The sequence below is a fragment of the Hippopotamus amphibius genome, chromosome 13 (assembly GCF_030028045.1).
Source record: "Hippopotamus amphibius kiboko isolate mHipAmp2 chromosome 13, mHipAmp2.hap2, whole genome shotgun sequence".
NCBI lineage: Eukaryota > Metazoa > Chordata > Mammalia > Artiodactyla > Hippopotamidae > Hippopotamus > Hippopotamus amphibius.
The window spans coordinates 78,368,735-78,440,823 of NC_080198.1; the positions used below are offsets into that span (position 1 = coordinate 78,368,735).

Here is a 72,089-nt window from a genome sequence, read left to right on the forward strand (position 1 = left end):
AAACTTTAATAATTTGTTTTTAAACCTCTTAAATGAAAACCCTGCCACCAAATACTAGACTTTTATTTAGAAATGGCTACATGTCATGTGTCATCCTAATGGCATTTGTGATTTGCCAAACTTTTTAAAATTTGAGTCCTTTTTCTAAGTTGAGAGTTAGTGTTTTCTAAATATGAAGCTATTAGAATCCTCAATATATGAATCAGATTGTCATTTTGAATGTGTACATGAATAGAAGATGTGACATTTGCTCCACATCCTCACAGCACTTTTGTAAGTGGGAACAACAAGGGGAAGAAAGCTTTTTGAAAATGTGCAAAAGACTAAGGGAGGGAAATGTTTTACTGTGGGAAGGGAGACCAAGATTGTATATTGATTAATAATATCTGACATGCTTTTTTGACATCCTCACATACTCTTGGACCTCAGAGGAATAATAGAGCTGAAGACATAAATTTGGCAGTCATCAGCATAATGACAGTGTTTAAATCAAGACACTGACCAGGGTCATCTAAGGAGAGGGTATAAATAGGGAAGGGAAGAAGTTCCAGTGCTTAGCCTCAGAGCATTCCAACAGATGGAAAACAAGGTGTGGAATTAGAGCCAGCAAAGGAGACTCACTGATGGCTGATGTGGGAGGATAAAGATCAAACAGCCAAGGGTACATTGCATCACAGAACTCAAAACTTGAGTGATGGCTGGTGAGGTAGTCAAAAAACAAGGGTAAACAGCTTTGGAGAACCCAAAAGAAAAGTGTATTGAGACGGTGAAGATATCAGTTACATCCACTACTACTGAAAGTTCAAGATCCTTAAGATTAGAAATAAATAAAGCCTGGATTTGCAAGATGTAGGTCACTGGAGACATGGGTGATATCAGTTTCAGTAGAGTTATGGGAATGAAAGCCCCTTTGGGATAGATTGAGGAGAGAATGTAAGGTGAGAATGTGTGACATGATATTACAAATACTTTCACAACAAATGTCTGTGTGAAGTGGAGCACAGGAATGGAAACACATCTTCGTATGTGGTAAACAAAAACGAATATGGTGTCAGAAAGAGTTGGTTTTGATGTTATTGTTGTTCTTAGGATGGGAGAGATTAGAGAAGAGGTGTATATTTGTAGACTGAAAAAATAGATGAGATGACAGAGGGGACAAGGATGACAACTGCAAGAGAAAACGCAGAGGACATGAATCCACTGAAGAAATGCATATACAATGTGGATTCCTGATTTGAAAAGAGAACTTTTAAATTAAATAAATCTCCAGTTCACAAATTTTTAGGCAACATTTGGAACATCTGCATACAACAGATATATACAGAAAAATTTTAGATATAAATATAAATAGATACATATCCTATATTTTATACATATATGAGTCAAAAATTACCCACACTCAGGTTATATTAAAACTTCTGTTGGCCCCCCTGTCTTATTAGGGCTTACCATTCAAGACTACTGTCTCCCTAGTCACTGCTGTGCAGGTGTGAACATGTTACATCAGTTCATTTGTAACTCCGGTGTGAGTAAAAATGGATGCCCCACTTGTGATTTGCTTAAAAAAAAAAATCAGTGTGCAGTGATTAGTGTTTTTGTGGTCTGAAGTTGTACCTGGTGCCATGATTTATCAAAGACTTTGTGCGCAGTATAGAAAAAGTGTTTTGTTGTGAAGAAGTGTGTATGAATGGATAGGGAAGTTCAAGGAAGGTTGCATGAGTGTCAGCCATGTAGAAGGAGCCGGAAGCCCATCCACGTCCACGGCTGATGACAACATTGAGCGTACACATGAAATGATTCTGTTGAGTGGATGAGTAACAGTGGATTATGTGGCAAATCATTTGCAAATCAGCCATGGCTCAAAGATTCAGTAATCAGTAGTGCTCATTACAGTGAGATGCTTATTGAAGAGCTGAAGCCTGAACTTTGGATTAAAAGCAGAAGACTGCTATCCAAGGGCGTTGTGATATTGCATGACAATATACGTCCGCATACTTCTGCCCACACTGTAGACACCCTGCAAAAACTTCGTTTTGAGGTGTTAAAGCATCCTCCCTATAGTCCTGACCTTGCTCCAGCAGACTTTCCCCTGTTTGGCCCCCTGAAAGCAGCCCTACAAGGACAAAGATTCACTTCTGATGAAGTGAAGACAGTGGTGCATTTGTGGCTCACAGCTCCGCCTAAAACAATTTTTAATGAAGGAATACAAAAGCTTATTGACAGATGGACAAAGTGTATTGAAAAGCAAAGAGATTATGTCAAGAAATGATGTATTTGTCTTTTCTAAAAGTTAATGAAAATAGATTCTACAGAGTGCAAATAATTTTTGACTCACCCTTGTATATATGTCTTTGCCTTTTTTCTATATTCTATATTATTGCATTATAGTAGATTTAGATTTATTATTACTACCATTAAAATTCAAGCAGAAGTAATAGTATAAAATATTTGAAAGCATGACCTTCATTGATCCTTGTTCCTTTTTCCTAACATGTGCTGTTCTAACAAGGCAGGCAATTTTTTTTTTCTCTCAGAAAAGAAAAAAAGTCTGTTCAAATGAGGAAGACAGCGAACTAAGCATTTGCAGTTGGCCTCTCTCTTTGACTGACAATTGACAAGCAAGTCACATCATTCTGTAGGGACTGTGTGGATGTCTATCTCAGTCAGTCAATGAAAGAATTTGTCAAACCCAATAGAGGGTGATTGTCCCAAATGAACAGCAGATTCATCAAAAACCTTGCAAAAATGTGTGCAAATATTTATTCAACTAGCCAAACTCATCATTTCTATTAGCATGTATTCCATACTTCTCAAATCCTAGTAGTACTTTAGATGTTCAGGGGTTCTCTTAAATTCTTTCTAATAATGCAACACACAACCATTACTCATAACAGTAAATATGTGTCACATTTTAAGACTTTAAAGTTTTGTTTTTTGAAACACAATTCTTGAATTGCTCGGGTTCAACCATCTTGTCATTTGGGCAGCTAGGCCATTTTTTCAGTGAAATTCTAGCAACCAACCACCAGATACCTTTAAACCCTTACAGAAAGTAGCTTAATCCCAGCAACCGTAAACTCAGAACATATATAATGCCTTTAACTACAGAATTGCTGTTGGAATTTTTATATATTGCACCACATTCCAAGTTGGAATTGAAATCTACTATAGAGGCTTGCTGAATATGGTTGAAATCTAATATTTCTAAATTGTATATCTATTCATACTACTAATTAAAATATATGTTAAAAGACAAAATGTATAGTTATAAGACAGACTTTTATATTTAGCTCTTTATATCTTTAAAATACCTATAGAAGATTTTAAAATGTTATCTTTAACCTATATATGGCAGAGTCAAAACTGTAACCAAATTTATAACTTATAGGGAAAAAAATCAAATCCATAGTCATGAAAATGCCAATAAGCAGAATTAGCAAATACTGCGTGCATTTACATTATCAGCAAATGATGAGAAGATATTTGAAAGTAATATATCTCTAGCTATAATGCACAGATCTTTTTTTGCTTTATTTTGCCTCTTGGTCCTAATTTTTTTCTCTCCATCCCCACAAATTCAAATAACACATGCATTTCAAAGGCACCAGGTATTCATTAGATTCTGAGAAAACTGAAGATCTGAGATTTTCTTTTGAACTGAAGTTTCTGTCTTTCCATTCTATTATCATAACTAGGACTCAACAGAGCTAATGACAATTTTTTTAAAAAAAGGGAAGAAAGAAAGTATGCTTTATTGAAAATCCACATCAAGAAGAAAAAAGCCTCCTGATATTTTTAATCAACTTAATTATCCATGCCAATAGTGCTAATTCATAATAAAACATCCAAAAGACTCTGGAATTCATTATCACTACTTCAGTGTCTCATTTCACTGCATTTTGGAGGCTAGATTTTTAATATTACTGTGTGTTAACAAAAATGAATTATTTTGAATGTGATTTCTCCCATTTAAAAATAGCTTATGCCACACTCTATCACATATATAGGTATTAGAATAAAATAAAACAACACAAATTTTATGAATGAAGTTCAGATTTATACACTATGTCCGATAAAATCATGTGATTGGGGGGATGGGAGGGAAAAAGAAGTCCAAAAGATGACAAGATAAAAGTCAGCATGGAAAGGCTTTAATGTATCTTTTCTTCTTAGTAACCAGTGACAGTTCATGAGCGTCACATGGAACAGTCACTCCAGGTAAAACAGCATTGCCGATACCTGAACTTGTTCCAACTTTCGTGATAACAAAGCTCTGTAAAATGAAAGGACTGTCCTACTTACCCCTTTAGGCCTCAACTTCTAATCTGTGATGTCTATAAAAGAATATGCAATGAAGATTGGGGAATCATTTTCCCCTCTTCAGAAGGAAAGTGAGGTCTTAGCAACCAAAGTAAATTAAGCTCCATTCCTTACAGATTTATTGGGTGCTTAGTAGATTCCAGACCTGGCGGTGGTGGTAAGCAGAGAGGATACAATGATAAGTAACATGCCCTGTGGCAGGCTGTAGTCATGTGGCATCTAAGCTTGAGAATCAGCCACAGTGCCATACGCAGAAGCTGCCTAGAAGAGGAAAGAGTTAGATGACCTTGGAAAGACAAATACACCAGTGCAGTGTGCATTGGCTTCTATAAGGTCTCCAGTGGCAGTGCTTTGGCGAGAGGCTCAGGTGCAAAAAACATACATCCTGATTCCCACAGAGCTTTGACTAGCTGTTCAGAAGAATGAAGTCAGTGCTCAGCACGGTTGCCACCCTGTGTGTCCCCAGCCTCAGTATGGTCAGGAGGGGCAGTGCCAAGGGCAGTGGAATAGCCAGAGCTCCCCTGCTGTGTAGAGGAATCAGCACACTGGGTGAAAGGGTAGGGGTAGAAAGGGCACAAACCCTGGCTCAAGGGAACATGACCTGCTGACCTGTAGCCACGTGGGGATGGTAAAAGAAGAAGAGCTGGAACCAACTTGGGAGAGTGTGTGAGACTAGACACTAGGGAGGGGAGGGCAGACTCAAAGGAGTCGATAACTCTAGAAGTTACACTTGCTGGAGTTAAGCCAATCATGAAGTTCCTGTGCAAATGATGTGGTTGGTGTGGTCTGGAGAAAACAACTAGCTCATTAAAATCTGTCAATAATGAAGACAATTCAATGTGATAGATCACGTGGAAACCATTTTGAAAAATACAAAAAACAAGTGTAATTTACCAAAATATAGGCAGACCTAACGTTTAATGTATGATTGTGTGAGAATAGTTGACAACTGAGAATATTTGTAAATTAGACATGGAGTCACAGATATTTACTTCATACTTTGTATGGAATTCTGTGACAGCTGTTTGAATGAATCCTTAGTGCCCTGGAGGGAGCGTTTCTTTACTGTATCACTTTTTATCTTCCTGCATGATGGTCCTTATGTGAGTAACTATGCCCTTCAATAGTTCCCTCACTGGAGTCACTCTTTGGAATGTGACTTTATTAAAGAAATATATTGGATCCCAGCTTTAAAACTTGGAGAGAAGAAGCTGTGACTGGGTCAAAAGAAGGTGTCAAACAGGAATAGGTTCTGGCAGGGAAATCTATAGCGAAGTGCCAGTCGTTCTCCACCGGGGCGGGACTATTGGAATGACCTCCAGCTCATTCTGCAGCATTTTAATGTGCAGTACTGCTTGTTCTCAACGTGTATCTTGTGAAGTTCTCAGAGACTGATTTTGCTTCCTAGGGAAATGCTATTCATTCCCATCTGTTTTCAAGGTTATTAAGAAGAAAAACACTTGCTTTTCCATTACCTACAGGCAGGCTTGGAGAATGACACTACCATGCCTTTTTTTTTTTTTTTAATATTGACATTAGTTGTCAAATAATGTTTTCTTCTAAATTATTCTGAAAAGAAAGATGGCAGGTATTTGGAGAATGTTTTACATAAAAAGTAACTTCAGTATTGACTCTGAAATAATTGGAGCCATTGTTCTAATTTAAAACAATAAAACATAAGGAGGAAAAGAAAACTTGTCTTTTTAGTTATTCCCATGAATTTTGCTTAAGAAATACTTTTACCAATTTAGAAAACTGTGAGAAACCAAACTAGAAACTTGTTTTAGTATATTTACATTGGTATTACAAAACATCTATTTTTATTTTACAAACTATTTTAGTTTCTACACTACAGAGTTCATCTTGGTGATTATGACAGTAGCCTTAAATTCTTGAAGTTAGTAAGGTTTCCACATTATTTAATTTCTGTTCTTTTCCCCAATACATTATTTTTAAATATTGAAAGAAAAGAACAAATAAACAAACCCTGATTATTACATAAGATTTTGCAGAAATTAAACTACAAGTAAAGATTTATGAGACAATTATTCACAAATAATTGACTTAAAGTATCCACTGTTATTATCATTTTTGAAAGCTATGTTTTATCAATTGAAAGACATATATAATAGAGAGATTGGAAGTTTTATATGTTTATAGATATCAGAAAAAATACCTAACTAAATTTAAATAGCATTATTAGAATAATTAGATTTTTTTTGTTATTCATCAGATGCCATAAATTATTATAACATCAAATATATCAAAGCTTCATATCTATTCAAGCTAGTCCTGACCCATACTATTACATTTCAGTTATGGTCACCATTGCAATTACTATGCTGTTTTAAATTATATATTTTGATCACTTTCTCCCTCACTAAACTGTAAGCCTATGATGGAAACTGAAAATCTTTGTGGAGGAACATTTTTATTCATAAAATGCTTGCTTATTATTCAAATTGAATAAGTCTGTCCTTATGTATCATGTAAATGGTATTATTTACAGGCAAAAAATTGGGCTTCATTAGGGCATAGCAGAAGAGAAGTGTGATAGGATTTCAAGGAATCATTCGGATAAATGCGCAGTTAGCAATCACTAGACAGTAGTAAACTGCTTACTGTTCATTATCTCGATCAGCTTACATTCATGATGGGTTTAGATCACTTACAGCCAATTAAATCATAACTATTTGAGTACAGAAATCTTATGCTTTATTACATGCTTTAAATTCCCAGCATATAGTATGATGGCCTGTTAAAAATTGCACTTAAAATCATATATTTTATTGACTAGACTGATAAAAGGGTAATTCCACTCTCAATGCAGCGAACATTAACTAAGTGCCTACTGTAACCAACACCAGTTCAGGCATGCAGCTAAAAGTGAGAAAAATTCAATCCCTCCTCTCACTGAAGGAGAGTAGTTATGGAGTCAGTATAATACTCTCTGTTAAACAATGTAATTGGGTGGGTTATTCATGCCATGGGAAACTAATCTAGTCTAACTGGTTAAGAAAAAACATCAAAGAACTGATGACTATAATGAGAACTGTAGAAAAGTAGAAATTAGACAATTTAAACAGTGGAATATACATTTTCCAGACAGAGAAGAGTACTGGAAAGGCTCAAAATTGAGAGGGGACATGATGACAACATCATTAGAATGTAGAGCACAAGTGAGGGAAGAAAGAGAGACCTTGAATATCATATTAAGAAATTTGTATTTATTTAATATTCATAAATGTTCACAGGATAATCACCAGGATAATCACATGATCATGTTTTTATTTAAGGAAGATCTTTGGTAATGGTATGGAAAATGAATTGAAGAGAATGAAATAGTCTTTGAAGGATATTTCATGGGACTATGCAAAAGGAATTATTGTAATCCATATAAAAGTAATAATAAGAATGAAGAGTACACGTTCCAAAGCTATGAATAGCATAATCTCAGTAGGATTTTGTGCTAGATATGCACTGTGAGAGAAAAGAGGTGTTAAGGATTTATGACCTTTCAACTGGCCGGCGTGGGTAAATTAGTAGCTAGTGGTGCTCTTTTCTGGGACATTTCTGAGAAAGGAGAAATGAGTTTGGGGACTAAAACTAATTGAGTTTTGAGATATTTTTAAATTGAGATCCTCTTGAAACAACAAGATATCAAAATACAGGATATCAACACCACCAAAATATATTCGACTTGAGATGGGGAGAAAGAACTCAGATGGAAATCGATACACTTTGGAAAGTAACCATTACGTGGATGATAAATGAAGTCATATTGAAATCTCAAAGAATGGATATGTAGAGGGAAAAATTAAAGAGTTTATGACATATCTACAGATGGGTAGGTGAAGGAAATATATAAAAAGACCTATGAAAGAATCCTTAAAAATGCTGAACAGCATTCTTGGGAACAGATAGTGTCTTTACCAAGGCAAATGCTTAAATAAAGCAATAAAACCGGTGGGATCTTTTCCTGGGAACTCTCTTATCTTGTGGTCCAACAAAATGCACATTCTGAGGTAAGAAATGGAGATGTTAAATTGGTTAAATTATTTAGTGAAAAAAAATTCATTCAGTTTTCCAGATAGTATTTAAATCATTGCCAAAAATAATTTTACAAAAAATAAGCATTTCACAATAAATCAAATAATAATTAAGTACACATAGAAGCAAAGCATCATGAACGTGGTAGATGATAGAAAAAGATTTTCATATACTAATGTTAACAGATTTCTTGTACTAAACATAACACCAGAGATTTTAAAGCTATGATTAGTGTGTTGAAAGAATAACACAAGCTTGAGCATATTTTCAGGGAACAGGATACTACAAAACGTGATGTAGCTGACCTGGATAGAGAATAGAAGCTCAAGAAAAAATATGTATATAATGAGGAAAATTTAAAACTTAATGAAATAAACAACAAATTAGGCACATTTGAAGCTGGAGGTTGATGTCAGAAAAAAATAAGATAAAATAGCACAGGAAACAGGGAAAATAAAGATTAGAATGAGAAGGACTAATGTGTGTTTAGCTGGAGTTCTGCAGAGGGAAGCAAGGGAAGGAGCAGAGGTCATATTTAGAAGGTAATAGCTGGAAAGTTTCCAGAACTGTCAAACAGCACCAATCTTTACATCCAACAAGCCTAGTAAATCTCAGAAACAGTGAACACACACACATCAAGTAATATCATAGTGTCATTTTAGCAAACTAAGTGCAGAGTGATAGTCAGACATTACTAGAACGGACTGTCTTTTCTCCATTCTATATTCTTTCATCCTTTGTCATAGATTAATTGACCATAAGTGTGTGGGTTTATTTCTGGGTTCTCTATCCTGTTCCATTGATCTATGTGTCTGTTTTTGTGCCAATAGCATACGGTTGTGATTACTCTGGTTTTGTAGTATAGTCTGAAGTCAAGGGGCTTGATTCCTCTAGCTCTTTTTTTCTTTCTCAAGATTGTTTTGGCTACTCAATGTCTTTTGTGTTTCCATACAAATTTAAAATTATTTGTCCTAGTTCTGTGAAAAATGCCTTTGGTATTTTGATAGAGATTGCATTGAATCTGTGGATTGCTGTGAGTAGTATGGACATTTTGACAGTATTGATTCTTCAAACCCAAGAACATAGTATCTCTTTCCATCTGTTGTGTTGTCTAAAATTTCTTTCATCAGTCTCATAATTTTCTGACTACAGGTCTTTTGCCTCCTTAGGTAGGTTTATTTTAGATATTTTATTCTTTTTCTTGTGATAGTAAATGGAATTGTTTCTTCAATAAGTGGTGCTGGGAAAACTGGACAGCTACATGTAAAAGAATAAAATTAGAACGTTCCCTAACATCATATACAGAAATAAACTCAAAATGGATTAAAGACCTAGATGTAACACCAGATACTATAAAACTTCTAGAGGAAGGCACAGGCAGAGCACTCTTTGACATAAATCTCTGCAATATTTTTTGGATGTGTCTCCTAAAGTAAAGGAAATAAAAGCAAACATAAACAAATGAGACCTAATTAAACTTAAATGCTTTTGCACAGCAAAGGAAACTACTGTCAAAGCAAAAAGACAACCTACTGAATGGAAGAAAATATTTGCAAATGATATAACCGATAAGGGATTAATATCCAACATATATAAACAGCTCATAAAACTCAACATCAAAAAAACAAACAACCCAGTTTAAAAAATGGGTAGAAGAACTGAATAGACATTTTTCCGAAGAGAAAATGCAGATGGTCAACAAGCACATGAAAAGATGTTCAACATTGCTAATCATCAGAGAAATGCAAATCAAAACCACAATGAAATATTACCTTACTTCTGTCAGAATGGCAATCATCAAAAAGAACACAAATAACAAATGTTGGCAAGGATGTGGAGAAAAGGGTACCTTTGTACACTGTTGATGGCAATGTAAATTGGTGCAGCCACTGTGGAACCTCCATCCTTGGAGGTTTCTCAAAAAACTAAAAATAGAACTATTATCATATGACTCAGCAATTCCATTCCTGGGTATATATCTGAAACATACAAAAACATTAATTTGAAAAGATACATTAACTCTAATGTTCATAGCATCATTATTTACAATAGCTAAGATATGGGAGCAACCTAAGTGTCTATCAACAGATGAATGGATACAGAAGAAGTCTTTATCTTCTTCTTTACATATACACATACATACATACATACATATGTACATACAATGGAATACTAGTCAGCCATGAAAAATGAAATTTTGCCATTTGCAGTAACATGGATGGACTTGGAGGGCATTATGCTAAGTGAAATAAGTCAGACAGAGAAAGACAAATACTGTATGATATTTATGTGTCAAATCTAAAAAAAATACAACAAACTAGTGAATATAACAAAAAAGGACCAGCCTCACAGATATAGAGAACAAATAAGTGGTTATCATTGGTGAGGGGGCTAGAGAGAGAACAATATAGAGGTAGGGGAGTAAGAGGTATAAACTATTAGGTATAAAATAAGCTACAAGGATATATGGTACAACATGGGGAATATAGCCAATATTTTGTAATAACTATAAATGGAGTATAACCTTTAAATACTGTGAATCACTGTATTGTACACTTGTAAATTATATAATATTGAACAGCAATTATACTTCAATTTAAAATAAAAGGATTAAAAAGTTGCTGGAATAAAAGGAGAATTTAAGAACATAAAACAGTCTGAGAGAAGAATTATTTCTCTACTGCAATGATGGTGGTAGAAGGCTGGGTAACATTAAACTCCGTGCTGAGAGAAATTGTCAAGCCAGGAGTCAATATCCAGTAAAAATATTTTTAATGTAGAAATAGTATCCCTTTTAGGCTACTCTCAGGCAACTGTGGCTACTTCCCTGACCTCTTGACTTGACTGTAAGTTCTCCTTTCTGGCCCTACTTTAGTATCACTTGGACTGATAAGTCTGTGAATCTACTGGGCCCTGGGGATATGGCTATCAGAGCCCAGACCCTACTTCTTTCTGAATGATACTCCAAGGATCTAGAACCCCAGTATTCTGTGCTGCAATAGCTTCAGCTTACTTTTTAAGTTGGTGCAGGACATTTCCCCAGGTTTATCTACTACAGGCTGGACAAAATCTCTGCTGTAACTCTTGTTGCCCACCCAGGCTTGAGGAGTAGTGAAATGATGGCTGTTTGAAGAGACGGGTGGGATTTTAAACAGAGCATGATTGTGTGGATAAGGTGTCCAGGAGCTCGAGAAGTCGGAAATGTAGGTGGGCAGGGCTAGGAGTATCCAGGTGTACTCTTGCGCTGGGCTCTAAAAATATTAATGATGGGCATATGTAAAAAGATTTTCACAGGACTTTGTTAATAGTAGAGCTTTGCTAAATAATTCTAAATGTAATGCTTTATTCAGAAGGTAAAATAAAAGACAAATTTAAAAATATTCTACTATTCAAAAGAAAGAATAGAGAAAGAAAAATAAAATAAGACCAATGGAAAATATAAATAAGGGCTATATATCAAAAGTCAAAATAATCAGCAATCATTTAATATTAGTATAAATCTTCCAGCAAAAGATAATCAGGCTAGATGAAAAATATATCCAACTTTACACCGTTTAAAATACATGTAAAATATAAGAAATGAAAATGGTGAAATCCAGGAACACATGCATATCCAAATGTGTATATGTGTATATTTATATTTATATACAAATTCTACACAAAAGAAATGGTTGTAGCTTTATTAATATCAGACAAAAGAAAGTTTAAGGGAAAAGGTAATACTGGCTACATGTATGAAAACTTCATGATGACTAAAGCTTCAATTTATCAGGACAATATCACAATTTTAAATTAGCATGCACCTATGAATATAGCTTTGCAATTTATCTTTGCGTCAGGTTCTCTAATTTCAAGCCACATAACAAATGACTAAATCAGATAGAAAAAAAATTTGATACAAGATATATTGCTTAGCTCATGGTGTTGGGAGGGCCCCAGACAATTAGGAAATAGAATGGAATGCTAGGCTTTAAGACCTGCAACCAAGGACATAGTTCAAGGACAGTCAGGGTCCAGTGCCACAGTGGATGCACTGGCACAGCAGGGCACCGACACTGCTGTCTGACACAGCAGCTGCCACCACCCAATGCTAGCAACACTTCTGCTGAATCTGCCTCGAAGAGTCAATTGTATAATCCCCTATTTACCTTTGTGTTACTTGTTTAAGAGCAGGAGCACTTCTTTGTGTTTCAGCTTCTATAGATTATGGAAGGAGTATATCCCCTCTGGCTTCCTTTGGGGATAATGCAATATTGTATCCTCCTTTTTTTTTTTTAAATAAATTTATTTATTTATTTATTTATTTATTTATTTATTTATTTATTTAATTGGCTGTGCTGGGTCTTCGTTGCTGCACACGGGCTTTCTCTAGTTGTGGCGAGGGGGGGCTACTCTTCATTGTGGTGCGCAGGCTTCTCATTGCCGTGGCTTCTCTTGTTGTAGAGCATGGGCTCTAGGCGCGTGGGCTTCAGTAGTTGCAGCACATGGGCTCAATAGTTGTGGCTCACGGGCTCTAGAGCGCAGGCGCTTTAGTTGTGGCGCACGGACTTAGTTGCTCCGCGGCATGTGGTGTCTTCTTGCAGCAGGGATCAAACCCATGTCCCCTGCATTGGCAGGCAGATTCTTACCCGCTGCGCCACCTAGAAAGTCCCTGTATCCTCCTTTTTTTAAAAAAAATTTGTTTTGATTAGGATTGGAGTAAGGAGCTTCAATCATTTAGGTAATTACCTCCATTTTCTGAGATGAGAAGTATTAAATAATTTTCTAAGAAACATATGACTAGAATGAAGTGTGTGTGTGTGTGTATGTGTGCCTATTTAAGAAAGGGAAACAGCGCCAAAGTATCCTGACTACCAATTCCTTTCTGTGTTCTTGCTACACCCCTGTACATGCTCACATCCTCCACCCCCCACACACACACATTCGTCTATCAGTGATATTTAGTAAAAATGAATGAAGTGAAAGACTAAGCTATATTAGGATAGACTATCAGCCTAGCAAATAACAGAATAAAAATTCCCTCAAAACTATAGCCTAAGGTTCAGGTATTCAATTTTTCATGGAAATTACCACTTAGAAAGAATTCTGCTTGCCTTCTTTTCATGCCTAACTCTGTATGGGATTTCTAAATGAGTGATTCATCTACAAGAAATGTCCCTAAAATAACCTTAATAATTAAAAGAATGAAATTCAATTTCACAACAACAAATAGATTGTCTCACACTCTCACACACACACCCCCTGTATAGTATTGAGACCTTTGTATACAGAACTCTGCCTACCAGCACTCGCTTAGCCTAAACTAGTCATGAAGAAGCTGCTGGCAGTTTGAGAGGGAGAGGAAAGTTGACAGCTTCTCATCAAATATCAGGCACAGCTATGTTTCTAATGTCAACCTGGATTTGACATTTAATTTTAACACTATCTTAACATAGGTCTACACACAATAAAACAGATAGTGGCTACAAAACTGATTTTGTCCTATTTAATGCTGAAAAAAGCCTCTTACCCAGAAGGCAGAATAATTTTAAGAAAAGCATCACTGCTATACCTCTGGGAATATTGGCAGTACTAAGAATAAAGCATTTTCAAAAGTTCAAGATATTGGATTTAGCTCATAAAGAGAAAATAGTGGTGTTTAATAAGAAAATTGGATTGCTGTGAATATAGAATTTCTATTGATATGTTTAGTTACCAGTTTGCATAAAAATATACTCCACTGGCATATGTGTGTGTATGTGTACATATGCATGCATGTGTGTGTGATCATTCATGCACATACATGTATATACATGAACCATCCCTGTATCACATAAATGCTGGTAACTGCATCTTATAGATTGTATCTGTTTTGAAAAATAGGGGCTTTATCAGCTCATGAAAAATACTTAGAGACTAAAAGTGACAATATATTTTGATTTTACAGAAAAATAAGTACATTCTTAATATAATTAGTGATAGACTGAATATTTTTTCACCATATTATCAACCTAATAAAAATGCTTCAAATTTATTTAAATGTGACAAGCTGATGATAAACAACTTTTGGTAAATTATAGCAGATTTCAGTATATGGTTTTCAGTGTATCAGGTTGTATCAGAAAATGAAATTTTAATACCCTTCATTATTCCTTAAAGTTCTAGTTCATCAGATTATAAGACACTGGGCTGAATTAAGCACAATGAAAATTATAATCAAATTATTTATTACCCTAAAAAGACTCTGAGTAGCAATGTCTTAGGGTAGCAAATATGAAGTCTGCTTTAAAATACTAGCTCTTTGCTGTGCTAGTAGTAAGCTTGGCATTACTATCATGTCAGGTACAACATTTCTTAGAACCCCCTTCCTTCAATGGTTCCAGTTTAGAATTTGCCAATGAATGGCCCTCACATTTGCCATAAAAAGCAGAAGAAAAGAAAAGTCATTATGCTCTTGTGAGATACTGGTGGCCAAACATGGCTGCTACCCAGCTTTCTCTGCAATTTCCAGCTTTCCTGTTGCGAGTTGAGACAGTAGGTAGGATCATTTCCAGATAATTGAGAATTGTGGCATTTTCTCTGCAATCATTTTAAAACCATAAACAAGACAAGAAGACAACCCTCAGAATGGGAGAAAATATTTGCCAACGAAGCAACTGACAAAGGATCAATCTCCAAAATACACAAACAGCTCATGCAGCTTAATATCAAAAAAGCAAACAACCCAATCCAAAAATGGCAGAAGACCTAAATAGACATTTCTCCAAAGAAGACTTGCACATGGCCAACAAACACATGAAAAGATGCTCAACATCACTAATCATTAGAGAAATGCAAGTCAAAGCCACAGTGAGGTATCACCTCACACCGGTCAGAATGACCATCATCAAAACATCTAGAAACAATAAACTCTGGAGAGGGTGTGGAGAAAAGGCAACCCTCCGGCACTGTTGGTGGGAATGTAAGTTGGTACAGCCACTATGGAAAACAGTTTGGAGGTTCCTTAAAAAACTAAAAATGGAACTACCATATGACTCAGCAATCCCACTACTGGGCATATACTCTTAAAAAATCATAATCCAAAAAGAAACATGTACCATAATGTTCATTGCAGCGCTATTTGCAATAGCCAGGACATGGAAGCAACCTAAATGCCCATCAACAGATGAATGGATAAAGAAGATGTGGCACATATATACAATGGAATATTACTCAGCCATAAAAAAAAATGAAATTGAGTTATTTGTAGTGAGGTGGATGGACCTAGAGGTTGTCATACAGAGTGAAGTCAGCCAGAAAGAGAAAAACAAATACCATATGCTAACTCATATATATGGAATCTGAAAAAAAAAAAAGAGTACTGATGAATCCAGTGACAGCAAGAATAAAGATGCAGATGCAGAGAATGGAGTTGAGGACATGGGGCAGGGGTGGGGGACAAAGGGGAAGGTGGGATGAAGTGAGAGAGTAGCATTGACATATATACACTACCAAATGTAAAATAGATAGCTAGTGGGAAGCTGCTGCATAACACAGGGAGATCAACTGGATGATTGGTGATGACTTAGAGGGCTGGAATAGGGAGGGTGGGAAGGAGTCACGGGAGGGAGGGGATATGGGGATATATGTATAAATACAGCCAATTCACTTTGGTGTACAGCAGAAACTGGCACAACAGTGTAAAGCAATTATACTCCACTAAAGAGCTTAAAAACAAAAACAATTATTTCATTTGGCTGACTAGGCTGATGTCTTCTGTGACTGTTTCTCTGACCATCTAGCAGCAGCCTCCTGAGCTTCAGAGCCCCCTCTCTTTCTACATGTGTGGAAGTGCATGCTCCTTTATTAAACAATTTTGTCTCATAATACTTAGTATGGCTCTATTTATTTGTGAAAATCCAGAATGACAACCTTCATTAAAAGATGTAATACTTAGATCTTAATGACCTACACTGAAGATCTGTAACAATAATGCAAATAAGGAAGCTATCTAGCATTTAGGTATTTGCTCTCTCTATGTGCCATCACAAGGTCATTTATTCAAATAAACAACAATTAAAAAAATCAAAAAGCAACTACCAAAAAAGCAAAAAGCCCTCCTTTCATGTGGAGGTTAATGACCTAAATTTTATTTTTTAATATCCTGTCTAGATATGCTTTTATTTCCTCTTACATAGGAATACTTGAAGGGGTATTATCCTCAGTGAGAGCATTCACACATATCTCACTAAGAATAACAAGTCTAGGACTGTATTCTCTACCAGAGCATGCTATTCTAATTTATTATTTTACTTCTATCTGATTTCAACTAGTCTCTTCAAACAGACACTGGTTATATTTAGGGTGAGACAAGACTTAAAAAGCAGTCTTTAAAACTAAACACAAGTGTTCCCATGTTCCCTTTTGGGAAGAAAATAAATGAAGGTCTGTCTCATACTCAGAAAATATTTTGTCCTTGACATCCTAATGTAAAGTTCTTGTGGGCAAAGTCCAAGCCTAGTCTGTCAACACACACACCTTTTGCCTTCTCCGCCACAGAATACAACACAGTGCCTACGCTTAAGTAGGTGCTCTCTAAATGTTTGTAATTAAAATAATGAAGGTTAAGTTCAGGTGAGGTGAGAGACAGGGAGGTTGGACAGAGAGCCATACCTCTGGGTAAAGTGGAAAAACTATAGTTAGATTATATTTACTGTATAGATGTGTAGGACCAATTCATGGTAAGTAAGAACAGAATGATGAAGATATTCTGTCTTCAGTGAGAGGCTATTAACCTGTTACATACACTTCTGTAACTATATATATAATCATTTGTATAGGAAAAAAGAAAGCCATTATATTTTACTTTTTGAACTTGTCAATATTATTCTGTATGTTTCATAAAATCAGATGCTTGCAATAATCTCATATAGGAGAGACAGTCACTAGTTACATAATCAAATTTAAACTTCTCATATATCATTTTCTCTAAGAAGCTTTTGTTTCCTATCTCCAATCAAATGATTCACTCCCCTCTTTATGACCTCATTTTATATTACATCAGCTTTTATCATAGAAATTTTAACATTGTATCGTACTTATTTCTCTACTGAACTGCTGAATCCTTATATGGTGCCTACCTTGGAGACAGAAAGTAAGCACTGAAAATATGTACTTCCACAACAACAAGTATAGCCCCAAGAAAATTGCTTGTTTAATGAACAAGTGAATGTTTCTGAATGAATGTAAGGAGAAACTGTTTTTTCCCTTATAGGTTTGTACATCCAAAATTATGTTTATTGGAAAACTTGGGTAGAACATCCTTCATTTAAAATCAGTCAAGGCAGAGGGCACAGATAAGCATAACAAAGAATATTTGGCTTATTACACCCAAAGTGAAATAGTGTCAACACAAAAATGCAGCCTGCCACATCAGTAAACAAAGGAAGTTGCAGCCATCAAGCCATCACATTATAGCCTCCCCCCTGAAGGTAAGCCCTGAGGGACCTCAGGATAAAAACAGAATGTCTGCCATCAAGCCATCAGTCACTGCAGCCATTCCAAAAGGTGTACCCTGAGGAGAGTCAGGATGAGAAAGCACAGCATACTGGCCCCAGATAGCTGAGGTGCATATCAAAGGAATTATTTCAATGAGGCTAGACTTTTGCATCTTCCCATACAAAGAAAAGTGCTAAATTCATTAACTCGAGATGTTTTAATTAAAGGTAATCTTTTGATGTTCGGACTCTCTGGTGTTTGTTACAAAAACTCCTGTATATCTTGGCTTCTCCCTTATCTCTTCAGAGCAGTCTCTCAGAGCTATCTGCGAGGCTGACTTCTGGGCTTCAAGTCCTCAGTTGTGTTGCAAATAAAACATAATTCTCAACTTTTAGGTTGTGCGTTATTTTTCAGCCAATAACAGCATTGATCTACCTCTACACATTCCATCTCTGTCTGCAATCATCATTTTTACATCTAGTAGCAGAAAAGGTATTTTTGTTGGTGAAAAGCTGGAGGGGAAAAGAGAGTTTAGGGTAGATGATGATGTGTCTATTTCGTTTGCGGCACCAGGGAAGAAACTTGAGCAGCTAGGATGAAGAGGTGAGGGCCACAAGCTCCCAGGACTGCAAAGGAAAATTATTCAAGTCTCTGGCCAGGGGCACAGCTGCTTTGATATTCAGATGATCACATGTGATAATAGATTGAGAGAAGACACTTAGTTTTATGCCACACAGGTGAGCTCTGCATCATTCTGACTCGACAAGGAAGAAAGGTACTCAGCGCACTGGGTGATAGCGTTCCTGGTAGTGCTGCTGTCATTTCAAAATGGTGATTGGCAGTGGTGAGGTTTCCACAAGCAACTGTGTGCAAAGTGGGTGTGGGCAAGTGGAAGCTGAAGCAGGAGTGGAGACTAGGGTAATACAGCGTGAGGACTACAGTTCATAAATTCACACTTGCATGTGTGCAAAAGGCTCCTCTGAGATGCCCAGAAATACGTATAAGATGCCGTGGAAGGGAGAGCTGGGCTCACACCATTACATAGGTCAGAGCTGTTAAACTCAGAGTCATTTGAGTAAAAGGATTGACTAGCAATTTTGAGGGCCCGACTGAAATTGGAAACTATAAATCTGCCCCACTAGGCAGAGTTATGTGATTTTTTCCAGGAATGCTCAGCAGCTCAGAAGATGGAAAATGTTTGCGATTAGAGAGGTCCGGGTTGAGAGTATGTTTAGAAGAAGTTAGAAGAAAAGCAGGAAAACAGGGGTTTGAAGATGAGACTAAAAAGAAACGGCCAACCATGATGATGAAGTCCATTAGGAAGGTAAAGACAAGAAGCATCATATGGAAAAAAATCCAAAACATTGAGAGGTTTAAAGACCCAAGTGAAAAATAAAAATATTTAATGGGGGTAAGCGTTTGTTATCAGAGAGAAGGATTTAGGATATAGTTCAGTTTACGGGATCATAAAACCTGCCTTTGGCTTCAGGGGTAGTTTATTGAAGAAAACGATGTGAAATCATAGTCATTTCACATAGTCAATATTAAGAAATTCGGGGTGCAAGAAAGTTTTTTGGGATAGTGGAAATTGTGGAAACAGAAGTAAAATGAGTGAGTCATTACATTCTCAGAATAAAGGACTACAACCTGATATTTAAAATATGTATTAATAGAAGTAACAATAGTTGTTCTTAATATCCTCAAATTTCATTCATCAACACAAGAAAGCGTTTTCATTCACAGCACAGTGCAAATGAGTGTGTGGCTGGGTGATAGAGGTACCCAGGATTCGTCTGTGCCCTTGGGCCCTTGGCAGGATTTGCCTTATCTGGCTGGGAGACAGGGAAGGGAAAGAGGGAGCAGGTTCTAGTGAGATGTTTCACAGGCCAGCCCCAGAAATGGTACACCTTAGGTTCACTGACTTTCCATTGGCTGAAATTCAAAAGGCACACCGTAATTGCAAGAGAGCTGGGAAATAGAGTTTGGCTGTGTGCACAGAAAGAAGAAGAGAAATACGAATATTGGCACACATCAGCATTCTCTGCCGCAGCAGGTGATGGTGAAAACATTGCTGTGTGGTATGAATCTCTCAGAAAATGACTTTACAATGAAAAAGAACAATAACAACACAGGTCGTTGTCTAGAAGGATAGCGTACATCTAGGAAAATTCTTAGCTTGTCCCCAGAGAAAGATTTTGTGAGAAAATAAGTAACTTTCTGAGGCTATTTCAGGAGCAAATATTATTCAAATGAGGGCTCTAAATACCATCTGCAAAAACAATGGGAATAGATTAGTTTTATAGGTCACAGTGTCAAAGGGAGGATTAGTGTTAAGTGAGGATACTCAGAAGAGGGGAGACTAGATGAGGAACTAGGTAAATGAATGAAGGAAGGAATCTCCCCATTGGCATCATGGGGTGATATGGAAAGGAGAAAGTACAGTCTGATAAGGAAAGAACACAGAGGCGATATATGCCAACAATTTCAAATATAACTTCAGTGAAATCAATTTTTGAATTGTCTGTGACTATTTCTGTAACCAGCTGCCCCATGTGTCAGTGGTTACAAAGGCAAGGAGGTAAATAACTTCTAACAGGCATCATCAACATTTCTGGTGGTATATTTCTGTGACAAGAGCATAAAACAATCTTATTTACTTATTTTCAAGAAATATCAATATTTAGGTTGTGATAAATATTGTGATAAATCTTGTTACTAATTATTATTCTCTATAGTTTTACCTATCCTTTCAAAGAATATATGTTTATAGTCTCTTGCTATTTGCTGGACCCTGCTGGAAAACAAAACTATGGGACAGTCGAACCTCAGAGTACTTAAAATACAGCAGAAATAAACATAGATACTCAGGTGAGTTCCACAGGGAAGTATGCACGTGGATGTGGCGAGAATAAGAGAAACACCACTTAAGTGGATAACACATGTACACGCATACGTACACACACTCACATACAAATTAGAGAGCTTGTTTGGCTATCTAGGAAACACGTGCATATGCTGTGCGACCGGCAGTAGACGCAAAGTGGAAAGAGTGCAAAATAACATGTTTTCCCAACAGCAGGCCTTTCTAGGGAAATTCTAACAATTCTAGATTTTGTGTTGATAAGGAAGAGGAAATACATGAGGAATTGGCAGGAGACAAAACTATAAAAGTTGGTACCTGCCAGAGCATGAAACACTTTTGGCTCCATGTTAAGGCATTTAAGCCTGTAGTGACTCACTGAAGAACTATAAAGGGAGAAATGGCTTTGCCAATGAACATTATGGAAAGATCACTCTGGCTGTTGTATGGAGAATGGAGAGGAAAACAAGAATGGTTGTGAAATTTATTAGGAGGTTATTCCGGTTGTTCAGGTTAAGATGGTAAATCCTAACCCAGGGTAATGACCAATGAAAATGAGAGAAGAGAATGGATATGAGATGTTAAGAGTGTAGGTTCTGTAACTCGTGGCTGATTGAAAGTAGAAGATGAATGACATCAGATAGACTAAGAGTGACACTGGCTGAGTGAGTCCATTCACCTAGAAAAGGGAAACAAGAGCACAAGATCCTATCATATATATCTTGCTTTGAGATACATATGTGGAGATATTTTGTATGTGATTTGAAGTTTAGGTATGGGACTCAACAGAGATGATTTAGTTGGAGTTCTTGCTCTGAGATTCATCAGCAATTATATGGAACGTGGAGTCATATTGTATGTGAGGTCACCAATGAAGATATGTATGAAAGGATTTGGGAACAGAAAATGTAAGAGATGATTGGAGGAAGAAAGTAATGTAAAAAATGAAATAAATGTGGGAGGAAAATTGGACACTGTAAACTTACAGAAACAAGAAGAGAGTTTCAAGAAGGAGAGAATGATCAACAATCGAAAATAACATAGAAAGCTTCAAGAGACAAGAATGTGTTGAATCAACCTTATGAGCAGGATGACAAAACTATTATCTTAATAATACAAACTGCAGAGGCATTGCAGAGGTCAGGGTGATGGATTTCTTAAGAGAAATGATTCTTTTATCAATGCTTTTGTGTAGTAATATCTAAACCAGTAGTGTCCAAAATTTAATCTCATATTTCTTTTGTAAAAGTAATTTAAACATGCTCCTCATGTATGTATATTGAATGCATAAAGAACAAAGATACTGCTCATGCTCTTTGTTAAAAAATAGCAAACAACAGCAACAATAAAACAAATACAACAGAAAGTATGATTGAAGCAGCAGAGTATATCGAGATAGTTAAAATAACATCTGGAAACCAAGAGTAAAATACAGGAAAAAGTATTGGAGTTCTGTATCAGGGTAACTGATTTATATCATCTGCCTCAGCTCCTTCCCATAGTTGACTTAATGTTTAGGGAAGATTCAAAATGAAAGTAAGTGGTTTTTATTATGGATGTAGACTCAAAACTACCAAGTCTTAAAGAATATATGGCTAGTACTTTCCTAAAACAGATTACAAGACTGACTCCAAAGCAAACCACTGTGGGAATAAGGAACTCTATCCATCCAGAAATTGCTTGAGACATCCTATTTTGCTAAAACTAAATAATCTAATTCCTTATATCACTAAAAGTTTTATTTTTTCTGAAAATGGCAAATTATGAATACAACAGTGTTCCAAATATTGAAGATTAGCACAAAGGTCTTCCGAGTAGTTATGGAAGTCATGGATTTATTTTTAAATTGTAACTTGCTTAATGATAATCATATATTTCCCGAGGATTAGGGTAAGGTCATGCAGTCTACGAGGGTGAGTCAAAAATTATCTGCACTCTGGTTATTATTAAAACTTCTGTTGGCCACACTGTCTTATCAGCACTTTCTGTTCAAGGCTACTGTCTCCCCAGTCACAGCTGTGCAGGTGTGAATGTATTACCTCAGTTCATTTGTAACTGTGGTGCAAGCAAAAATGGGTGCCCCACTCGTGATTTGTACAAAAGAAGAGCAGTGTGCAGTGATTTGTTTTTTGTGATCTGAGGGTGTGCATGTCCACACACTTCTGCCCACACTGTTGACACCTTGCAAAAACTGTTTTGATGTATTAAATCATCCTCCCTATAGTCCTGATCTTGCTGCATCAAACTTTCACCTGTTTGGTCCCCTGAAAGCAACCAGACGAGGATGAAGATTCAGTTCTGATGAAAAAGTGAAGACAGCAGTACATTCGTGGCTCACAGCTCAGCCTAAAACATTTTCTAATGAGGGAATATGAAAGCTTGTTGACAGATGGACAAAGTGTATTGAAAAGCAAGGAGATGATATTGAAAAATGATGTCTGTCCTTTCTAAAAGTTAATGAAAATAAATTCTACAGCCAGAGTGCAGGTAATTTTTGACTCACCCTTGTATTATTTTACTTTGTAAAATAAAATATTGAAACTCTTTAATTCTAACAGGGAAACTAAAATATATCCTTTTGGTGAAAAGTTTTTCAAAGAATCTCAAGGAATAAACAAGAAGGAATTAGTTGGTGAAGAGGGAATGGTGGTGATCTGGGGAGTAAATAATCACAACCACAGCATCTTCACATTTATGATAGCTACACAAGTGAAGGTGGATAATAATTACTCATGGACCATAGAGATTAGGAAAAAGGGCTTTTAAAAGTTCAAACACAAATGATTTATTTCATACCTCCGAAATGGACAATATCTCAAGCAGTCTAGAAAGCACTAAAATTTTTAAAAAGTATATCTCTCTGTGCAGTTATATATGACCTTAGTGTGGAAAAAGAAATAGAAGTGTATTTTAAAAGTTAGTGCAGCTGCACCTGAGAAGAGGAAATTAAAGGGGGTGAGAATATTTACCTAAGATGCAAATAAAGAAAATAATGCATATGAAGAATTTAAGCGTAGCACAGAATTTTAAGAATAATACCAGGAGGTACAAAGCCTCAATAGAGCTGATTTTATAAAATGAGCTTTAATCATTGCTAATAACTGCATTGATTGCTTTTTAAATGCAGTGAGAACTAAGTGATAAAAAGTTGGATCACTGCTTAAGAATGATGGTGTAATGTTTATGGGTAATATTGCATTAGCAGAATCTACCAACTTCTGTTTGCTTCAGTTTTCTCTAGAAAAGGTGACTCTTTGAATTGAAAAGCATATAGGAAGCATTTGGAAGAATGAATTACAATCTAAGGTGAAATAAGCAATTGTAAGATCACCCTAATTTCTCTTTATAGAATTCAAGTCTCCTGGCTAAGAATAATTATGTCTCATTGTACCAAAAGTAAGTGCAAATTAATTGCTTGGCCATGGCAAATAATCACTGAGTAATGGTGAAAAAAAGTAAAAGTTACCAGAACACTGAGACCAGGCAAATATGATTATTTTAATCTGCTCATTTTTATGTTGGCTTAGACATAGATGAATCAATAGCTTAATAAAAGGTGATATAACCACCATCAGTGTAGATAGATTCATATTTATAAAATATCCAGTCCTTTATTCTTAATCTTGCTCCATTAAACAATTGTGACAATGATATTTTCAGAGAAATAAAAAGCAAGATCAACAATATCTTGTGTACATGTAGCTGAGATTAAGAATATCTCAACAGAAAGAAAACACAGATGGTAATTTAAATCTTAAGCTTTCATTCTGTGGCACGTAATATATTCTGTTATGTAACCCTCAAATTAACCCTATAAATTAGGTACAGGCATATATCGTTTAACTGGCCTTCAGTTTATTGCACTTTGTAAATATATTTTTCTGCAAATTGAAGGTTTGTGGCAACTCTGCGTTAAGCAAGTCTGCTGCCACCATTTTCCAACAGCATTTTCTTATTTCATGTCTCTGAATCACATTTTGGTAATTCTTACAGTATTTCCAACTTTTTTTCATTACTGTTATATTTGTTACAGAGATCTGTGATTAGTGCTCTTCGATGTTAGTATTTTAACTGCAGATGTGGTGGAAATAGCAAGAGAAATAGAATTAAAAGTGGAGACTGAAGATGTGACTGAATTGCATCTCATGATAACATTTTCATGGATGAAGGAGTTGCTTCTTACAGGGGAGCAAAGAAAGTGGTTCCTTGAGATGGAATCTACTCCTGGTGAAGACTTTTAAAATGACAACAAAAGATTGAGAATATTACATAAACTCAGTTGATAAAGCTGCAGCAGGGTTTGAGAGGATTGACTCCAATTTTGAAAGAAGTTTTACTGTGGGTAGAAAGCTATCAAACAGTATTGCATGCTACAGAGAAATCATTCTTGAACGAGTCAATCAATGCAGTGTACTTCAGTGTTGTCTTTTTTTTTCTTTTTTTGGTATCCCAATCACCCAATTCATCCCCCTCCAACCCTCCCCGCTTTCCCCACTTGGTGTCCATGTGTTTGTTCTCTACATCTGTGTCTCTATCTCTGCCTTGCATTTCCTCTTTCATAGTTGTTAGCATTTGCCTTATGTATTGAGGTGCTCCTATATTGGGTGCATATACATTTATAATTGTTAACTCCTCTTCTTGGATGGATCCCTTGATCTTTATGTAATGTCCTTGTCTCTCATAACATTTTTTATTTTAAAATCTATTTTATCTAATGTGACTATTGCTACTCCAGCTTTCTTTTGATTTTCATTTGCATGGAATATCTTTTTCCATCTCCTCACTTTCCATCTGTATGTGTCCCTAGGTCTGAAGTGGGTCTCTTGTAGACAGCATATATATGGGTCTTGTTTTTGTATCCATTCAGCCAGTCTGTGTCTTTTGGTTGGTGCATTTAGTCCATTTACATTCAAGGTAGTTATTGATATGTATGTTCCTAGTACTATTTTCTTAATTGTTTTGTTTTTGTTTTTGTAGGTCCTTTTCTTCTCTTGTGTTTCCCACTTAGAGAAGTTCCTTTAGCATGTGTTGTAGGGCTGGTTTGGTGGTGCTGAATTCTCTTAGCTCTTGCTTGTCTGTAAAGCTTTTGATTTCTCTGTCGAATCTGAATGAGATCCTTGCTGGGTAGAGTATTCTTGGTTGTAGGTTCTTCCCTTTCATCACTTGAAATATATCATGCCACTCCCTTCTGGCTTGCAGAGTTTCTGCTGAGAAATCAGCTGTTACCCTTATGGGACTTCCCTTGTATGTTGTTTGTCGTTTTTCCCTTGTTGCTTTTAATAAGTTTTCTCTGTCTTTAATTTTTGTCCATTTGACTACTATATGTCTTGGCGTATTTCTCCTTGGGTTTATCCTGCCTGGGACTCTCTGCACTTCCTGGACTTGGGTAGCTATTTCCTTTCCCACGTTAGGGAAGTTTTCAACTAGAATCTCTTTCAAGATTTTCTCGGGTCCTTTCTCTCTCTCTTCTCCTTCTGAGACCCCTATAATGCGAATGTTGGTGCATTTAACATTGTCCCAGAGGTCTCTTAGGCTGTCTTCAGTTCTTTTCATTCTTTTTTCCTTATTCTTTTCTGCGTCACTGATTATCACCATTCTGTCTTTCCGGTCACTTATTCGCCCTTCTGCCTCAGTTAATCTGCTGTTGGTTCCTTCTAGTGTATTTTTCATTTCAGTTATTGTGTTGCTTGTCTCTGTTTGTTTGCTCTTTAATTCTTCTAGGTCTTTGGTAAACTTTTCGATCTTTGCATCTAGTCTTTTTTTCAAAGTCCTGGATCATCTTCACTATCATTATTCTGAATTCTTTTTCTGTAAGGGTGCCTATCTCCTCTTCATTTAGTTGTTTTTCTGGGGTTTTATCCTGTCCCTTCATCTGGTACAAAGTCCTCTGCTTTTTCATTTTCTCTCTCTTTCTGTGGCTGTGGTTTTCAGTTCCACAAGATGAAATACTGCTGATACTGCTTGATACTGCTGTCTGCCCTCTTCAGTGTTGTCTTATTTTAAGAACTTGCTGCAGCCACCACAACCTTCAGCAGGCAGCACCCTGATCAGTCAGCAGTTCTCAACATCAAGGCAAGATCCTCAACCAGCCAAAGGATTATGATTGCTGAAGGCTTAGATGATGGCTAGCACATTTTAGCAATAAAGTATTTTTTAATTAATTATGTACTTTTTTTAGACATAATGCTATTGCACACTTGATAGACTACAGTACAGTGTAAACATAACTTTTATATACACTAGGAAACCAAAATTGTGAGACTTGCTTTATTGTGATATACTCTATATTTGGTGGTCTGGAACTGAACCCGTAATATCTCTGAGCTACACCTGTATTGTTATACATACTGTGATAGCTAGTTATGCATCAATTGACTGGACCACAGAGTGCCCATTGTTCAATCAAACATTATTCTGGATGTGTCTGTGAGGGTGTTTTTGGATGATTCTAACATTTAAAATTGACATACCCAGTAAAGCAGATTGTTCTTCCTAATATGGGTGGACCTTATCCAATCAGTGGAAGATCTGACTAGAACAAGACTGAACCTCCCCTGATAAGATGAGATTCCTCCTACCCGACTGCCTTCAAGCTGGAGCACTGATTTTTCCTTCTTTCAAACTCAACTAAAACATCGGCTCTTCCTGGGTCGTCAGCCTACTGGCTTTCATTCTGAAACTACACTATCAGCTTTCGTGGGTCTCCAGCTTGCTCACTGCAAATCTTGGGATTTTGAGCCAGTTCCTTATACAGTTTCTCTCTTTGTGTCTATGTCTGTCTTCTGTCTCTCTCTCACACATGCACACACACAGTAAAGATGGAGCTTCTCTGACCTTGGATGATCCCAGCGAGTTATTCTCTGGTTTTGGGTAGAGTCAGGAACATTGTGTATGAGCGGAGAGGAGTCAGCACCCCACAGACCATCTTCCACAGTGGCCAGAGATGGCTGACATAGGCTCCAAAGTGCCATTTCCTATTTCACAGGGCAGCATAAATTATCTGTAGCGTCAATGAGATATAAAGCATAATCCCTACATATGGAATCAGAGGATAGCGTGCACTGTGAGTTCAGAACCTGGTCTCACTGCTCCACTTCCACATAAACACTCAGTCACTGTTCAGCTAGGCCACACAGGAAGCTAAGCAGAACTTTATATATATAAAGGGTTGACTCGTGAAAGAATAAACAATGTTAGAAAATCACCATGTGGAAATATTTCGGAATAACAAAGAATTTTTTTTCTCATATTCAGGGATTTGCTTTGTTTAAACATGTACCCTAGAGGAATTAAAAATTTTATCAATAAATTCCTTAAGCATGAGCCAAAATTCTCTTGGTAGAGAAGATATATAAAGGATTCAAATGGTATTATTTTAGTTAAATTCATTATAGTAGCTCCAAAGTAAATAATGACTCAAGCACCCCACCTCCTACCCATGCTTGCACACACACACACATACACATACACACACACACACAGTCATCATCATCTCTCTCTCTCTAAAAGCAGATGTTTCTCACAGGCAGACTACTGTGCTCAGGGAGGTGATTCAGGGGCAGGGTGCCTCTGTGCTGTGGCTCTGCTGTGCCAAGAGCCCTGTTAATCATCATCCCCTCCCAGAATTGAGGGAGAAAAAGGGACACATTCTCTTTCTTAAAGAGTGTACTGTTCCACAGAAGACCTCACTTCCGGTCACATTTCACATGCTAAAACTCAACCATACAACAATGTTTAACTGCAAGGGAGGTTGTAAAATGAGGTTAGTTATAGTTAAGAGAAAAGGGGGTAAATAGTATCTGCCATGCCTCACATGGATCCTTCACTGTCTGGCTAACCATAAATTCCCTTTTATGAGTCTGTGTGTTGTGTTTAACTCAATGATTATGAGCCCATTGGCAATATATTGGTTAGCAAAAGATTTTAATTATAGATTGACTATGAATAAAAATTAGTCCTGTGAAATTAATCTAGTTCTTTTTACAAGAGTGTATTAGATTATAAATCTGGGGACATAATGTAAACATTGTGTATCTACTTTTGTCAGATGTTTGGCAAAGTTTCTCAAGAAACTATTTGTCTAGGAGGTAGAAATGTGAAGTAGATCTCAGCTGAGGTAGATAAATTAACATCTGTTACAACAATCATATCCAAAGTATACCAGTAGATATATCAATGTTGGTTTCTTGGGGTGTCTCCAGTGCTGTGGCTCAAGATTCAGACTTGACCCCATTCTCATTAAATACTTTTTAAAGGCCAAAATACTTATTTTATCATCCTTTAGCACCAAGTAAAGAAAAAGAGTATGGTTACAGAAGCAGAATTTTTTAAAGTTCTATTCAGTCTGGAACCTGTTACAAAAATACAATAGTGGGACTGTGTATGGACAACTAGAAACTCCTATCCTAGTCTGTTTGCAGAGCAACTGAAGATAACTATGAATGAGAACCTTGGCCTAATTATGATTCGTGTGGAAAAAAGAAATTCAGTAAGCCATCAATATATCATGGCTGAAAAAAGAAAAGGAAATAATAGTTCCCTTTGAGTTCTGAACTCCTATCAGAGCATATCTGGCGTGACTTTTTTGTTCTGGGCACTGTATTTTAAGAGAGACAGTGACAGATGTGTTATGTCCAGAAGAAGATACATAGGATGATGAAGGTACTAAAACAAATCTTATAAAGAATAAACAGAAATTTTGTTCCTTGGAAAAATAGAAGGTAAAGAAATAAATGTCAAAAGGTGTCCAAGTGACACAGGGATTGGGTATAGGACATCTGACCAGGAAGTAGTGAACAAATGCTATTTTAGGATAATTGTATGACAAAGAACATTTGCTAATATGTATTGTTATTCTAACGTTGTGCTTGAGGCATTAGGTGGGGCATCTCATTTGAAAGGGGTTGAATATAAAGCACTCAGCAGTCACTAGTTTCAATTTGGAAATCCCACTGAGCAAATGTTGCCAGATCCTTCCACCTCCAGATAATATATGTTCCTTCATTAAGATTCAGTTCTGTTCCTTGCAGGAGCTCTCCAGTTAATTCTACGCCAGGGCTCTGCTGATGTTTGCTGGCCCCACTCAGGTTGCTCTCTGTGGTTAGGCTGGTTTGGGATGGCCTGGTAACAATGATACAGCTTAGCTTCCCATAGTCTCCCATCCTCTAGCAGTCTAGCCCAGGCTTGTTCACAGGGCAGTGCAATGCCTGTTGAGACCTGGACCACAAATGCTGTATTATATCACTCCTGCTACCTTCTATGGGCCAAAGCCAGTCACAGGGCCAGCCCAGAATCAATTCATATAATAACAGGGAAGGATGGAGAACAGGTGTAACTTATAGAATCTATCAATATATGCAATAAGAAGTATAAGAAAATTATTATAGTTAAGAAAAACATATTTTGATTGTCATAAGTTTAAAATAAGTATTCAGAGCACCAACATTCCAGTTTTGGTTTCAGTATTTCTTATTAATTTGGAAAGATGAAAGTAAGTAAAAACTGTTTAATCTGTACTTTTAGCATTTTTGATGAGAAGCACTTTTCAAAAGTCAGTGGTTCCTAGGGACATGAACTTGAGTAAAAAGGATGAAATAATTTTGAGATATGTAATAAGGTATACTGAAAGGAGGTTTTCCTAAAAATAAAAGTACTTATATTTTGTACAAAATGTATGGTATATATAACTGTGGGTAAACATAAGATTTTTTTCTCTCTCTGGTTTATTTAAAATCTAATTTAAAAATAAATCTTACATGCTTAAAAAGAAAGTCAGTTGTACAAGACAGTAAATTATGTTTCACATTAGTTGTACATAAAAAAGAGTTCGTAGAAATTGAAAGGGGGATTGTTTAATTAGTCTGTATAATTAAGAGAATTTTCTTGTCGGATAAATAGCATAACCCAAGGCTCGGAGAATAAATGCATAGGTCATTTCCAGAGGCCACTGAGAAATCTAATTAGAGTGTGGGAAATTAAAGAAGAGGAAAAAGGTTGTCTGAAATTTAGATTAATCAAGTTTGAGAAGTTTTAAATGAAAGTTGGAATTGTTAGGCATTTAAATTACCAAAATGTGAAACATGAACAAAATTACTCAGGAGAATTAAACTTTAAAAAAAGGTATTTTAATAACATTTTAGTGGGGTTATTTTTTTAAAAATACTTTATTTAAACTAAGAAAACAAAAACAGTTGACCCATCTCTCATCCCTATCCCCAACTTTGGAAAACACCAGTCTATTTTATGTACAAATGAGCCTGGTTTGTTTGCTTGTTTTAGATTCTAAATATAGGAGTGATAATATAGTATTTGTCTTTCTCCATCTGACTTATTTCATTTGGCATAATGCCCTTGACGTCCATTCATGTTTTCACAAATAGCATGATTTCACATTTATGGCTGAATAATATTCTATTGTGTATTTGTACCACTTCTTCTTTATCCATTCATCCATCTATGGATGATAAATTGTTCCATATTTTGGCTATTGCAAACAAAGGTGCAATGAATATGGGGGTGCATATATGTTTCTGAATTAATGTTTTTGTTTTCTTTGGATAAATACTCAGAAGAGAAATTGCTAGATCATATGTCAGTTCTAATTTTAATGTTTGAGGAAACTCCATACTGTTTTCCTTAATGGGTACACCAGTTTATATTCCCACTAACAGTGCATGAGGGTTCCCTTTTATCCGAATTCCAACATTTGTTATTTCTTGTCTTTTTGATAATAGCCTTCTAACAGGTGTGAGGTTCTATCTCACTGTGGTTTTGATCTGCATTTCCCTGATGATTACTGATGTAGAGTATCCTTTTATGTAGATGTTGATCATCTGTATTTCTTCTTTGGAAAGTATCTATTCAGACCTTCTACCTATTTTTTAAATTGAATTGTTTGTTTTTTGCTATTGAGTTATATTAGTTAATTATATATTTTGGGTATTAGCCACTTATCAGATATATAATTTGCAAATATTTTCTCCCATTCAGTAAGTTGCCTTTTCATTTTCTCCAGTTTCCTGTGCTGTGCAGAGACTTTTTTCATTTAATGTAGTCTCAATCGTTTATTTTTATGTTTGTTGCTTTTGCTTTTGGTATCAGATTCAAAAAGTTCTATCACCAAAACCTGTATCAAGGATCTTATTGCCTATTTTTTCTTATAAGGTGTCTAAAAGTTTCATGTCTTATGTTCAAGCCTTTAATCCATTTGTAGTAAATTTTTGTATATGATATAAGAAAGTGATTCAGTTTAATCTTCTGCATGTGACTGTTCAGTTTTCCAAACATCATTTATTGGACAGTATTTATTGACTGTCCTTTCTACATTGTATATTCTTGGTACTTTTGTCATAAATTAGTGGACTATATATATATGAGTTCATTTCTGGGCTTTCTATTTTATTCCATTGGTCTATGAGTCTGTTTTTATGCTAATACCATATTGCTTTAATTACTAAATCTTTGTAATATAATTAGAACTCAGGGAGAATCATAGTGCCAGCGTTTTTTGTCTTTCTCAATATTACTTTGAATATTTGGAATCTTTTATAGTCCCATACAAATTTTAGGAATGTTTCTTCTAGTTCTGTGAAAAATGCCATTGGTGTTTTCATAGAGATTGTATTGAATCTGTATATTACTTTGGGCAGTATGAACATTTTAACAGTATCAATTTTATAGTCCATGAGCAAGGACTACCTTTCCAATTATGTGTGTCTCCTTCACTTTCTTTCATTAAATTCTTATAGTTTGGAGGATCCAGGTCTTTCACCTTTGTGGTTAAATTTATTTGGAGGTATATTATTCTTTTTGATGCAGTTGTAAATGGGGTTATTTTCTTAATTTCTCTTTCAGAAAGTTACTTATTAGTGTATAGAAGTGCAATAGATTTCTGTATATTTCTTTTATATTGTGCATCTTTACTGAATTCATTTATTAGCTGCAATACTTTTTTTTCAGTGACGGCTTTATGGTTTTCTATGGATAGTGTCATGACATCTACAAACAGTGAATGTTTTACCTCTTCTTTCTCAATTTGGTTGCCTTTTATCTCTTTTTCTTATCTGATTGTTGTGGTAGGGCATTCAATACTATGTTGAATAAAAATGGTGATAGCAGGCACCTTGTGTTTTTCTGACCTTAGAGGAAAAGTTCTTAGCTTTTCATAGTTAAGTATGACTGTTAGCTATGGGCTTGTCATATATGGCTTTTATTAAGTTGAAGTTGTTCCTCTATACCCACTTTACTGAGAGTTTTTATCATCAATAGATTTTGAATTTTGTCAAATGCTTTTTCTGCATCTATTGAATTGATCATATGATTTTTATTTTCTGTCTTGTTAGTATGGTTTATCACATTGACTGATTTATAGATGTTGAAACATTCTTGCATTCCTAGAATAAATCCCACTTGATCATGGTATATAAGTCTCAAATTTGTTTTACTGATATTTTGTTGACGATTTTTGCATCTGTGTTCATCAGGGATATTGGCGTGTAATTTTCTTTTCTTGTGGCATCCTTATCTGGCTTTGGTATCAGGGTAATGCTGGCTGTGTAAAATGAGTTTGGAGTTTGAGAAGGATTAGCATTAATTCTTTGAATATTTGGTAGAATTCACCAGTGAAGCTGTCTGATCCTGGACTTTTGTTTGTTGGAGTTTTTTGATTATTCCTTTAACCTCCTCACTAGTAGTTGGTCTGTTTAGATTTTCTATTTCTTCTTAAGTCAGTCTTGGTAGCTTGTATCTATTTGTTGTGTATTTCTAAGAATTTATTTCTTCTAGGTTGTCCAATTTGTTGGCATATCATTGTTCATAGTAGTCTTATAGTCCTATTTATGTCTGTGGCATCAGTTGTAATATCTCCTCCTTCATTTCTGAATTTATTTCAGTCTTCTTTTTTTTTTCTTGGTGAATCTATCTAAAGGTATGTTAATTTTGTTTATCTTTTCAAAGAATCAGTTCTTAGTTTCCTTCATTTTTTTCTATTGTCTTTTTAGTCTCTACTTTTTTTGTTGTTAAAATTTTTATATCATTTTTTATTTCCTTCCTTCTACTAACTTTGGGTTTCATTCTTCTTTTTCTAGTTCCTTGAGTTGTAAAGTCAGGTTGTTTATTTGAGACTTTTCTTGTTGCTTGAGGTAGCCATTTATCACAATGAACTTCCTCTTATAATTGTTTTTGCAGCATGCTATAAATTTTGATTGTTAAATGTCTATTTGCATTTGTCCCAAGGTATTTTTTTCATTTTTCATTTGATTTCTTCTTTGACCCATTGGTTGTTTGGTAGTATGTAGTTCAATCTCCAGATATTTGTGAACTTTTCAGTTGTCTTTGTGTAATTAATCAAGCATTTGAAAAAAAATGCTTGATATGATTTCAGATTTGTTTTAAATTTAAGATTTATTTTGTGGCCAAATGTATATTCTATCTTGGAAAATGTTCCATGTGTTCTTGAGAAGAATGTATATTCTTTTGCTTTTGGATGGAGTGTTCTATAAATATCTGCAAAGTCTATCTGGTCTAATGTGTCATTTAATGCCCATGTTTCTGTATAGATTTTCTGTCTGGATGTAAATGGAGTATTAAATCCCATTGATGTAACCCATTGATGTAAGTGGGGTATTAAAATTCCTAACTATTATTGTATTGGTGTCTATTTCTCCCATTAAGCCTAACGTTTGCTTTGTATATTTAGGTACTCCTATGTTTAGTGTATAAATATTTACAAAAGTTATATCTTCTTATTGAATTGACTCCTTTATCTTTATGTAACACCCTTCTTTTTCTCTTATTACTGTCTCTGTTTTAAAGTCTATTTTGTCTTATGTTAGTGTAGTTACTCCAGCTTTCTTTTAGCTTCCATTATGAGATTTGAAAAGTTCAATTCCTTCACTTTCTATCTGTGTGTCCTTACCTTTCTATCTGTGTAGGCTGCATATAGATGGATCTAGATTTTGTTTGTTTGTTTGTTTTGTTTTGTTTTAATCCATGCAGCTACTCTATTTCTTTTGATTGAAGAATTTAGTCCATTAACATTTAAAGTAATTATAGATAGGTATGTGTTTATTGATATTTTGTTAATTGTTTTCTGGCTATTTTTGTAATTCTTCTCTGTCCCTTTTTTTCTTTTATTTATCTTTTCCTTTGTGTTTTGATGACTTTCTTCAGTAGTATGTTTCTATCCCTTTCTCTGTATCTTTTGTGTGTTTACTATAAGTTTTTGCTTTGTGTTTACCGTGAGGCTTACATATAGCAAGTTATATTTATAAGAGCTCATTATTGTTACTCTCCCCCCAAATACTATGTTTTTGATGTCACATTTTATATCTTTTTTATTTTGTGTATCCCTTAACTATTTGTTGTATAATCATAGTTATTTTTACTACTTTTGTCTTTCACCTTTTATACTAATTTTACAAGTGGTTAAACCATTATGTTTACTGTATATTTACCATTCCTGTGAGATTTATTTTTTATATGTGTTCTTATTACTAATTAGCACTCTTTCTTTTCAGTTAAAAAAAGTCCTTTTAATATTTCTTATAAAACCAGTTTAGTGGTGACGAACTCCTTTAGTATTTGCTTGTCTGGAAAACTGTCTCTCTCTCTACTTCTGAATGATAACTTGCCAAGTAGAGTATTCTTGGTTGAATTTTTTTTTTCCTTTCAGCACTTTGAATATATGGTGCGACTCCCTTCTGGGCTGTGATGTTTCTGAGGAAAGTCTTCTAGTGGTCTTATAGAGTTCCCTTGTATGTAGCAAATTGTTTTTCTCTTGCTGCTTTTAATATTATCTCCTTGTCTTTAACTTTTGACACTTTAATTATAATGTATCTTGGTGTGGGCCTCTTTGGGTTCCTTTGCTTTGGAACTCTGGGATTCCTTAAACTGGATGTCTTTCTTTTCCCAGGTTAGAAAAGTTTTCAGCCATTATTTCTTCAAATAAGATTCCTTCCCCTTTCTTTATCTCCTGTCCTTTTGGGAGGCAAATGTTAGTCCATTTGATGTTGTAGATAAGTCTCTTAAGCTATCTTCACCTTTTTCATTCTGTTCTTTCCTTTTTTGATGCTCTAATTGGGTAAGTTCCACTTCCTTGTCTTTGAGTTGACCAATCCTTTCTGCTGTTATCTATTCTGCTGTTAAAACCTGTAGTGTATTTCTTGATTGTTGTATTCCTCACCTCTGTGACTTATATAGGGTACTTTCTTATATTTTCTATCTCTCTGTTGAATTTCTCATGTGTTCATCTACTCTTCTCCGCAATTTGGTGGAGTATCATTATGCCCACTACTTTTAACTCTTTATCAGGTAAATTATTTATCTCTGTTTTATTAAGATATTTTCCTGAGGTTTTATCTTGTTTTTTTGGGTTTTTTTTTGTTTGGAATATGGTCCTCTGTTTCTTCATTTTGCTTAACTCTCTCTAGGTTTCTATCTCATCAATGAAACAACCACCTTTCCAAGTCTTGAAGGATTGGCCTTGTGTAGGAGATGAACCTTATCATTAAACTCTGCCCCAGCTCTTGATTGTTTCCCAAACCTTTGTGCTTGTCTGAGAAGGTTATTATATCTTTAATAGCTCCCAGTATTTGAGGATGTGCCAAGTCCTGGTAGTGCCTCATATAGGAGAATCTCCACACACAGATTTAGGTTGCCTGGAAGCCAGACTATCAGGCATCAACTTTTAAAAGTATGTAAATATATACAGTCCTATAGGACTGTAAGCATAAGCTCTGCTGTCCACCAGAGCCAGGCAATCTGGAGGTGTCCCTGGGTGGCAGTCACAGAGATCAGGGCTCCAGATGAGTGTGTAAGCTCTTTTCTGGGTGATACTGGTGAGCTGGAGGAAGGCAGAGGGAGAATGCCAAGATGACGTCTGCAGCCTATGTTCCTTGAGAGCACATCCTTAGGCCATGAAATATGTGCCAAACTTGAAGTTTGCCACTCAGGCCAAAGCTCCAGGACAAGCAAAGAGGCCTCTTTCATGGAAAGATTGGAAAGTGTGCCTCAGTTCTACTGTCTGTGCAGTGCCTTGGGGGTAGTAGCCTGCCAAGAACCATCTCTATGACTGCCACAATCCTGTAGGACCCAGGAATGAAAGCTCTCCCACCACCAGAGATAGATGATCAAGGAGTGTCACCTGGGCAGAAACTGCAAAAAACAAGACACCAGAAATAAAGACCACAGCACCAGATGCATATAAAACTCCCCTCCAGGAGACACGGGTGCTCTGGATCATCGCAGAGAATGAGCGTGAAGATAGTTCCCACCCTCTGAGGTCTCTGGAAAGGACTACAGTCACCCTCTACATGTATATTTAATTAGAAACCTGCCCCTTAGGCCATAGTCATGATGATTACCTAATAGACCTCCTCCACACAAAGACTGAGCTCTTGGGTCTGTTGCTGTGCCCTGGGAGTGGTAGCTGTTTAAGAATCCTTTCTCCATTGGTTACAGTCCTGTGGAATGCATGAAGCAAGTCCCACTAGCCACAAGAACCAGGCAATGTAGAGGTGTCCCCTGGCAGCAGTCATAAAAACTGGGGTGCCAGGCAGGACTGTGAGCTCCTTTCTGGGTGACACGAATTTTTACAGTTGCATGGGACCAGGAACACATGTTCCCATGGACACCAGAGCCAGGCACCCGAGAAGCATCTCCTGGGTGGTAGGAGTAAATATCCGGGCACTAGACTCATGTAAAAGCTCTCTTCTGGGAGGTACTGGTGTTCTGGAGCATAGTAAAGGGACAGCACAAAGATCACAACCAGCCAAGTCTCCATTCCTGGAGAGAATTCCAGCAGGCTTCTAAATATGTGTGTTAAATTAGATTCCTGCCCTTCAGGCTGATACCTTGATGTAAGAAGTTTTTATAGTCTAGATGTGATCAATTTCCTCTGTGCTGGGCCCTGGAGTGGGTGAGTCTGAGTGCATGAGCCCTATAATAGCAGTTTCTCAGATTGCTACAGCCTTGTGCGTTTCAGGATGTGAGCGCTATTGGTTTTCAAAGTTACATGTTTTGGGGACTTATCTCTCAAGTGCATATCTTAAAAGTTGTGGTGCTTGATATGGGCTTTGAACCCTTCACTCTTCAGTGAGAAGGTCTGGGTTCTGAGTTCCCTTTTATTGTGGGTTGCTGTACCAAGGGTGGGGTTTATGGTGAGATTATGTCTATCTGCTTCAGTGTGGTTCTCTTCTCATTTGCCTAATGTGTCGTTGCCACTCAGCTAGCTTCCAGGGTTTTTCTTAAGAGGAAATATATGTAGCTGTAGACTTAGTGTGTTTATGGGAAGAGGTCAGTTTAGGATCTTCCCACATCACCATCTTGAACTGAAACTATCTAATTTTGTCTTTAAATTAGAAGCTAATGAGACAGAGAGATTAGTGGGAATTGGCTTTCTGTAAATTTTGTAGACTTTGGAATTAAGTATTGGAATTACAGTTTTGATGGTGAAATAGAGTGATGTTATTTTGGAATTATCATAAAAATAGAAATAATAGGTAGATATAAGGAAATACTATCATCAGTAAAGTTTCTCCTATGCGTCTCAGTTGTTTAACTGGAACATATCTGCTGAGAATGCAGCTTGAGGAGAATGGTGTCAGCACAGCCTAACTGGGACAGGCACTAACAGGAAGTCACTCATGTACTTGCCTCCATAGAGATCAAGAAATACTGTCAGTTCTTCCAGTTTGAAACCATACTGGGAAACCCACAAAGAACTCAAGCTACTTTCCGTGATAAATCTGTTGGCTTGCTGAAGAGCAAACTGCCTTCCTTGATAGCTTTCTGCCAAAAGTTCATCCAGAAACAAAATATAAACACCCTTTTCCACAGTGTGAATTTTGCCTTTAAAACATTACATTTGCCTATGTCTATAGATATAAACTATATCTAACTGATGTATTTGGGATGTAAAGATATTTAACTCACTCTCACTTAAAATCTGTGAATTATTCTTTGACACTGCTGACAAAACTATTGCCAATGATGTTTTCCATAAAAGATACTACCTAGTATTACTTTTATTCCTAAATCCCAATGACTTTTTTAGACCAATGTAACTCACATTTCCATCAAGAAGTTCAGATGTTTAGTGGTTGGGTGGAGATGGAGATTTGTCAAGACAGAATTCACTATATGAAGACTGGTACCAATTATATCAAAATATTACAAAAATATATCCCCAATAATGAATATCCCAGGGATAGTAAATTATTTATCTATCAATGACATTTTCCTCACATTTATCAGTTACTGTAGCTATATATAACTTCATATTAAACAATTTTAATACCCATATTCTTTCCCTTCTTTGTTATAACTAGAACAGTAAAATGCTGATTTTAAGAGTGTTTATTTGATTTAACAATTTAATATTTTATAACATATTTTTTCTATTACTTTATTAAGTATTTATAAAAAATCAGTGAGCATTTAAGGTGTTGTGGACACAAAGATGAAAGAGCTCCTACCTGTAAGCTTCCCACAGTTCTGGTTGGAAGCCTATGCCAAAGACCTATTGGGAGCTTTGAGAGTAGAGGTTAAAGGAGGAGGCACTTACATACACAGAGAAGTGAAGAGACGCTTCCCTCCCAGGAAAGGTGACATCTGAGATGAGTTTTAAAGGGTAAGTAATTTCTCTAGGCAGCAATAGGGAAAAAAATTCTGGGTAGGGAAATATGGTATTAAATATTCCTTAAAGCAAGCCATGTTTTTCTTGGACATTATATATATATTATATATATATATATATACACTATGTATAACTAGTATAGCTAGTTTTAACTATCTATGTTACCTAAAATATTTAGCCAGATCTGGTATTTGGAAACTATTGGGTGGATTGATAGGAAAAGGTGTGCATTGGGGGAGATAACATAAGTTTTAGGTATGCATGAGGAGAAAAGGGAAGAGATAGAGAACTATGGTAAGTTTATAGAAACAAGTAGGATGCAGATGTTTTCCAGAGATTTAGCCCTCAGAACATATTCTTTTTTTATGGCCTACAAAAAAGAGAATATAGAAATATATTCTTGTACAACATGATGTATACTTTTCTTAGTTGATATAAGCCTAGATATATTGGGTTTAAATGAACTGCCAGATATCCTTTTACAATCGTATTTCTTTTTATTTAAGCTTTTGTTATGCAAAACACCATATATTTAAAAAGTTCTTTAAAAAAAAAAAGGTTCTTACTGAATTCCTTTTTCTTTTTGGAGGTTAAGAGAATGTATAAAACAGAGCCTTAAGGCATATGCTAAACCTCTACACCTATCCCTCTTTTTAGTTTTACATTTAGGAATTCATGACCAAGCAAATGGCAGCTATGAGAAATATATACTGTGAACCCAAATTTAATTGTAAACCAGCAACTTAAAATTTTAAACATATTCTTATAAAGTTCATAAAATGCTTTTTTTATGAAATTAAAGCATGGATTCTACTACTTGATTTTTCTACATGATTTAACAACTCCATCTGACTGAATGGTTTCTGATGAAATAAATGTATTTGACTAACTTTTCTGTATTGCTGTCAGATTTTAGATGGCACACGTTTAATTGTGGCATATTCTAGATTAAAATAGATTCAATCTCTAAATAAGAGTATCTGCTAAAGTGTCACAAACACAGTAAGGAGTATCCCCAGCTTTCTGACATGTTAAGAAAAAATAAAACACAAATAGCCACCATACTACCTATTATTTTATAAAATTTATCAAGGTTTCCCCTATTTCCTTTAAGTATATTAATAATGTATTAAAATCATTGTTTACCTTATAACTAAGATAAATTAAAACCAACCCCAAAACTCCGTAGTGAATTCTTATTTTATAGAAAACTCTTTATTCCCATATTTATTATTCCCCATCTAACAACTAACTTTCATTCCTTACTTTACAAATTTGTACTGATAATTATAAATGCCTAAACTATCTACTGTAATACATATCAAAGTGATAGGCACAGCCAAATTGTGTCATATAAACGAAATGTATTCTGCATAGCATTACATTACTAACAACATTCTTCTTTATTTTTAGTGGCCCTCTTAAAATGAAATTGTTTCCTAATTATACCCGAATGTTTTTCTACCTTAATATTTCCATGTTATTAAGGCATGTCTAAAAGTGACAGGGAAGTTGTTGCAAATCTCAGTTTTTATATTGCTGAAATTCAATTTCATAAGAGAACGCCTGTATTTTAGGATGCATCTTAATTTTCTTCCCTTAGCTGATTTTAAATATATAATCACTCCTTTGGGAGGATAAATGTTTGCAGTTTGAGCCTAGCATCTCTTAACCTTTTGGTGTATTTCACAATCTGCAGCAATTAGAGAGCGGGATGCTGGTCATATGAAATTTTTTAGAAGATTAGTTAGAATAGTTAATGAAAAATTTTGCTTCAATATTGGGACAATGTAGTGAAGTGGTGTTGCTGCATGAATTTTTAAGAGTTGTTTTCACTGGTGAATTATTCAGTGCCTATTGCATGCTGGGAACTGTTATTTGAATCTAGTAAAAATTAATCATATTAATCAATTTTTAATTTTATTTATGTGGTCACAGATATGGAGAGGGGAGCCACAGTTTGTAAAATGTAGCTGTCATAAAGTTTTGAGATATATCTGTCAGCCCTCTGTTATGGACCAGGCAATATAAGAGCGGTGGGGAGGCCTACAAAGAATTATCTGGTTTCTTTATGTTGAGGCACTCACTGGATTACTGAATCTTGATGACTTTTTTTCATGGGCATTTTTCTATACAGTGAAAGCACCAGGTTCTCTCTAAATATGGTAACAATTAATTCTGATGGGGGGAAAAATCATTATCATACATGCCAACCTTGTGTAGCACAAATCTCTGCTTGATGTTTTGACCTTTATTTTGTTAACAGAGGCTCTGACAATTGTGTTCCCTTAGACAACAGAGAATGAAAATGACAAAAGTAATAACACAACAAAGATATATAGGAATTGCCATAGTAGAAAAGGCCAATAGTTCATCTAGTTGGATGTATTTCTTCTGAGTATTCATTTCCCAAAATAACTAAGGTCAGGTATTTCAGAGAAAAGCATAGCACTGACATAACATAACCTAATTTGCTACAGGGAAAATCTCTTCTTTATTCCATTAATGATTATATAAAGAAGAGTGATGTACTCAAAGTTATGGTACAAAATTATTGTTTTACCTGAATAAAGAATAAAAATACTTTTGAACTTAAAATATATATTCCTTTCATCAACTCTGGAAGAATAAATTATGGACTTTTAATCACTTTTTGTCATTATGTATGTGAATAGACTTGATAGAATTTAAAAGTTTGAGAATGGGAACTTATAAAATAGCATTCCTATATATTTTTATTAAAGCAAAAAAGCCTCTGACCATCTGCTATATGACTTAGGTATATAATAGAACTACTCTGAAAATTATTTTGTTCCTTTGTAAGTTATTTGTGCATGCTGAATTTTGTCTTAGCTAAAGTAGGTAGAAGCACTTTCAAACTACAGAGAAAGATTTAAATATGATCACTATACTATGCAAAATAGAGTAACAATCTCCATTTCTTCCATAATAAATTAATAATGTCTAAAAGCTAACAAGTTGGATTCTGAAAAAAAGGAAAAGCTTTTAAATTTTAATATGCTTTTAGATAGTGGAACTAGAATTAGTTTTCCAAAGCAATAGGAATTTGATATGAATACAATGTATCCTGTAAGTCTGACCCCCAATCTTTCAATGTCTGTCATCTCACGTAACACATGTCTACGTCACCTACATCAGGCCAGCTGTTCATTGGTGGGGAATATGTGGTTATACTAATGAATTCCATGAGCTTAAAACCATTGTCTGAATCTTGATTCAAAATGACTTTTTTTAAATCAGAAGCATGTCTCAATCAGAATCAGTCAGTGCTAATTAATGTGATAATCAAACAAGTTAAATCCATGGATAGAGGCGCTGGGAGAAGTATTATCCCAAGAAACGGAAATATGAGAGTGGTATGTGAGCCGTTGTTACATTATACACTCTAGCCTTCCTACCTACCTATGCCTTTGGATGGCTTCTTCTACACTCTAGCAAGGAAGATCTGTTACGTCATCTTTATTCAGTATAGATTACTGTTGGTTCTAGGATTCAGTCAATCATCTAGTCAAAGTGATTCAGGCATTTCTATTTAATGCAAATACGTGGAATACAAAATTTCTGTTTAGTACATGGTGTCAACAAATTCAGATTGATCCAAGATTATAGTTTTTTCACCTTGATCCAACACAGAAAGAATTCACTCCCATACATATTCCCCATAATTTGTCTACACTAGTGGCTAAATTTTGCAATTCTTTTGATGAGTATGGTAAGTCTGGCTGAGTCAGACTTAGTATCTGAATCCCTTGGGTTTGCATGCTGGGGGAATGAGTTGAATCAGTAGTCTCCTGTCTGAAAACTACCTTAGAGGAGGCTGTTACTCTTTCTTCAGGCAAGAGTAAAGTAACCACCTCAGTCAAGGGAGGAAGAGCTCCTTCCGTTGACAAAGACTTGGTAGAATTAAGAGGTTCGAGATCTTTACCTTCATCAGAATATGCAGTCTTGATTTTTAGTCTTTCTTCTTCCCAGTCTGTGTCCTACAGTGGAGCCATATCCGTGCTCAGCATTTTCCTATCCTGCTAATTACTAAGTACTGGCATTAATCAGATCAGCCTGGTTGAAAGAAAGCCCATGTTGTTGAACCCAGACATGATCTTTATTTCTAATATCATTTTTAAATTGTAAGCCCACTAAGTAAGGAGATCACTCAGAGAAAAGTCTGATGGACATCTATACATTGGGTTACCACATCTACTTGGTACTTGACAATCTTCTGTTTTTGGTGAGCATTCACATAGAACAGACTCAGTCCATTCTGGGAGGTTCATCTACATAACTTCTCCTTCACTTATTTGTCATCAATCTTCTGTCCTTTCCAAATCTGTGAACCTCTATATGTGTGACCCAATAGTCTGTGCTAAGAGTACGGATCTATGATTCAGGATGGAAATTCCTCCAAGGCAGAATAGAAAACAAAACAAGCAAAAAAAACCCAGATATACCACTCCAAGTTCTGCCTACTGTGGAGTTTTCTTTCCTTCATGTCTGTTGAGGATAACCCAACTGGGGCTGTGGCAGTTTATTTCTGGTAGGTGTCAACACATCATGAAAAAACAACTGTAAGCCATTAAACTTATCATGTTGAAGTCTCTGTGAAGACTAAAGTGGACTAAGGAACTGTTAATGGCATAAAAGAAACACCCTGGGAGTAAGAACCATTTGTTCATGCAACTTACTAGTGCTCCTGAAAATCTGTTTGAGTTCAGTATTGAATGTGACTGGTTTTAGGTGCCAAATAGCACATCGGCTTTCTTCCCAATCTGGTTCAGCCATATACCACATTTTTTTTACTCTGTGCTCCACTCAAAGATGTAATAAATACATAAGCAAATATCTATTTATATTCTCTCCTCCCTTATTTAGTACCATCAAAATCTGTTCCCCATGCCAGGATCACCAATACAAATAAGCAAAATCTTATAATCCCTTTGGCATGTAACCTTTTTGTTCTTAGGTTTGGTAATTTACTCCTGGGACATAACTAATTCTGATTGTAGTTATTAGTTAGGAGTCATAAGGAAAATTGGCATTACCTTTCAAAATATCTACTTCATGTGATGTCACAATAGGATCCTCATGGAAAACAGGACCAGCCTCATAGGACAGGAAGGGACATTGCTTCTGCTAGCCAAGAACAACCCACTCTTTCCCAATCCAATGCTTTTACTTCCCCATAATAGACTGGAGTGGCTATGAATTCTATCTATTTTGTGACTCAACAGTCCACAAAATTAAATTCTGTTTCTGATTTTGGTATGACAGTCATGTGACTTCAAATGGACTATTTTAAGATAGTCATGCTTGCTGTGCTCTGGGCCAGGCAAAGCAGGTATTTTCTTCTGTAAGAGTTTTATTACAGATAAAGCAGCCATTTAACCACATAGTATTTTTATTTTGTTATTGTTGTTACATTTCAGTGTATTAGACCCATGCCTTAAAAGGCACATTATTTCAAACAGGTAAGGCAATGCCAGTTATTTACTCTTCAGGTCTCACTTTTCAATGGTAACTGCATAGCTTTACTACCGCCAAACATTTTTGGGAGTGGATAAATTCTAATTTTGGATAAATAGATCTAGAAGGCTTATTGCCCAAAATTACTTCTGGTACTGTAGTGGGAACTTTAGGAACTTTAGGACCCAGAGGCCATAATTCAACCAGAGAGAAACAAAGCTGGGTCCAGTTGTTATCTATATGTGCCTGCTTACTCTGCAACTCCTCTGGCATGTTTTGTGCATATCTCTGTTACTGTGTAGCCCTTGTAACTCTGAAGCTGCCCCAGAGGCCATGAGAGAAGAGTATCCAATGAAGTCACATGCTACCTTCCGTGTTACCTTATTTGGGGGACAAAGAAAGCCTGATATATAGAAAGCTAACAAAAAGTATAAAAGAAATGGCCATGCTTTGTGTAGGCCTCAGCCTCTGGATACAAATCTGCTGGGCCTATGCCCCCATAAATAAATGCTGCTTCCTGCATATAGCCTCGGTGTCTTGCTTCACTCTGTAAAATCCTACAACAGTACCAGATGTTATATCAAAATATAATTGGTAGTAAGTAGCAAAACCTTTCTAGCTATTTTAAAGAGAAAATATTTTTGGACAAACAATGTTTAGTTGGAGAGTCAGGAAGGCACTGGCTCAAGGGTTAGCTCCAGGGATACAGTAGCTGTGAGTCAGAGACCAGAGAGTTTCCTTGAGAAGTTTTGTATCCAACTTTCTGAAAGAATCCTGATGTTTAGAGTTTTTAATAATATTTACTGCAAGTCAAAGTCATACATTTATTTTTTTCTTAATTTCTTTTCAACAGATTTGTTATAACTTGTGAGGTAAGATTAGAGAATTTGTGGGTGTCTATTTTTTAAATAATAGAATGTTAAATTTGTGAAAACTCAGACAAAAACTGTAGAAAAGAACACTGAACCCACTGGGCTAAAACTCTATAAATAGCTACAAGGTAAAAAAAAAACAACAAAAAAAACCCTATTTTTATGTCTCAGGAAAATAAGTCCTTGCATAAAGCCAAGGTAAAAAATACATTAAAACACAAAGGACCACTTTCATGAAATGCCTACGTTCAAACACAAAGGTATTGTACCAAAGATACATATAGGAAAGACATTGATCAAAACATAACAGTGAATGTCATGGAAAAGCTTGGTATATTGAGACAAGGTTAAATTTATATTAAAAAAAAAAGTTAACAACTTCTTTTGATGCCAGGAAGATATTATATAGCTGTATTTTGTCAGGAGAACTGTCATCTTGAAACACTGTATTTTTAAGAGAAAAGAAAGGAACAAAATCAACTGTTGGACTCATATACTATTCTTTCATAGCAAATAGCCAGTAAGTCATTAATAATCTAGTCCTAATCTTAGATTATTGCTTGCATTTATGAAAATTAAGAAAGAATAGAAACAGGAAAAGAGGAAGAGGAGAAAAAAGGATGGGAGGAAGGAGAAAGAGAGAAGAAAGAGAACAGGGAATGGTAATGACAGAGAAGGTGAGAAAGAAAATCAAGAGAGGAATGTGCCCTGTTCTGATTTGCCTCAGTGGACATCTGGAAGAGGATACACTTTGGCAGTAGAATGTGTTGGGTTTTTTTTTAATCTGAATATTTTAAACACAATATTTTTCTCATTTAAGGTGTGAAGATTGTCTTTTTCTTTCTCTCACACAGTTAATAATTATAAATTCATGTTCTTTTTCATTGGACTTCTCACCATCCTGAACTGTCCAGGCAAGATTTTGAGTTTGCCTTTGCCAAGTTCTGAAGTTTTCACTTATTCTGGACTGACATTATGTTAATTTCTTGTATTACAGTTCTGACACAATGTTGGTAGTGGTTTGTTAGTGGCCACAAAAAGCCATGTCCAAGTCCTTATCTCTGGCACCTGTGAATGTGACCTTATTTGGAAATAGGGTCTTTGCAGATGTAATTAAGTTAAGAACCTCAAAATGAGATCATCTTGGATTTAGGGTGGGCAGCATTACTCACAATAGCCTAAAGTTAGAAGCAACCCATAGGTCCGCCAATGAATGAATGAATAAGAAAATGTGGTACATACATACAATGGAATATTTCCCTTCCTTTTAAAAAAAGGAAAGCCTGTCATATGCTACAACATGGATAAAATTTGAGAATACCATGCTAAATGAAACAAGCAGTCATAAAAAATACTGTATGGTTCCAGTATAGGAATCAAACTTATAGAAGCAGAAAGCATAACGGTGGTTGCCAGGGGTTTGGGGTGGGGAATGGAGGAGAAATGGAGAGATGCTCAGCAGATACAGAATTTCAGTTTTGCAAGATGAAAAGTTCTAGAGGCCTGTTGCACAACAATATAAATAGAGTTAACACTACTAAACTGTACAGTTAAAAATGGTTAATTGTGATTTTTAAAATTAAAAAAATTAAAAAAAATAGATCTAGGGGTCCTATCAGGCCTCTAATCCAACAGAGCAAAAAAAATAAATAAAAGAGAGAGAGAATTCTGAATACCTGGACAATATACTAATTAGTTAATTCCAACTAAATTTTTTGTAATGGGCTCAATTCTTGAGATATTCTAAAGACAAGACAGAAGGCATACATGAAAACAGTGTGAACAGGTTTATCTAAAAACCTTACAATTTTTGTATCAGTACCTGACACTTCACTAGATGTAGAAGCAGAAACTACTGACTCTGAAGCCAGTCCACAGACTCAGCATCTGATGCAATGTGTTATGTTAAACACAGCCATCTGCTGCTGCATCCAGCCTTCCTCCAGGTCATGTGCACCAACACCGCTACCCTGAACCACCTCCCTAGAGCTGTGCCCACCTGACAGGTCTCTCTCCAGCTCCTCCTTGTTTATGCACAACCCAGCAGTTGATGCACGATGCAGTAGGTGTGGGCAGCTTGCCTAGCGGATGCCTGTTCTTGTCTTTTTTCAGATAGAACACAGAAGCATTGCACGTCCTTTTCCTTATAAACATCACTCATGATTTCTATTTATATCTTCTCTTCCAACCTTGTAAAATATATCTGCTATAACAGCAGGGAGCCTCTGATTGTGATTACAATTGTGCCATCTTCTGATGGCAGGTTGTGGGCGTGCTAAGATACTGATTAGAATTCAACCCTTTTCAAAAATTTGGAAACAAATGGGCTCCAGGATGCATGGCCCTTGCCAGGAAATATAGTCTCGGAGTCTGAACCTCTGAACAAGTATTGCTGTCACCTACTTCAGGACCAACAGGCATCTGCAATGTGTCTTTCTTATATTTTGCTGACTCTCTTGGCAAAAGTGTTCTGTCAGCATGTGCTGCACAGCATTTATGTGAGAAACTGCTTCTCAAGCTGCTGTAATAACTAGTGCTTAGACACTTTCAAAGGATTTTTATAATGGTCAAATTTGTTTCAGAAACATTTAAAAAGTGGAAGACTTTACTATTAACTACATGTCAAAGGTAATACTGCAGGGCATATCAAATATCATTTTGATAAAGAGCAATATTATAATACAAATAGCAATGTTGTCTCTATCAAAAAATAAGTCTAGTTCTGAAATTTATTTACGTTGCTACTGAGAATTACATAGACCAGATTTCCAAGATTTTATTGTCAATGAGAAATCATCTTATAATTCCTTGGGTTCTACTCATATGCCAAAACACAGCACCATCTTTTTTTTCTCTATTTTGCCTGTTTGGGGCTAGATTGAATGCTTTAGAACATATGAGTCCCAAGAAGGAGGAGAATTGACATCTAACTCTTCAATTAGCCCCAAGGGAGCTATTGTAATCAACTTTGGCTTCCAAAGTCAAGGACGTGTTTAATTATTCAACAATAGCTTTGGAGAATGGGTTTCTACTTTCTGATGTTGTCAAAGTTGGCTTTTATTAGAATTCTAACCTCACCAGCAAAATGTAGTATTAGTAGGAGCAAAACGATCCAGGAATCAGCAGCCTTTTGACACAGAATGCTGTCAGAATCAGCTACACAATTTGCGGGGCTCAGTGAGGGATGAAACTGTGCAACACCTTGTTCAAAATGCAGGAAAAATGTGCTGTTCGTGGTACAAACACATAGAGGTTTTCCCATTTATTCTACAGTTTCTTTCTGACTTCTCATGGTGCTTCAATTTGCTATTTAATGTCAGTCTAAGTAAAGAAAAATTAATGTTTTAAATTGCTAACATGAATTTTACCATTCATTTTTATCTCATACAGTGCCAGTTTTAAATGCAAATAGAACAACATTCTACTCACATGCAGAACCCTGCAAACTACGTAACTTGTATGCCCTAGCTTGTAATATAAATGTATGCCATTCTTACCCAAACAGTGGAAACACTACACAAAACGAACTCAAATGTTTTGATTTTGCTTCTTTATGCACGCAGAATCAAGCCTTTGGCTTACTGATATGAGGAAGGAAGAACTGAAAGCGAAAGGAGTGATGGGTTGTGCTATCTTTCCCTTTCCTTCTACGTCATCAGTTTCAGGATAAATGGTTGGTTAACACAGGGAAGCAATATATGAGTGAGGGAGAGTACAGAGGGTTCCCTGGCTGTCGGTGTTTCTTAGAACCCCACTGCCTTCTTTGTGAGTTCCGAGTGAGTTCTGTTTCAGGTGGAAAGCACGGCTTCTCGGCATAGTCAGGACCCAGGCTTACTCAGTCCTAGAACTCACACACACTTAGCTGGGACTTGCTTTGAATCTTGCTGAATTCTTTTCCTGTGAATCATGGGTCTACAGGAATCCTGTTCTCGTGGGGCCTCCTGAGCACATATGCAAGTCCGATGACAGTGAATGCCTGACACACATATTGAGTGTTATCTCCTTTGCGCACAGTTTACTCCATTGCCCCGTTAGATTCACTTGCAAAACAGCAACTCTGAGATAAAGAACATTATGAAGAATGTTAAGACAGTGACAGAGCATTAATCAGGCCTGGGGCCCTTCTCAGTGCATGGCTTTATGCTCTTGCATTTTTACTGGTCATATGCCTGTGAATTCAGCCCTAAATGCTGTATTAATGCAAGGTGACTCAGGAGTAATTTTATTTTGAAATTACTGCAGCATATGATTTCGACAATAAAAATTAATGTTACTCATAATAATTATTAGTAGTTCATGTATACAAATCAAGGAAGCTTGAGCAGAACACTAGCAGGTAGTTATAAAATAATGTAAGTTCAGCTCCTAACCCTGAGCCTGGCAAGCAGTGGGCATCAGTAATTGTTTATTTCAGTATTTTTATTATGTAATTGAATGAAGTATATCTTGGCATGGATCATTTTCACTCATTACTTTTACCTTATTGCATACTTTAGAAATTAACTTCTGTTAAAGAACAAGATACTAGAGAAGGCATGTACCCCAAATATTAATAATTACTAAATGGAGCTATATGTAACAAGGTGGATAGACCTAGAGTCTGTCATACAGAGTGAAGTAAGCCAGAAAGAGAAAAACAAATATTGTATGCTAACTCATATATATGGAATCTTAAAAAAAAAAATTGGTACTGATGAACCCAGTGACAGGACAAGAATAAGGATGCATATGCAGAGAATGGACTGGAGGACACGGGGTTGGGGGGGGGGGCTGGGACGAAGTGAGAGAGTAACATAGACATATATATACTACCAACTGTAAAATAGATAGCTAGTGGGAAGTTGCTGTATAACAAAGGGAGATCAACTCGATGATGGATGATGCCTTGGAAGGCTGGGACGGGGGGAGGGGGGAGTCACAGGAGGGAGGGGATATGGGGATATGTGTATAAATACAACTGATTCACTTTGGTGTACCTCATAAGCTGGTACAAGAGTGTAAAGCAATTATATTCCAATAAAGAGCTTAAAAATATATATATATAAAGGGTTGTCATTGTATTTCTGATTTAGTAATAGACTTCATTTTAGTTTAATTCTTTTTCCCCCTTTGATTCCAGAATGCTGCCTATGTTGCAGTTTAAAAAATACCCATTTACATTGTCTGTTCTATTCTGATATTTTTTCTTTCTTCCTAGATGGCCCCTAGCTTTAGGGGAAGGTTACAAATTGTCATTGGACGGGACCTCTGGTCCTAAACTCTTTTCCATATCCTTATTGATATCCACCAGCAATGTAATGAGTCTAAATCTGGCTCTGGGTGTGTGTAGATTTCCACTCCCAGTGTATGTAACTACTCCAAATGCCCCTCATTTTGAGATCTCCATGTTTGGGGCTCTTCTTGTCCAAAGCCCAAAACTTTTTTAGATCCACTTGCCTATGCAGTTTGTCTAAGCCTTTTCCTCTCAGTGAGGAATTAAAGAGCATTTAAGTTTCCTGCAGACCATAACCCAGGTATGAACCTGGGCTTTCTCTCTGTCTAACCCAGCCATTCCACCTCTCCTGCAGTCACGACACGCTGGCACTGTGTGTTTTTCCAGGTTCTCTTCTCCCTGAGTTTCAAATGGGAAGCAGATTCTTTCTCATTGGAATACTCCTGAAAGCTATTATATTTTCCCAATATTGGCAGAAAAGGGTGGGGGATGGTCAGTGGACACTCACTCAAAGGGAAGGATCTTCTCTCTAGCTTTATCCCAACCAAATTTTCCCCTGAAATTCCACTCCCACAAAGGAGGAAGGACTTTTATCTCCTTATATGAGAAAAAAAAAGTTCTTATGGTCTTTTGATCATTTGTCCTATTTTATGGCATTTAGGAAAAATTTGCAGTTCAGAAAAAAAATTCTCATCTCAAGAGGCTGATTTTTGCAATGGAACACCATGCTATTTTGCCTATAGTCTTTTTTTTTTTAATTAATTAATTAATTTATTGGCTGTGTTGGGTCTTCCTTGCTGTGCACGGGCTTTCTCTAGTTATGGTGAGTGGGGGTTACTCTTCACTGTGGTGTGCGGGCTTCTCATTCTGGTGGCTTCTCTTGCTGCAGAGCACAGGCTCTAGGCACGTGGCCTTCAGTAGTTGTGGCACGTGGGCTCAACAGTTGTGGCTCACAAGCTCTAGAGCATAGGCTCAGCAGTTGTGGAGCATGGGCTTAGTTGCTCTGCAGCATATGGGGTCTTTCCGACCCAGGGATTGAACCCATGTCCCCTGCATTGGCAGGTGGATTCTTAACCACTGCGCCACCAGGGAAGTCCTACCTATAGTATTTTTACAAGGTTCTATTTTGAAAGACAAATATAAACACAATTTTTGTTTCCTTTGCCATGTTCTACCATTCCTATAAAGAATTTGATGCCTCTAGTTTTGAGCTGTGAGGAAGTAAAAATAGCAAATTCCATTTACAAGTATGAATCCATTACACTTTTTGAGTATTGATCAAGGTAGCCTTAATATTTACCATAGATGAACTAAACTTTAGACAAGTTTGTTTCTGACTATAGTCACTGACCTCTCTTCTCTTAGAGCATTTACTCTTAGAAAACTTGTAAATGTTAATTCTTTCTCTGCCCCTTTTAAATATATATATAATACTTCTTTTAGCTTTCCAGTTTTAAAACCTAAGACTGTCTTTCTCAAGGATCTGAAATCATCTCTTTGAAATGTAAACACTGAAGGATGTAGCATTCCTATCTCCCAGTCTCTAGGAAAGGATGAGTCTTGATGGGTGATCCATTAGCAGACACACATGGCTTAATCACGTTAATGAGAAAAACATTTGCCAACTCAGGAATAACTCATTGTGCTCACATTACATCTATCAACCTCCTTTCTAATGTCCTCCAGTGCTTTTCTGCCGGCTCACCCCAGCACTTAAAAACCCGCCCACACTTTTATTTTAGCAGAGTTGAGTTCAGTACCTTTTGCCTACTGCAATAGTATTTCTTGCCTGTTTAACTTTATCTCATGCAGTTTCACTTTGATAGCATCATAGAAAGACTCACAAATCTTATAAGTGAAGAGCATGAGTCCTCAATTCTTTTATTCAAAAGGAACAACCATTGCCAGATTTCAAAGAGGAATATGGAAAAGATTTTGCAGGACTGAAAAGTGTTTAACTGTAGAAATAAAGACCCTGGCTTTCCACAGCTGTCCTTCCCTACCGTTTTTGATCAGACCATTGCCTGGCAACAGCTGCTAAACTGAAAAAGGAACTCCCCCCTCTTCTGAAAACCAGTCTTGACCAACTATTCCTGAAAGCAGCTGAGTCATCCTCAGGATAAAGCTCTCGAAGTACTTCACCTTCCTTTCTCCAAGGTAAAACACTCCTTTGGAATTGCCTCAATATTTAGAATGAAGGCTCATGTTTAATGATGCACTAGGGGATTTTGTTATCGCTCTACTATAAGTTGTCTGAGACATTTCTCCCAAAGCAAAAGTTTGGTAGAGCTATCATTACTATATCTCTCTTTTTTTAAACTTTTTATTTTATATTGAAGTGTAGTTGATTAACAATGCTATGCCAGTTTCAGGTGTACGACACATATCTCCTAAAGAAAAGATAAAAGCAGGCTGAAAGTTGGCAATATATATTTTAAAAGCATATTTTTATAAGCCATACATGTTCATGCTATTTTAAAACATTATTTGTCCTTAAATTATTAGTCTAATCCCAACTCATATTGTATTACAAGTATAGATGAGCCTAAACAATGGCTTTTCTACCACGGATGATTTTGTCCTAATGCCCCTGGAGACCTTTGGCTATGTGTGGAGACATTTTCAATTGTCATGACTGGGAGGGGTGGGACTACTAATATCAAGTGGAAAAAGGTTTGGTATGCTAATTCAACATTCTACACTGCATAGGACACCCTCTTACAATAGAGAATTACCTGGTGTAAAATGTCAATAGTGACAAGGTTGAGAAAGTCTGGCCTAGAAAGTAGATACGGTATTTTTGTCAGTAACCTATGCACCTCAATGAAATGAGTAAACTAGTTATTTTACTAGGCACATTAACTCCTTGAAACCACAATAAGATTAGTGGCTTTCTTCAAAGGATTAACACATTAATGGGAAAATTCCATTCAATCCAGAAGTAGATTCGAGTTTATATGTTGAACCCTAGTTCAGGGTGATGGAGTTTCTGAGAGCTGTCAGGGGGGCATGGTACATGATAAAGGGCAAGGCTAACAGAAGCTCTGCACCAATTTTACCCAAATATTTATATGATATATAAATATGACATGATATGGTGCTTTCTGTAAGCAAAATTCATCAGCAGTGGGACTCAGGATTACTCAGTTAAAAATTAATAGTAGATGTAAATCTAAAATGATTTCCTTCTTTTGTTAAGAGAATTGTCTTTCAGATTGCTGTAAGTCTAAAGTAGATGTAAATATCCCAGGAAAAAGTTTCAACATTGAGCCTTCAGTAGACTCTTAGATTTACCTTGTGATAATGTCATGTTTTACACATTTCATAATTTCAGTTTCCTTTTCATGAAAGAGACTTTTCTCTGTTAGAAATCTCCTTTTGACCCTAGAAGAAAGTCACAGTGCTAAAAAATCTTTTAAAAGGTATTTTGCACAAAAGAGGGAGAATTTATAAACACCTGAGTGTTGAGTATAACAATATTCAGATGAATAGGGGCACAAGCTGCAGTTTAGGAGGTAAACAAACATGCTTTGTCAATAGCATGGGTGCATGCGTCTAAGATTCACTGACTGAGTGCACTCAGTTTCCCTTAAGCTTTCCGTAGTATGGTTGTAGATTTCAGAATGTCAGCTTTGTGCGCTGAAATAAAGGGGACATTAAGAAGGAGCTCTCCTTTCTGTATGTTATATTCCTTAAGTGGAAAAGTTTGAATGAGTTAAATAATTTAGTTAAAGTGAAGAAGAATATGGGGAGTTTTTTTTTAAAAAAATCTGGGTTATTTAAAGTAATATGTTTTTTGAAGAGGTGATGTTCATTATTGATTAACTCCTAGTATTTACATTGCATTCAGTTAGAAAGACTTCAAAAAATATTAATATGTATAATAAGACTTTTTTCTAAAGCTCTCTAATATTTTAAGGAAGCATTTCATTTTCCCTCAAATTGAATGGTTATAATTTTATAAAGGAACATCCTGGGAATTGTAATGTGTTTCTTTATGACGGTAAGTCACAGTAGTTTCATTGTTTGTCTCATCTCTGTTCTGTAATGTATTGTCAGCAATCAGACCCAGAAAGAATAAAAGACACAAAGATAGATAATGGGAACTTCTATTGCAGCAAGATCTCAGACAATAGAAATAAAGAATACATGTACAATAAGCCTGTTTATTGGGATTTGAACCACAATAAATTTTCAAAGGCTTATGTTTAATCTATTGATAAGTAAGATGTCTTTAAAGGTATTATATAAGTCATATGTCATAAATAAAGATTTGTTTCTGGTTTTGCCTTATGGTCACATGTCAAAAACTGGCATTTTTTTCCTGTGGACAGTTGAACTCAAGTCATTTGTATGGATATGGGGAAGAGATGAATATTACCAGAAAATAAGTAAAGACAATTAAAACATTTATATTCATTCACTGCAGAGTAAAAACAATTTGGTTGAATTTACAAATATATATTGAGTCAGTAATTGTTTTCATATACGTGAGTATGTGCAACTTGGGAATGGTTTTATACCATTTCAGTTTTTTGTCTCTTTTTCTGATATTTTTTATTTAGTTTTCAATCAATTTTTTTGTTGTTGTTCTACTTGTTTTCATGCATTTAAAATTTTTGTCCCGGGTCTTCCCTGGCAATCCAGTGGTTAAGACTTCACCTTCTGATGCAGGGGGTATGGGTTTGATCCCTGGTCAAGGAGCTAAGACTCCACATGCCTCATGGCCAAAAAATCAAAACATAATACAGAAGCAATATTGTAAGAAATTCAATAAAGACTTTAAAAATGGTCCACATCAAATAAATCTTAAAAAAGTTAAGGAAAAAAATTTTTGTCCTGCCTCTTAGTGAATTGTCTGAGAACAAAAAACTACCAATGATTGTTTTGAAATTATCCAAATATTTATTTTCACAAAAATGGATGATTAAGACATTTAAAAACTATTTGAAAGAATTTTTACACTTTCTCAAGTATTTTTATTTTAAAACTATAATTTGTACTTGATTAATGGTGGCCCTTTAGCCTCTCTAAATATGTTTTCACCATTTTCCTTGCATTTTTTAATTCTACAAAAGCAGGATTTCAAGTAGCACTTTATAATTTCTGCCACTAGTGGTTGCGATAATGTAAAACAATTTCTCCTTTCAAGACTAAAGCTTTGGAAGGAATCACATGCAATCTCAGTCACATTCGGTGACAGGTTTAGACATAGAAAATGGAACTATGATGCTTAGAATCATGTGTAAATTTTCAAAACCATCTCAGAATTTGTGAAAATTTTCCCCAGATTTAGATAAAAAGTTGAAAATGCTCAAAGGTGCAATAAGGTGACAAAACACCCGCATTGTGTACAATATTTCAAATTATTGAAAGTAAGTGGCTAGAAATCATTGTTGACCAATTTGCTTTTTGAGTAATGTGTCATAATTATCAATTTTTGAGTTGAAAATGTCTTTTTCAACTATTTCATTTTGAATTAAATACAATAGGGCTGTGTTTGTCAGTGCTAGCCCTGGAATTTCAAAGCCACTAGGAGAAAAAATTCTGTTTGAGATAATTGCTCATAAAAAATTCTCCTGGGAGGATTACCTTCTTTTCTCTTTATTCATGGAGGTATAGTGTGGAATTACCTCAGAATTCTCAATTTAATTGTACTTCAGAAATGAAAGATATCTAAGAACTGTTGTTGATATTGTTGAGTAAAAGTGCGTTTTTCCAGGAAAGTATGGTTAGTGTGACACTGCTTTCATACAAGAAAAAAAAAAAAAACTTTAGAACATCTACATGCAATTGATTATCATTTTTCAGGATAGTGGGGGGAGAAAAAGATGGTGGCGAAGTAGAGGGACGTGGAATGCATCCCTCTCCACAGATGCATTGGGAATGCACAAAAGGATGCAATAATTCCCACAGAGAACCAGCTGAACACCAGCAGACGGCCTCGGACACCAGAAAGGACCGCAGGGAGCCCGACATAACCGGTAGGGAGGCATCTACCACGGCTCAAAGAGGGTGAAGCGGCAGAGCTGTGGCAGACGGGAGGGAGTGAGAAACACACGGAGGGTCCGCACCACAGCTCAGCATTCCCGGACCGAGACGTCGATCTACAGGATAGTGAACAGTAGTGATAAAAGTGTTTTACCAGTTCTCTGGGCATCTTTTAGCTGCATCAAATGGACACATATAGCTAACCATCACACAACCCTATATAGCTGGCTACCAGATACAGTTCTGAGGAAAAATGATCTGCCTAATGATTGAACCTTAAGACCAAATATTTAGTTCGTATCATAGTTTAAAAATCTAAAAAGAACAAATGGCATTTTGTCTGGCAGTGGTACCTTTAGGCCTGCTGGGAACAGGACTTCTAGGACAACAAATATGTCTGGAAGGCTGTGTGGTCCAAGGTCATTTTTGCTGGCTATAATCGGGGTCTGTGGAACTAGAGGGAGCACACAGCTCTCCTGAAAATTGAAGGTGTATATGCGGGAGATGAAACTGAATTCTATCTAGGCAAGAGATGTGCTTATGTGTACAAAGCAAAGAACAACACAGTGACTCCTGGTGGAAAACCTAACAAAACCGGAGTAATCTGGGGAAAGATAACTCGCGTTCATGGAAACAGTGGCGTGGTTCGTGCCAGATTCTGAAGCAACCTTCCTGCTAAGGCCATTGGACCCAGAATCTGTGTGATGCTGTACCTTTCAAGGATTTAAACTTATTGAAAAGTCAGTAAATAAAAGTGTGGAAAAATGTCTCAAAAGAACAAATGAACAAGTGGAATGGCATGGAAAGTAAAATGACCTTTAATTATTTTAATACATACTTCCTTTCAGAATTTAAATAACTTGGGGGAGCGGTAAAACTGTATAAAGTGATCTTGAAATTAATAAGATAATAAATATGTTAGAATAGCCAAGAATATTATCAATAAAAGCCCCGTAAGATGAATTACATAGTAAGTTAATTATTTATTTAGTCCCAGCTAGATTTTCTTTGATATAATTCCATATTTCCTATATAATGTTTTTACTATTTTCATGACTTAATATTTGAATAACAACAACAAAATAATACCCTAATGGATAATCGCTTAGCTTCCCCAAATAGAGATGTTAATTTGTATTTAAGACACTTGGAAATATTGTTTCCATTTATTGACATATTTATTCATTGACCATTTTTTCCTAACCAGCTTCTTCTCTATTCCTTCCACTTTCATGTTTGGCTACAGAGAGTAAGTAGGGAAATGCCCCTGTTATAATTGCAACCTTAATGCTCATTTCATCTCTCTCTCCTTGGAATAACAAATATGGTTGTGGAAAACCACCTCAGATCCAGGAATGGGTCCTGATTAATTAAGCCCTGTCATGATACCCATCTTTCTTGTCTGTGTTTGGCTCAGTGGTAAGAAAAGGGTTAACTCAGCAGGCCAGGCTTGCACCAACCCTACATATTCCAAAGAAGGGCCTAGGGTTGGTTCCCTTTCAGATAACCTCCTGAGCCTTTGGAATATTCTGCCTGATAAGAGGTTTGTCTGAAGCCTTGGAGCTTGCTGTATGAGTGGATAAATGTATCCTAACCGTATGATAGACCATGGATGCAGGTGATGGTGCGTGTGGTGGGGTTGGAGTCTGAGTACCTGAGATTAGTCTTGTTGGCACTTCCCCTGTGACTCGGAGGCTTGGGTGAGCTTCCTAAATTGGTAACATTTTGAATGTGTTGTTACATTTGTTGCTGGGAGAATTAAGGGCATTCCCAGTTGACTTTGATGGGAGCTATTTCCAGAGTAGCTGGAAACAGGTAATGATGTTTCCTGCCCTGTTCCCCATGAACTCTTTCCTTCTGCTGATTTTGATTCATATCCTTCCAGTGTAATAAATTGTAGTCATGAGCATAATAGTTTCTGAGTTCTGTGAGTTCTTCTATAGAATCGTTAAAGCTGAGGTTTGTCTTGTGGAGTCCTGACACATTTAGGAATCCAAATTTAGCTAACCATTGCAGTGTTTTCTTCTTAGAAATAAGTAATCATGTAGACTTAGTTGGCCCAATCAGAATAAACCAAACTTAAGTATCAGACTACTGCTGGATTTTGTGTTATTTCCACATTAAGCCAGTAAGTTTGTTTTGTTGTTTGTTTGTTCTGTCTTACAGCCAGAAAGCATTCTAAGTGAAACACACAGGATATATTATGTTCACACAAGAAGCAGTTCCTTTTGGGTTCAATGTTATTTCAAATGGAGGACTTATATTACCTTTAGTATTACCAGAGTTTAAAAGGCTATAAGGCTATTTTTAAAATAACATGCTGATAATTGGATTGCCTCTTTAATTAGAGGTGAACATTTTGCAGCTATTACAAAGAATATCAAAATTGTGTGTCTGTGTGTAATTAACAAATATAGTATTTTCCCCAAATGAGGAATTGTGGCATTGGTAAGGTATCTTCTAAATAATAAAAATCTGCACAGGTTGCTTCAGCTATAACACTTTTGAAATTAAAAAATATATATATTGCTTGTTAATGATATAAACCTTGTAATTTGCATCCCTATTGCCAACAATAGTAACAACAGTGAACATATTACCTCTGCAAAATATCCTTTGTGGCATGTAAATCTAATAAACAAATTGAGCAGAAATAATTCAACAGGGCAAACTTCAAAAGGAGAATGTTGGAAGGAATATTTAATATGAATGGGATGTATTTAATATTTTATGTAAAATATACATTTTATTATTAGCAAAAGTTTAGTTTACTTTGGACAGGGCAAAATGGAATGATTCAATTGCTCATTTATTCTTTTATCTTATTTTCTTAATTTTTAAAAACTACATTTATTTACTTATTTATTGGCTGTATTAGGTCTTCATTACTGCTCACGTGCTTTCTCTAGTTGAGGTGAGCAGGGACTACTCTTTATTGCGGTGCCTGGGCTTCTCGTTGTGGTGGCTTCTCTTGTTGCAGAGCATGGGCTCTAGGCACATGTGGGTTTCAGTAGTTGTAGCACATGGGCTCAGTATTTGTGGCACACGAGATTAGTTTCTCCATGGCATGTGGGATCTTCCCGGACCAGGGCTCGAACCCGTGTCCCCTGCATTGGCAGGTGGATTCTTAACCACTGTGTCACTAGGGAAGTCCCTATTCTTTTATTTTAAAATATTCTTTTATTTTAAAATACTTTTTCCTTTGATCTTTAATATTGAATTTTTAAAGACAACCCCAAAAGTTGTATAGCAACTTGCTGATGATTATTTGTATATTATATCATATAAAGCATAATGTATTGTGATACTTGTAAAGTATCATATTAGAGAGTAAGTTAAAATGAACAGATTCTAAAAGGATATTTTATTGTATTTTCTTGATATTAATAGTTTAAAGTTAATTGAGCTTGGTATTTAGATAATCCAGCTAAAAGGCCACATTTTTCCCCTCTATTGTTATAAGTTTTTCTTTCTCCCACCTCTTCTCCTCCTCCTCCCCACCTTCTCTTCTCCCTCCTTTTCCTTCTTCTTTTCTTCCTTTTTCTCTTCCTCATCTTCTTCTTGAACTTGTATTTAAATATGCTGTGTGCCCAAAGAGCATATCCACATAGCCAAACTAAATCTTAGTTGTAAGATTTTTATCTTAATTTCTAAGAGTTCCCAAATGCCCATTTAATAGCAACTTCAGAAGAATTTCTTTAGACTTAACAGTTTCTTGAGGTCATTTTGAGGCTGAAGAAAATATTGTTTCATTTTTGCCTGTTAGAATAAATGCTATTAAAATATACTCCTAGAAAGTAAAGGAGAGTTGATCCTACTTGAAGAAAGGCAATATCTATACATGAGAAAAACACAAAACATTTATAAAGCAAACTAAAACGTGTGAGTGTAGCATCAGAGGAACTTGATTATACTATAAACTTTATTCTGTTTAAGTCTATAAAACAAAGACTAAAATAAAGACTAAAATAATATGTGTTTTCCTACATATAAATAATTGCATTATTCTGACATATGAATATAATGAAAATTATACTAACTCTTAAATTTAAGGGGGTGGTGACAAAGACTCACCCCTTGACCAAACTTCAGTCATGTTCCTTAAAGCATTCATTTTGACGAAGCTTTGATCTTGGCCCCTGTCCTGTCCTTGTACTGTCCGTCCAGTCTTAGCAAAGAATCCTGCTAAGTCATCGCTCCCTCACCCTTGATATCTGATCACTCATGGTTTCTTATCAAGTTCTTCATTCCCCACTTTTTTTTTTTTTTGGGGGGGTACACCAGGTTCAATCATCTGTTTTTATACACATATCCCCGTATTCCCTCCCTCCCTTGACTCCCCCCCCTCGAGTCCCCCCACCCTCCCTGCCCCAGTCCTCTAAGGCATCTTCCATCCTCGAGTTGGACTCCCTTTGTTATACAACAACTTCCTACTGACTATTTTACAGTTGGTAGTATATATATGTCTGTGCTACTCTCTCGCTTCATCTCAGTTTCCCCTTCACCCCCCACCCCCTCCCATACCTCGAGTTCTCCAGTCCATTCTCTGTATCTGCATCCTTGTTCTTGTCACTGAGTTCATCAGTACCATTTTTAGATTCCGTAAATGTGAGTTAGCATACAATATTTGTCCTTCTCTTTCTGACTTACTTCACTCTGTATGACAGATTGTAGTTCTATCCACCTCATTACATAGAGCTCCATCTCATCCCTTTTTATAGCTGAGTAATATTCCATTGTATATATATGCCACATCTTCTGTATGCATTCATTTGTTGATGGGCATTTCGGTTGCTTCCATGTCCTGGTTATTGTAAATAGTGCTGCAATAAACATAATGGTACAAGTTTCTTTTGGGATTATGGTTTTCTTTGGGTGTATGCCCAGGAGTGGGATTACTGGATCATATGGTAGTTCTATTTGTAGTTTTTTAAGGAACCTCCAAATTGTTTTCCATAGTGGCTGTACCAACTTACAGTCCCACCAACAGTGCAGGAGAGTTCCCTTTTCTCCACACCCTCTCCAACATTTGTTGTTTCCAGACTTTGTGATGATGGCCATTCTGACTGGTGTGAGGTGATACTTCATTGTGGCTTTGACTTGCATTTCTCTGATAATTAGTGATGTTGAGCATCTTTTCATGTGTTTGTTGGCCATCTGTATGTCTTCTTTGGAGAAATGTCTCTTTAGGTCTTCTGCCCATTTGTGGATTGGGTTATTTGCTTTTTTGGTATGAAGCTGCATGAGCTGCTTGTATATTTTGGAGGTTAATCCTTTGTCCGTTGTTTCATAGGCAATTATTTTTTCCCATTCTGAGGGTTGCCTTTTAGTCTTGTTTATGGTTTCTTTTGCTGTGCAAAAGCTTTTAAGTTTCATGAGGTCCCATTCATTTATTCTTGATTTTATTTCCCTGATTCTAGGAGGTGGGTCAAAAAGGATGTTGCTTTGATGTATGTCAAAGAGTGTTCTGCCTATGTTTTCCTCGAGGAGTTTTATAGTGTCTGGCCTTCCATGTAGGTCTTGAATCCATTTGGAGTTTATGTTTGTGTATGGTGTTAGGAAGTGTTCTAATTTCATTCTTTGACATGTTGCTGTCCAATTTTCCCAGCACCACTTATTGAAGAGGCTGTCTTTTTTCCATTGTATACTCGTGCCTCCTTTGTCAAAGATAAGGTGCCCATATGTGTTTGAGCTTACTTCTGAGTTCTCTATTCTATTCCATTGATCTTCCTTTCTATTTTTGTGCCAGTACCATACTGTCTTGATCACTATGGCCTTGTAGTATAGTTTGAAGTCAGGAAGCCTGATTCCACCAACTCCATTTTTCCTTCTCAAGATTGCTTTGGCTATTCGGGGTCTTTTGCGTTTCCATACAAATCGTAAGATTTCTTGCTCTAGTTCTGTGAAGAATGCCATTGGTAATTTGATCGGGATTGCATTGAATCTGTAAATTGCTTTGCATTCCCCACTTTTGACATATACTTTGTCTACCTTTATCAAGAATCCTGTTAGGCCAGTTTAGCATGAATCCTCCTGAGTATTTCCTTTTAGTGATTTTCCACCCACTGACCCCTCCTTTTTGTGTTCATTGCATATAAATCCCCACCTATATTTGCTGTATTCAGATTTGAGCACAGTCTCTCTCCCCTGTGGGGATAGTCATGCCCCTATTGCAATTGTCTTAAAGTCTTCCTTACCTTCTTTAATAAGTTTCAGAATACTTGTGCTCTTTAACAGTAGCTAGTGTCGAGAAGCTTCAGTGAGGGAGTAACAAGTAAGAAGTCCTGATTTTTATGCCAAATGTTTTCTATAGCATAAACTTCACACTCTAAAACTTAGTTTAATATCTTCAATAAAGATCATCCGATTTCCCCCATTGATTTTTTTTTTTTTTTTTACAAAATGGAAAATCCAGTGTCACATCCCATTCTATCTATAAAGTATCTCAAATTAAATTTTCCACTGCCATAATATTTTCTAAAATGTGGCCCCTTTCAATTGCTGTAAGTAATTTTAACAATAATTATAGTTTAACCACTAGTTAAGCTAAGAATTTTAGATAAATATTTAATTTGGGTAAGTCTCCTTCTGGGTCTGAATTTTCATTTTCTTATCTGTGAAATGATGGGGTGATGGGCTTGGATAAAATTACTGCGGCAGTTCATTCATTTGAACTCTGAAACTTAGTGACTTCACAGGCAAATTCAAAAATACTCCTAAAAAGGGAATTTCTTCTAGGGAGGGGTCTGGAGGCAGGAGATAGAAAACGCTTCTGCAACTTAACATGTAACTGGCAGAGAAAAAGTCAGAAATATATATTTTTTGTAAGTGATTTGTTCAAAATAAATGAATACAACTGTGCGCAAGGTGACAGTTTTTCACAAATCACCTAAAAATTGGGGAAATTTTGAACTAATTGAGGAGTCCGCTTACAACTAGATTTGTTCTGACTTCACAGAAATAAAAGGGCTCTGGAGTTAGGTGTGGGTTAGAGGGAGAGAGAAAACGTTAATTCTACCTTTGGAACTAAAAGCTAGTTCATTCTAGTTTCTGTTTCCTATATCCTTGTGAATCACTATTTAGAAAGGGGCCTTTTGTCTTAAAATATTAAATTCTTATCAATATTTTGTCATAAATAGCAAAGCAGTACAAGTAAAATCAAAACAAGAATGTAAATTTTGTAGGTACTAATATGATTATATTATTTATTCCCCTTGAAACTAATCACATAAATTACTGAAAACACAATTACATGCACCGTGTAATCAGTAGTAAGAATGTATCTGAAGTTGTACAGCTACTGCTTACTGTACCCTTCCTAGTCATCAGCTTTCAGGTCCACATGCTTTATGCAACTGGTATGTAATTTGTGGTGCTTTTAGATTGTGAATAATAGTATTTATACCAAGTAAAACAAATCATCTCATTAAATTATGCCTTTTTTTGGTTATTATTAAACAAAAGTGAAATTGCTTAACATGGTCAACTACTTAACCCTCTAACACAACTTCCCAATGACTTTTGGCTATTAAATACTCACAGACATACAGACACACACACCACAGCACACATACATCTCAAACCTAGCATCAAAGAATTATTGACATCAGTGAGGATATTCAGAAGAATGGGTTGTAAATTGTGACTGAAATTGCAAAACAGATTATGAAGCAGTTTTAATCAATGAAGGCACATTGAAAAAAATACAAAACCCACTGAAGAGCTATTTCAAAGTAGTTACTGTTTATTTGGATAACTAACCTAGATAATTATTCTGAAAAGCTGATATACAATACACTTTTAGAAATAATGGGCATATTAATTATCATGTAATATATATTCCTTCTTGAGAGTATATGCTCAATTCTTTTTTTTTAACTTTTTATTCTATATTGGAGTATGGTTGATTAACAATGTTGTGTTAGTTTCAGGTGTACAGTAAAGTGATTCAGTTATACATATACATGTACATGTCTGCTCAGTCCTAAAGGTCAGATTTTTTCACTCTTTAAGATGTGTCTTTAAGGTAAATAATTCATATATGAACTCTTGAAGGCAAAGGAGGTTGGTTATCTGCCATGTGTAAATACAAAAAACCTTACATTTGCATATAGAGTATGATTAACATAAATACTTGATGTCTTAGTTGTTCTGAGCTGCTATAACAGAATACCACAAACTGGGTGGCTTATAGACAATGGAAATTCATTTTGCATAGTTCTGGGGGCTAGAAGTCCAATATCAAGGTGCCAGCAGATTCAGTATTTGGTGAGGGCCTGCTTTCTGGTTCATAGAAGCCTGTTTTTTGTTTTGTTTTGTTTTGGTTTTGGTTTTGGCTGTGTCATCACATGATGATGTGGGGGAATTAATTGGGATCGTTTTTATAAGAACACTAATCCTGTTGATGAGTGTTTGTTTTCACAAGGTCCAAGATCTTATTGAGATCATCCTAAATTTGAAAAGGTAATATCTCTGTTACACGGGCTTCTGACATCAGAGATTTGAAAGTGTCTATTACATTTTTAGATTGAAGTTCCTCAAACAGTACTCGCTCTCTGATTCTAGCTAACAGAAATGATAGAAAAGTAATTCTTGAAGTTAGCCGCTTAGAAAAAGAGTATGGCTAAAAAAAAATCTTGATAATTTTCCTCCTTATCCTCTTTCTAAATCTTGTATCCAAGATTTTGTGATTAGTTTGTCATTATATAATGTATGGCATCCTGTCTTGTTTTCCTCGTATGGGATTTTTAAGATTGGATTGTCTCTTCACGATATCATATCTTAAATGTATGAATTTATCTGGTCTAAAAATTTTGTAGTTTGTCTCATAAGCACTGCATATTTTTCAAATCCAAACTATGTTTAAATAATGACTTTCTCTGGAAAGCTGAAATTCCTTTGAATTTCTGAACATCAGAAGTTACTTAAAAATACTGAGGTATGGCCTACTGTCCCCATGGCGGCTGCGCCGGAACCCGGGGAGCCAGGGAAGGGGAAGCCCTTTAAGCTCCTAGGAATTTTAGATGTTGAAAATATTCCCTGTGCACGAGATTCGATATTATATGGTTCGTTAGGATCTGTTGTGGCTGGCCTTGGACATTTTTTGTTAACTAGTAGAATTAGAAGATCATGTGAAGTTGGAGTAGGAGGATTTATCTTGGTGATTTTAGGATGCTGGTTCCATTGTAGGTATAATTATGCAAAGCTAAGAATCCAGGAAAGACTTACCAGGGAAGGAATTAAAAACAAGATTTTATATGAAAGTACCCACCTTGATCCTGAAAGAAAACAAACCAATGGTGACAGCAGCAGCAACTGAGCAGTCCTGAGCATAGGAAACCCAGATGCAACTCACCTTCAGTGTGAACAAAGCTGAGATCAACTACGGAAAGCATTTTATGTACCATAAGGCAGCTTTCAATCAAGTAAATAAAGCATGCGTAAGTTGTAAAAAAAAAAAAAATTACTGAGGTATACCTCTGATAATTGCTTTTTGCAAATTGAAAGGCCATCAAAAACCCCAAAGCAAATTCTGAATAATATGTTTATGACATGTTTTTGTTAATTTATATATTAAAATTTTTATTTTATAATTTTTGTGTTCAAAAAATTTTAGTCATCCATGTAAAGTCTACATGTTAAATTATTAAGTCTTTGTATTAGTTAAATAATTCTACTTTCTAACTATATCAGAAACTGTACATATAAAGAATCTGACCTATTGGCAATCAATGATATCAATATAATAAACTCAATCCTAAATCCAGCAGATAGTATTTTGCATATGCAAAATATACAAAATATTATAGTCCAGTGAATAAGTAACTATTTTGGTTAAAGATCTCTACCTATATAAGAAAATATGAAAATTCAAAATCTCATCCATTAGTAGGTTTATGATTTCTGGATAATTATTAACATGTCTTCTACTCTCATTCAATGTAAGGCTTCTGAGAGCAACTGTCTTCATTTTCTGTCTTTAATTTCCTTCAGGTGTTTTCCACAAAATTTCCTTTAACACCCTTACACCATATGTCATCAGGAACAGAACTCATACCACAAACAGGTTTCTTCCCAGCTATTAAATAATTCATCAAAGGGCAGCAACTGCTAGTCACTGTGAAGACGGCAGATGCGGAGCCACATGGTAACCCGTGAAAAAAATCTCTGCATTGCATTTGTCCTTGATGGTAACTATGGTTCTGTTTTGAATAAGAGTCCCACACAAGGATTTCATTTCCTATGAAATGTTTTATGGATATCAATAGGCTACCCACTAATATAAATTAAAATCTATGAAAATGTTTCTAAAACTGTGACATAATTGTACAGACATCTGTAAGAAAATCTCACTGGTTTACAATTTGCCGCAAATATAATCATTGGAATCACTGGATACAAAATGGCGTGAATATGTTTATTATATTTGCTTTTTGTTTTCATCCAAAGTTACATTTTGGGGCTCAAATATACATACTTTAAGTGTCCTTTAAGTAAGACCTAATTTTGTATGGAAAGAAAGAGAGGGAGAGAGAGAAGGAAACTATAAGAATTTACCCAGTCATTTATTTAATTATCTCCAACCCAGTGTCCAGAAGAAAAGCATGCATTGCAAGCATTCTTATAATCTTTTTTAATGACAAGCTTTTAATTTTTTTTGACTCAGAAAAAATTCTTTTTGTTTTTGTGTGCATTTAGTTGAAGAACAATCTATGCTTCAGATGTCTAGTGTAGACAGTGATGTGCATAAAATTATTAAAGCAGAATAAACTTTTAATGGTTTAAAATTGTCTTTGTATTGAAATTTATACTTAATCATTTTATTTTTATTCTAGAAAAAAAATGCTCTTTCAACAAATTTAGATGGGTTTGAAACAATCCCCAAATCTACAAAATTGTGGAGAATTATTTAAAGCATATAATACCCCCTGGTTCACAAAGCAAAGGTCATGAAATAATTTTCAAGCTGCATTGTAATATTCCATCATAAGTATTTATTGATAATTTAAGGAAAGTTGCATTGTACTAGTGCTGGGTTTTAAACTAGTATACAGATGCCCTTTGCTTAAACTCAGTTGGGAGTCTCAAAAGATATAATTTATAAAACTGTCCTATAATAGAATTGTCAGAAGAAACAGAAAAATGAAGACCAATTTGAACAGAAAGACTTTTGTGATGTAAAAACTTCCTTTCTATACTATGTTGGTAAATAAAGCTTCTAAACAGACTTTGATTATTCTTTAATCACATCAGCAGTCTAGAGACCCTGTGTCTAAATCCAAGGAATGCCTGAACATTCTCTAGGCAAAGAGTAAATTGAACTCTGCATCAGGTGCCTAACAGATGGATGCAGGCTATCATACATTATGCCAGAATCAATGCCATTTGGCTCGGTCACTTTCTAGGCAATAAATATAGATTTCTTTTGCAAATGTTGCTTATCTAGGATATTTTATTCTTTCAGCTCTAAGTGGATACCATCCTATTAAATATTTATTTTACAACTTACAAAATAGGTTGTTTGAAAAAGCTAATAAAAAAAAACTGCCTCCCAGAAACAATATATTCACATTTTATTTCACGAGGGGAAGTAATAACACATCCCTGCCCAGGTTTCATCAGGGATTCAACCTCGATTGCTGCAGTAAAGACACGCCAGAAAGTATGTACACGATGGCATATGGAAATACTCCAGATAAAATCTCTCCTAATACACAATCCATCTGGCACTTGCCTGGGAGGAAAGCTTCAAAGAGAACTAGAATATAGCCCAAATGTTCTCACAAGTGACACCCAAAGGGATCTGAAAACTCATTTGGTGTGTCTTTGCTTGAGTGAATCTTTTATTCAGGTTGGTATCTATTGGTATGAAATTTCTTTTTCTTTCTTTTAGCGGAATGTTCTATTTATGGAATCTTAGCCTATAACATCATCTATTTGTCTAAGTTTTAGCCTCTATTCTTTTTTCTATTTCCATTATGGTTTATTACAGGATATAGAATATAGCTCCTTGTGCTATGCAGTAGGACCTTGTTTATCCAGTCTATATATAATGGTTTGCATCTGCTAACCCCAAACTCCCAGTCCTTTCTTCCCCCAACCCCACCTCCCCATTGGCAACCCACGAGTCTGTTCTCTATGTCTGTGAGTCTGTTTCAAGCCTCTATTCTTTACTGGACAATAATAAATTATTTATTTATAGTAAACACACAAGGAAGAAAATTTTGCTCCATCTTTTTTTTTTTTAACTTTGATTTCATGGTGGACTTGTTTTGAGATGATAAAATTGATACTAGAGAGCTCCTCCTACCTTGCTTTCCTCTCACTTTGCCCCCTAACTTATTGCAAGAATGGAATAGGATGATACTGGGAAATTTTGTTTCCTTTTTCTATTTCCTAAATCTGTGAAAATGTATCACGTACTTAAGGAAATACAATAGATTTTTTAACCCACTTGCACTTTATTTCATGTAACTGGTGTGTTTTGTGAACTTGTATATTTTGGGATCTTAGGCCTAAAAGTCTTGACATCACAAAAACTTCTCAGCAGAGTCATACCGTTTGGGCTTCTAACACTCAAAAATTGCATATTCTGAATTTCTATAAACTATTGGCACCATGGTTAGGATCTTAAATATGGATAATACATTTCATTTAATAATATCACTTATTGAGCACTCATGAGGCAAGTATTCTCTGATCTCCTTATATGGATTATATCTTAAATTATATCAAAACAATTTGAGGCTAGTACTGTTATTCACATTAAATTTTTTTAATTTTTTTTAACTTTTTATTTTATATTGGTATACAGTTGATAAAAAATGTTGTGTTAGTTTCAGGTGTACAACAAAGTGATTCAGTTATATATATGCATGTATCTATTCTTTTTCAAATTCTTTTCTCAGGTTGTTACAGAATATTGAGCAGAGTTCCCTGTGCTATACAGTATGTTCTTGTTGGTTACCCATTTTATATATAGCAGTGTGTACATATCAGTCCCAAACTCCCTAACTATATAACTATCCCTTCCCTCCTCCACCCTTCCCCCCCGGTAACCATAAGTTTGTTCTCTAAGTCTGTGAATCCATTTCTGTTTTTTAAATAAGTTCATTTGTATCATTTTTTTTTAGATTCCACATATAAGTAATATCATATGATATTTTTTTCTGTCTGACTTACTTCACTTAGTATGACAATCTCTAGGTCCATCTGTATTGCTGCAAGTGGCATTATTTCCTTCTTTTTGGTGGCTGAGTAGTATTCCACTGTATATTTGTACCACATCTTCTTTGTCCATTCTTCTGTTGATGTACTCTTTTGATGACTGTAGGTTGTAGTATAGTCTGAAGTCAGGAAGCTTGATTCTCCCAGCTCAGTTTTTCTTTTTGCTTTGGCTATTCAGGGTCTTTCATGTTTCCATACAAATTTAAAAAATTTTTATTCTAATTCTGTTAAAAAATGCCATTGGTAACTTGATAATGATTGCATTGAATCTGTATATTGCTTTGGGTAGTATAGTCATTTTGATAACATTGATTCTTTTGATCCAAGGACATAGTATATCTCCCCATCTGTTTGTGTCATCTTTTATTCCTTTCATCAGTATCTTAATAGTTTTCTGAGTGTAGGTCTTTTGTTTCCGTTAGGTAGATATATTCCTAGGTGTTTTATTCCTAGATATTTTATTCTTTTTTGATGCAATCATAATGGGCTTGTTTCCTTATTTTCTGTTTCTGACCTTTCATTGTTAGTGTCTAGGAATGCAAGAGATTTCTCTGTATTAGTTTTGTATCCAGCAACTTTAGCACATTCATTGATGAGCTCTAGTAGTTTTCTGGTAGCATCTTTAGGATTTTCTAGGTATAGTATCATGTCATCCGCAAACAGTGACTGTTTTATTCCTTCTTTTCCAATTTGGATTCCTTTTATTTTGTTTTCTTCTCTGATTCCAAAACTATGCCGAATAAAAGTGGTGAGAGTGGACATCCTTGTCTTATTCCTGATCTTAGAGGCAATGTTTTCTGTTTTTCACCATTGAGAATGATGTTTGCTGTGGGCTTGTCATGTGTGGTCTATTCTGTTGAGGTAGGTTTCCTCCGTGCCTACTTTCTGGAGAGTTTTTATCATAAATGGATGTTGAATTTTGTCAGAAGCTTTTTCTGCATCTATTGAGATGATCATATGCTTTTTATTCTTCTGTTTGTTAGTGTGGTGTGTCACAATGATTGATTTATGTATGCTAAAGAATCCTTGCATCTCTGGGATAATTCCCACTTTATCATGGTATATGATGCTTTTATATGTTACTGGATTCAGTTTGCTAGTATTTTGTTGAGGATTTTTGCATCTATGTATATTAGTGATATTAGCCCATAATTTTCTTTTTTTTGTGATATCTTTGTCTGATTTTGGTATCAGGGTTATGGTAGCCTCATAAAATGAGATTTGGAGTGTTCCTCTGCAATTTTTGAAACTGTTTGAGAAGGATAAGTGTTAACTCTTTTCTATGTGTTTGATAGAATTCACCTGTGAAGCCATCTGGTCCTGGCCTTTTGTTTGTTGGAAGTTTTTAAATCACAGTTTCAATTTCAGTACTAGTGATTGGTCTGTTCATATTTTCTATTTCTTCCTGGTTCAGTCTTGGAAGGTTGTACCTTTCTAAGAATTTGTCTACTTCTTCTAGGTTGTCCGTTTTATTGGCATGTAGTTGCTTGTAGTAATCTCTTATGATGCTTTGTATTTCTGTGGTGTCTGTTGTAACTTTTACTTTTTCATTTCTGATTTTATTGATTTACTCCTCTCCATTTTTTTTCTTGATGAGTCTGGTTAAAGGTTTATCAATTTTGTTTATATTCTCAAAGAACCAGCTTTTTGTTTCATTGATCTTTGCTATTGTTTCATTCATCTCTATTTATTTCTGCTTTGATCTTTATGATTTCTTTCCTTCTACTAAATTTAGGTTTTGTTCGTTCTTTCTCTAATTGCTTTCAGTGTAAGGTTAGGTTGTTTATTTGAGAATTTTCTTATTTCTTGAGGTAGGATTTTATTGCTATAAACTTTCCTCTTAGAACTGCTTTTGCTGCATCCCATATGATCATCATTTGCCTCTAGTTTTTTTTTTTTTTTAATTTCTTTTTTGTTTTCAAGTGATCCATTGGCTGTTTAGTCACATATTGTTTAGCACCTGTGTGTTTGTGTTTTTACAATTTTTTT

General features: G+C 35.8%; 2 pseudogenes; both read left to right on the plus strand.

Annotated features, from left to right (window-relative positions):
* The first annotated feature begins 18,994 nt into the window (after positions 1–18,994).
* LOC130834506 (60S ribosomal protein L35a-like) lies at positions 18,995–57,601 on the plus strand (annotated as a pseudogene).
* An 8,221-nt stretch (positions 57,602–65,822) lies between these two features.
* On the plus strand, positions 65,823–66,134 carry LOC130835210 (cytochrome c oxidase assembly protein COX20, mitochondrial-like; annotated as a pseudogene).
* The last annotated feature ends 5,955 nt before the right edge of the window (positions 66,135–72,089 follow it).